This window comes from Gobio gobio (assembly GCF_949357685.1).
Source record: "Gobio gobio genome assembly, chromosome: 7".
NCBI classification, from domain to species: domain Eukaryota; kingdom Metazoa; phylum Chordata; class Actinopteri; order Cypriniformes; family Gobionidae; genus Gobio; species Gobio gobio.
Window position 1 is genome coordinate 44,586,185 of NC_137103.1, and position 60,948 is coordinate 44,647,132.

The following is a 60,948-nucleotide window of genomic DNA, read 5'->3' on the forward strand; positions in this document are numbered from 1 at the left end:
AGGCCCCCTTATGGATTTTTTTTTTTTGGTCACGAAAATGTATGATGAAAAACATAATATATATAATATACAAATGTATTAGATGAAGCCTTCAGTGTAATTGCAACCACTGGTCACTCACCTTTACAATAATTTTTTAAGATATTGATATTCAACAAGAGGATAATTCAAGTCAATATGCTAAATTACAAGACCTTTGGCACAGGAACATACCTGGCATCATTTAGTAAAGTACCCCGTGGTTTCTGTCAGTAAAACGCTCCTTTTTGCAGGTTAGGCAATGTGCTGACAGCAGGAGGCTTGTTGTCAGGGGAGGGTCTAGACGGCTTTCTGTGCATATCCACCGGGAGGCCTGTAATTGTAGCTGATTACATTGAATACATTATACCCATAACAAATGACCTTCGGTACTGGCTTATGAATCTAAATGATTGAGTGCAATCTCATTCTGTCCTGCTCGCTCACTGACAAATATATATATATATATATATATATATATATATATATATATATATATATATATATATATATATATATATATATATATATATATATATATATATATATATATATATATAGTATACAGTATATATACACCGATCAGGCATAACATTACAACCACTGACAGGTGAATAACACTTATCTCTTCATCACGACACCTGTTAGTGGGTGGGACATATTAGGCAGCAAGTGAACATTTTGTCCACAAAGTTGATGAAGCAGGAAAAATTGGCAAGCGTAAGGATTTGAGCGAGTTTGAAAAGGGTCAAATTGTGATGGCTAGACGACTGGGTCTGAGCATCTCCAAAACTGCAGCTCTTGTGGGGTGTTCCTGGTCTGCAGTGGTCAGTATCTATCAAAAGTGGTCCAAGGAAGGAACAGTGGTGAACCGGCGACAGGATTATGGGCGGTCAAGGCTCATTGATACACGTGGGGAGGGAAGGCTGGCCCGTGTGGTCTGATCAAACAGACGAGCTCAGATTACTCACGAAGTTAACGCTGGTTCTGATAGAAAGGTGTCAGAATACACAGTGCATCACAGTTTGTTGCGTATGGGGCTGCATAGCCGCAGACCAGTCAGGGTGCCCATGCTGCCCATGCCCGTTCTTCGTACGTCGCTAACTCAGTTAGCCGGATTTGATTGTTGACGATTTGGCATGATCTTGGATTGTTTGGTGCTTCGACGCTCATCCTAGACTTGATGTCATAGCAACAGGTCTGTAAGTTTAAACCTGCTCGGGAGCAGCTTATTTCATGTAAACAGGATTAGATTGCATCTTGAAGTGATACTTAAAATCTGTCCCCAGCCACTGCTACTTTATTACAAGAGTTCATTATTGAACCAGGGGCAATAATAATAATTTTAAATAATAATAATATCAAATATTTATTCTGTATATGTATATGAGAATGTATATAATATTATAATGTTGTGTATAATACTATAGACACAGCCACTTGATTGAGAGATTTATTTGTGATGGAATAATTACTTTATAATTTTATTGGAGGTTTACACACATGTTGTACAGTTAATCTGAGCCGTGCATTAATTTGAGTGATCACAGATATTATGGGAGTGGCTTGATGCAGCGCAAGAGATGCAGATAATTTGATCTTGACCCTGAAGAAACTTTAATACTGTCACGTTAAAAAATATGCTTCAAATTGAATTAAAAATTAAATGACAACATTGAAATAAAAATGTAAAGGGTGTACAAATACTGTATAAAATCGTGAATATACATAATTAGTAATCATGTTTTTAAAATAAAAAACATTTATCATTTATCTATTATAACTTTTATGTTGGTTTCCTTATAAAGGTCCAGAAATTCGTAAGGGTATTTTTGTGTAATTTGTCACGTTTTTTGCCAGGTGGCTTTTTTATTTATTTGATGTCATTATGTTGCTGTCTTGACACCAGCCAATGGCTGCATTACTGATCGTGGTTTCGAGTATCGATGCATCTGCCCTCTTCAGGGAACACAAGTAATCTTAGATCATTTAATCCAGATATTTTAATCCAATCCGCAAATTCTTTTGAAGAACCAAATTAGCCAGACATCAGTTATCACGATTAAAAGATCTGGGATCTGTCAAATCATCTCAGATGTATTACGTATTACGAAGAACGGACCCCTGGACCACGGAGCAATGGAAGAACGTGGCCTGTCTGAGGAATCACGTTTTCTTTTACATCACTTGGATGGCAAGCCGGCGGAGGAAGTGTGATGCTTTGTACAATATTTTGCTGGAAAACCTCTGGGTCATGCCATTCATGTGGATTTTACTTTGACACGTACCACCTACCTAAGCATTGTTGCAGACCAGAAACGGTATTCCCTGGTGGCTGTGGCCTCTTTCAGCAATATATTGTGTCCTGCCACAAAGCAAAAATGGTTCAGGGATGGTTTGAGGAGCACATAACCGAGTTTGAGGTGTTGACTTGGCCTCCAAATTCCCCAGAACTCAATCCTCGAGCATCTGTGGGATGTGCTAAACAAACAAGTCCGATCCATGGAGGCTCCACCTTGCAACTTACAGGACTTAAAGGATCTGCTGCTAACATCTTTGTGCTAGATACCTCGGCACACCTTCAGGGGTCTATCCCAGGATGTCCTTCGATAAAAAGAGTAAGGGTGTAACCCCAGCATCCTGGCCAAATTGGCCCATTGGCCCCTGTCCATCATACCCTCCTAATCATCCCCATATACAGATTGGCTTCATCACTCTGTCTCCTCTCCACCAATAAGCTGGTGTGTGGTGGGCTTACTGGCGCAATATGGCTGCCGTCGCATCATCCAGGTGGATGCTGCACATTGGTGGTGGTTGAGGAGATTCCCCCTTCTATATATGTAAAGCGCTTTGAGTGCCTAGAAAAGCGCTATATAAATGTAACAAATTATTATTATTAGTGGAGTCCATGCCTTGACGGGTCAGGGCTGTTTTGGCGGCAAAAGTGGGACTAACACAATATTAGGAAGGTGGTCGTAATGTTATGCCTGACCAGTGTATATATACATATGCAGTGAGGAAAATAAGCATTTGAACACCCTGCTATTTTGCAAGTGAGGAGGGGTCTGAAATTGTACAGAAAAAAATACAGAAATCACAATGTATGATTTTTTAACTATTTATTTGTACGATACAGCTGCAAATAAGTATTTGAACACCTGTCTATCAGCTAGAATTCTGACCCTCAAAGACCAGTTAGTCTGCCTTTAAAATGTCCACCTCCACTCCATTTTTTATCCTAAATTAGATGCACCTGTTTGAGGTCGTTAGCTGCATAAAGACACCTGTCCACCCCATACAATCAGTAAGAATCCAACTACTAACATGGCCAAGACCAAAGAGCTGTCCAAAGACACTAGAGACAAAATTGTACACCTCCACAAGGCTGGAAAGGGCTACGGGGAAATTGCCAAGCAGCTTGGTGAAAAAAGGTCCACTGTTGGGGTAATCATTAGAAAATGGAAGAAGTTAAACATGACTGTCAATCTCCCTCAGACTGGGGCTACATGCAAGATCTCATCTCGTGGGGTCTCAATGATCCTAAGAAAGGTGAGAAATCAGCCCAGAACTACAACCCCAAATCAGAAAAAGTTGGGACAGTATGGAAAACGCAAAAAAAAAAAAAAAAAGAAGTGATTTTTAAATTTTCTTTGACTTGTATTTCATAGAGATAGAGATTTTGGAGCATAATATGCTGCCTTCAAGAAGACATCTTTTCCAGGGACGTCCATGCATATTTCAACAAGACAATGCAAAACCACATTCTGCACCCATTACAAAGTCCTGGCTGCGGAGGAAGAGGGTACGGGTACTTGACTGGCCTGCCTGCCTGCAGTCCCGACCTGTCTCCAATAGAGAATGTGTGGCGCATTTTGAAGCGCAAAATGCGACAACGAAGACCCCGTACTGTTGCCCACCATAAGACTTGTTTGCAGGAAGAATGGGACAAAATTACACCTGAAACACTTCATCACTTGGTGTCTTCAGTCCCTAAACGTCTTTCAAGTGTTGTGAAAAGGAATGGCAACATTACAAAGTGGTAAATGCTTTACTGTCCCAACTTTTTTTTAAATGTGTTGCAGGTCTGAATGACAGGAAAGGATGCATATTCACAAATGACATGAAGCTGACCAGACAAAACATGAAATATTTTTTGTTCATATTGTCTGAAATGAAATACAAGTCAAAGTAAATTTAGAAATCACTTCTTTTTTTTTTTGCGTTTTCCATACTGTCCCAACTTTTTCTTATTTGGGGTTGTACACGGGAGGAGCTGGTCAATGACCTGAAAAGAGCTGGGACCACCGTTTCCAAGGTTACTGTTGGTAATACACTAAGACGTCATGGTTTGAAATCATGCATGGCACGGAAGGTTCCCCTGCTTAAATCAGCACATGTCCAGGCCCGTCTTAAGTTTGCCAATGACCATTCGGATGATCCAGAGGAGTCATGGGAGAAAGTCATGTGGTCAGATGAGACCAAAATATGGTCATAATTCCACTAAACGTGTTTGGAGGAAGAAGAATGATGAGTACCATCCCAAGAACACCATCCCTACTGTGAAGCATGGGGGTGGTAGCATCATGCTTTGGGGGTGTTTTTCTGCACATGGGAAAGGGCGACTGCACTGTATTAAGGAGAGGATGACCGGGGCCATGTATTGCGAGAATTTGGGGAACAACCTCCTTCCCTCAGTTAGAGCATTGAAGATGGGTTCGGGGCTGGGTCTTCCAACATGACAATGATCTGAAGCACACAGCCAGAATAACCAAGGAGTGGCTCTGTAAGAAGCATATCAAGGTTCTGGCATGGCCTAGCCAGTCTCCAGACCTAAACCCAATAGAGAATCTTTGGAGGGAGCTCAAACTCCGTGTTTCTCAGCGACAGGCCAGAAACCTGACTGATCTAGAGAAGATCAGTGGGCCAAAATCCCTCCTGCAGTGTGTGCAAACCTGGTGAAAAACTACAGGAAACGTTTGACCTCTGTAATTGCAAATAAAGGCTACTGTACCAAATATTAACATTGATTTTCTCAGGTGTTCAAATACTTATTTGCTGCTGTATCATACAAATAAATAGTTAAAAAATCATACATTGTGATTTCTGGATTTTTTTTTTTAGATTATGTCTCTCACCTACGATGACAATTTCAGACCCCTCCATGATTTCTAAGTGGGAGAACTTGCAAAATAGCAGGGTGTTCAAATACTTATTTTCCTCACTGTATATATATATATATATATATATATATATATATATATATATATATATATATATATATATATATATATATATATATATATATATATATATATATATATATATATTACTGTGCATTGTTGTACTGTGGACCACAATTCCTAAGAAAGGTTCTCCCAAAAAGCACAAATGGTGCGTTTCTCTCTCCATTACCACAAATGGTACACACTATGGTGGAACACAAACAGATACATTTTTAAGAAACTCTGTATAGCAAAAATAAAAACAAACCCCAATAAAAGAATCATAAAAGTTTATATGACTCAGTCTACTGAAGCATACATTAGCTTTGTTTGAGGAACAAAAAGAAAGTTAGCTGAAAAACATTACCTCCACTGAAGCTCTAAAATATCACATTCAAAGTAAAAAAATCCATTCTATAGTAACCAAATGCCAGAGGTGGACAAAGTACACAACTCCATTACTTCAAATATTCAAATATTACTCTGTTACAAGTGAAAGTACTTGCTTTTAAAAGTACTTAAGTATCAAAAGTAAATTTCCTTTTTTATGTCAAAGCATTATTTTATTGTTGCATTGTTGTATGAACGCACACTGTGCCATCATGGTGTTTAAGGCCAGTCAGTGATGCTCCATCCGACGTGCTAGCACACGACACGACTGCCTTGAACTCATTTCAATACTTGTTTAAAAGTTACTAAGCTCTTTACAAAGCTGCTGTCACTTTAAAGCCGGATGCACAGATCCAATACACTGATACACATCCGATATTCTCCCAACTGTTTTCGTTCACCTAAGACATAATTAAGACATTATTTTGTGTGTAATGGTCTGTTCAAGTGCGAAAAGATGCGAAAGAGAGCTCTTTTCAGTACTCATGCTCTGGCATCTGAGAGGCAGCTTTCTTTGTACGCACAGAAAACAGAACTGAACTGAACTGAGCTCTTCTTATGTTTGTTTTCAGATTCATCCATATGTCTGCTTTTCTCTTTCTCCCAGACATTTACATTTTTAAACTTTTTAAACTTTTTTTGAGGCATGCAGCAAGTGTATGCCAACTCATATCCTGCCGGGTAGATCAATTAATTCAATTCAAATGTGTGCATCTCACGCAATACATCAGTTATGACAGGATCTCCTGTCAAATCGTCCCTCCCTTACATTTCCATCTCGTTTTTAGCCATTGACGAAAATGTTAAAAAAAAGAATCAGTGTTCAAAAAAAAAAAAAATTCTTCCTAAAAGCTTCAAAAATATAATAAAGCACATGAGTAAAAAGTACTACTTTTATGGTGTTTTGTTTTTGTAGCTTGATCACTTTGGTCACTATAAAATGTTATATGCAAAAAAAAAGCAAAAAAAAGTTTTTAACTATGTTTGAGTAAATAATGACAGATTTCATTTTTAAGTGATTCCTTTGAATGATTTTTTTTTCCCCCAGAGACCTTAAAGTGAACCTGTTTTCTTTTTTGAGCACTGGAACCACAACATGTGTCCAGGACTTTCAGGCAAACACTTTGAAGTGAGAGAGAGCATGATATTCTTGTTTAACCCAATGGAAAATGCCTGTTCTTGCAAGGGGATGATTCCACAAAGACGGGAGGAAGCCTCTGATAGCCTGCAGAGCCCAGACATTGGATTTGGCATACACATCAGTTCAACAGTGGCATCTCTGAAAGCTGCAAGAGCATGTGTGTGTACTGAGGAATGCACTATCAGACAAAGGTGCTGTCTATATCTAAATCGACAGAACATGTAGGCTTTGGTACACAACGCCTAAAATAAAGTATTTTAAACACACACTAATAGTGTTTTTTTTTTTTTTTTTAAATCTACCCAGAGGAGGTCTAGTTAGTTTGTCTAAATAATGTATATCATATTTGTGGTCTCTCACATATTGAAAATCTGATAAGATTTTAAAAACTCTTTTAGTCTGGGCCAGCCTTAAGGCATTCAGCCGATTCTTTTAAAACACTGAAACATTTATATTTAGTGATGTATTGAATCTTTCACCACAGCAGATTCATTCTAATCTGATTCATTCAGAATTCAACCACCACTAATGTCTATCGCAGGGGCCTTGTCATATACAGACTTAACGCCAGCCCTCTTTGGAGTTAAAGGCACAATATGTAATTTTTGCTGCTAGAGGTCCCTTATTCAAAACAAAGGCGTAGCTTGATGATGCCTTGATTTCACAGAATAATTTGAGTTGTTGTCTTCACCTCAGCCGGTGAAAAGAATCCGGCGGGATTCGTTAATGTAGTATGAAGCAGGGTGGAGCGGAACGAGGCCGCTGGAGCGATTGATTATGAGAGACAAGCGTGACACACAGCTCGGGAGCAGTGGAGCTTTTATTATGCCGCAGACGAGCACTTCCGCTTCTTCCACTCATGCGTATGTGGGGTAACGCAGCGCTGTTTTATCATATTAGATACATTTGAGTGTGTTGGAAGTTATGTTATAATGCTACTCTGTGGATTCGCTCGGCGGCTACTATGAGACACTTGTTGCACACTGCCATAAGTGATTGATTTTAGGCATGGTAAAACATGGTACTCACGGTAAATCACAGACAACTGTGTTGAGCTGTATAACAATTAGTAGTTTTCTGTCAATGAATGGATCCAAACAGTTGCTCACCTGTCAAATAAAACAATATATATTAAAGTGTTTTGGTGTTTTGCTTTGGTGTTTCCATGGTTTCTACAAAATAAAACCGGAAATCGAGGCTAACGCAGGTATGATGTCATTGATAGGCAACGCAAGGACAAGGTCAGTGTCCTGGTTAAAATAGCTTATTTCTCTGAATTTAAACATTCTTATAAACATTTTGGGATAATGTAAGTACACAAATGAACAAAATATATATAACATTGTTCTATTGGTTTTTGGATATTTTAATCCAAAAATCTTACATATTGCACCTTTAAAAACTACTGTCAGGATTTGCTAAAGACACGCAAGTGAAAAAATAGCAGATATTTTTGCGGCTGACCTTATTGCATATGCATTGTAGGAGTTTTACATTCAAACGTTAAATTTATGGAGGAGTAGGGGAGAGCAGAGTTAGGTGTAACACACATGGTTTAACACTTTTCACACATGCCAAGATGACAGGGATTAACCATAGCAAAAGTACATTTCTTCCTTAAGTAAATTTTTCATCTGTTTTTTTTCTGTTTATTTAAAATAAGATATTATTTAAGATTTACAAATCTGATATTATTTTAATCTTATATCTGTTATTTAACAGTTGAGATAGTTCTTTAATGCTGATCTAACAGCAGAGGACACGGGCCGGGGATATCCCAGTTGAGCAGGTGGGGCATGTTGTCACACTGCCTTACAATGAGTCCCTATTAGAAATATGCTATTCTATTCTATTCTATTCTATTCTATTCTATTCTATTCTATTCTATTCTATTCTATTCTATTCTATTCTATTCTATTCTATTCTATTCTATTCTATTCTATTCTATTCTATTCTATTCTATTCTATTCTATTCTATTCTATACTTTCTATTGAGAAACCATGAGAAAAAGGTGCATAAAGATTGAGAGTCAATGTTCAGAAACGCTTAATCATTTTTGAACTATGTGTGTTTTGAAGTGTGTTTGTTGTCAAACTCAAAAATTTGTTTATTTTTAATGATTAAAAAACTTTATTATTTTATTTGAAAAAGTTAATAATTGTGTTTTATAGACAAAATATTTTATTTTGTCTTGGATGTTTTTTTATTATATCAGGAAACATTTTAAGCTGTCATTTCGTCATGTTACAATGTGCCCCTCACATGTTACAATGTACCCCACATATGGGGCATGTTGTCACATTTCACTTCCATTCTTTCGGGGTAAATCAAGAAAAAAGTATACACTGTATTAATGAAACAAAACCACATACACTCTAAAAAAAAGGTTCTATATGGCACCAAAAATAGTTCTTGGCTCGTAATCATAGGGGAACCTTTTTTAGTGCTATATAGCACCAATTTTTTGTGCTTCAGTGGTTCTTCAGCGGTTCTTTAGAGGTGCTATATAGCACCTTAGTCAAATAATCGGTGAAGAACCTCTGTAGCTGTACTAGACATGTGTGCAATTAATGTGGGAAAACAATTAATACTCTGAACGACAAGTGGATTTACACAAACTGATAAAGTCAAAAAGCGTTAGGTATCCCACTCTCCCCCATGGAGACAGAGCGACATGTGTCATAATCTGAAGACCACGCCCACCGGGGGGGAAACCAATCAAACCGTCTCCATTGACTTTGTATTGCGTGAGGCTGCCTCCTTGTCATTTCGGACTTCGGACAAAAAACTGAACAATGTATAAAATCTGATATGTGACAAAGTGTACAGCAAACAAGCTAAACAAAACCCAGAACCAAAAACCCAGAGGTTTTTTATAAGCTGTTGACCCAAAAAACGAGCGTTTAAGGACAAAAAAGTGGATTCAGGCCATTGAGACAGAGCGCAACGTGTTATATTACACTGAGAACTACACACACTGGAGGGGAACGTAATCAGCGACAGTAAATATAATATATAAAATGGACATTTGGATATTTGACTTAACAGTGACAAAATGTTTACTGCACACATAGACATATTGAGGCATACTGAGTGTCAGGATTCCAAAATTTACCCATTCTTCCTGCTGAAGCTTCACTTCTTATTGCCTGTATCCACTTTTATCTCCTCTTTTAAACGCTCTTTTTTTTTTTTGAGTCGACAGCTTATAAAAACTTATTTCTGTGTTTTTTAGCTTGTTTGCTGTACACCTTGTCACATATCAGCTTTCAGACATTGTTCTGTGTTTTGTTATAAGTTCGAAATGACATGGAGGCAGCCTCATGCAATGCAAAGTCAATGGAGAGCGTTCTAAATACGCTCTGTCTCTATATTGCGTATATTGTATATTGTTCATATTCAAATGAATCATGCAAGGTGATTTATTTGCACCATTTACCGCACAAAAAAAGCATGTCTTAAACCAGAAGCTAATTTGCACTGCTCTTGGTATATTGTTTTGGAAATGATCCAACTACATCTGTATTCTTTAATTTGCGTGTCGTCAGTAGATCACGCGCTGAACCAGGCCCGGCTCCACGGGGGGGCCAGGGTGGGCCTGGCCCACCCAATCAGAAGCTTGGCCCACCCTGGCCCCACGTCAAATAACCGATTTCAATATTTCAGCTCCAGATTTAGAGAGAGATCATGATTTTCGGTGGCTTGTCATCAAAAATCTGCTTGTCATTTAGAAACTAGAAAGCCTGTTTTAAGTCTCTTTTTTTTTTAAACCGTTTCGCGGAAAGACGTGTAAGAACTCACGCTCTGTTTTCTCTACGCATACACCCAAGCGCGCACAGAGAACCGCGTCAAGACGGTTCCCTTTTGCGTCTCATGTTCACGCACCATTTCTTGAGAATGATCGTTTCTGTCTAGTTCTCGTCCCCTTGCAATCTAGTTCTTGAACCGTTGCGTCTCCGTCTCTGTTTTATTCCTCAAAGAATCAGCGTATTTGAACGAATGCTACCCATTCATAAATACAGTTTGGAATATGAATTCAATTTTTACTATTTACTCTCTTTCTAAAAACCATTCCATTACTTATAATTACTAGCCTACTTTCTAAATCCCATATCAACCTCAACCAGTTGAACAATATAAAGATAGACATGAAACTGCTCTTTTAATGCCATCCATCCATCAATCATCTTCCGCTTATCCGGGGCCGGGTCGCGGGGGCAACAGTCTAAGCAGAGATGCCCAGACTTCCCTCTCCCTAGCCACTTCCTCCAGCTCTTCCGGGGGAACCCCGAGGCGTTCCCAGGCCAGCTGGGAGACATAGTCCCTCCAGTGTGTCCTAGGTCTTCCCCGGGGCCTCCTCCCGGTGGGACGTGCCTGGAACACCTCCCTGGGAAGGCGTCCAGGAGGCATCCGAAATAGATGCCCGAGCCACCTCAGCTGGCTCCTCTCGATGTGGAGGAGCAACGGGTCTACTCTGAGCTTCTCACCCTATCTCTAAGGGAGCGCCCAGCCACCCTACGGAGAAAGCTCATTGCGGCCGCCTGTACCTCTCCTTGAACTGTCACCTTATCGTGGTGGAGAGGTTTGAGTACCCGAATGATCCTGGGAGCTATGTTGTCTGGGGCTATATGCCCCTGGTAGGGTCTCCCAAGGCAAACAGGTCCTTGGTGATGGGCCAGACTAAGAACAGTTCACAAACCCTTATGTTGACAATTACACCAAGGACCGTGACGTCGCCCGGCATGGCGCAGCCGGGACCCCACCCTGGAGCCAGGCCTGGGCTTGGGGCTCGTATGCGAGCGCCTGGTGGCCGGGCCTCCCCCCATGGGGTCCGGCCGGGCTCAGCCCAAAGGAGTGACATGGGGCTGCCCTCCAGTGGGCTCACCACCTGCAGGAGGGAGCGTAAGGGGCCGGTGCATAGTGAATCGGGCGACAGTCGAAGGCGAGGCCCCCGACGACCCAATCTCTGGACACGGAATCTGGCTTTAGGGACGTGGAATGTCTTTTAATGCTATCAAATAAATAATATAAAATTGAATAAATAATTCTTGAAATGACCAAAGTATTTAAAGGGTGAAGGTTATATTACATTTTAACATAAGATGTAACATTTTTATGACATAAGAGGACACAGATATGACATTTAAAAATGTAATTTTTAAGACTCGTTGACTACACTGTAAAAAAAAAAAAAAAAAAAAAAAATGTACACAAAAAAAAATAGAAGACAGAAGGGGCGCCAGAAAATGTCTGTTTAAAATCAGCAAAAAAAAAGGCTAGGCATGTTACATATTAATTGATCTAGGAACCTCAAAGTATATTTTAATTGTTGTATAATTTTTGCTACTCTATAATGACGTTCTTGTTAAGGTCATTTGTAGCATATAGGGCCCAAACATAAACTCAGGCCCATGGCTCAGATTATATTTATTTGTGCTACTGCTTGTAATTTGTTCATTTGTTCTTATTTTAGTACTGACTGTTTACTTGTCTTAATATTTATTAAAATACTAATACTTTTTTTGTGGTGGGGCCATTTTTGCAGGGCAAGTAAAAATCTGGACCAGAATTAACCTGTAGAAAAGCTCCTTTGCATTGAGCCCTGCAAATATAGAGAGTTCCTTTCAAGACCTGCCTCTTTTGTTATAAAATTACGTTTTGTTACGGGGAAAAAATAATGTTAAAAGTCTGGGCCCACCAGGAATTTCAATTGGCCCACCCTGCATCTCAAAGCTGGAGCCGGGCCTGCGCTGAACATTCCAATCCCATCTGCACTTTTTTTGAATTGCACTCTTTAGTAAAACTGGCCCTTAGACCATATTTTTTTAACATGAATCGAGAGCAAGCCTACATTCCATCTAGCATCCACTTACCTGTACGTAAATGAACTCAATCCTCCACACCTCTTATAATGAAAGGCCTAAATTCAGACCTGTTGTTCAGCTTCACTTTGTTTTAAGATCGTTTATTGATTTGCCTTTCATTGATGTTAACTTAAAATTACTGTTAACCACAAGTATGCTTGATAACACACTGATTCTGAAAATGTATTGGCTTAAATGTTTACCTCTAAAAGAGATTCATGCAGCTAGAGTTTGGACGGAAGCAAATGATGTTGCGTCACTATCAATTCTGATTGGTCAGTTTAGTAGCGAGTGGGGTATTTATGCTATCAGCCTCATCTATTAGTTCAGAGATTAAAACGATTTATATAGTATATACTGTATATATAATACATGTCGTCATGCACCAGCTTCTTTGTTTGTTTGTTTTTTCTTGTCTAAACTTATTTAGAAAAAATGCAGCATCATTGGAAAAAGTATGGCCATTCAAATACATATTTTCATTTATTTAGGATCAGGCTAAATATCTAAAGTATACTCATTTTGATGCTGTACATTACAGTTTGAATTACAGTGCATAATGTATTATTTCTATTAATATATTCCAAGCAAGAGCAAGCAGTCAACAGAATGGGAACTTGGACTGAAGCAGAGAATTTTTACTCCCAGAAAACCAGTGAATAATGGCGAGTGTGATGAATTCATTTTATTCCTCTCCAGGGAAGTCCACACCTCTGATGCAGGATTGGATTTGCTACAGAAGGGAGACACGGGACTGTGGCATTTTTGGATAGGCCATATTATTTTATCCAATGAGCATCCTTCTATTCTCCTTTGATTGAAAGAAAAAGGTGGCACTATTCCACGTTAGACAATAAGCCACGTATATACAAATGAGATAATGCGAAGCTATTTTTGAGGCTTGTCCCAGGGCATGTCTTGCTGTGCCGTTTATATTGTGGAACTATGAACTGCCCAAACCAAATATAATGCTGAGAAGTTGTGAGAAGTCTATTAATGGAGCCCTAATGGCTAAACCATTATAACGATGTTGAAGTCCTCACTGTGAAATGCATTGCCAAGGCAAAAAGGGCTTTAGGAAATACACTGCTCCTCCATTAGCTAATTGAATCTGAATGGTTTCTGTGGATGCTTCCTGATGCTTTTACCAACGATTTGATCAGACCCAAATAGTCTCTGTTTAGCACTCTGAGGACAGCAAACAAGAGGGGAGTCTAAACTCTCCTGATTCTCCGATAAACACATGAAAGTTGAATGTGAAAACACCCTAATGGATTACATACCTTTGTGTTTTAAGTGTTTGTTGTTCTGTGAATAGTAATTCCTCATTTTCTAGGGCTTGGATGCAAAGCTAATGGATCAGTCAGGAATAGTTGCAGAGCTAATGGATCAGTCGGTGTCATAACAGCTAGTGGTTTGAAATGGCTGTGATGTCAGTATTGTTGTGGGAGAACCACAGAAAAACTCCTTTTGTTCCTGTTCTCGTTTTCTAAACCTTTTGTTACTCTAAGGCCATGAAAAGACGCAATCACACACATTCACAGGGTAAAGTTGCTCCATTATTTTCATTCTATTCAGACTTTTACAATTGTTTATGTTCACTGATTATGCCTTATTTCTTTTTTCAGCAGACCTCACATTGATTTGCCGCCGAAATAGGGCACTGCAGTACATGACAGGGAATTGGAGTGAAATGTCAGTCGCAGTCCTTTAGTCTGTCACCCCTCTCCCATCCTTAATTGGTGAGTCTGACTGACCTTTGAGTCTGGGCAAGATCTCAGGAAAAACAGTCAGAAAGTGTGATATCCCCCACCAAAATCGAGTTAGTGGGATGCAATGGACATGAAAAAGTATGGCCATTCAAATATTTCTCATGTTTTTAGGATCAGCCAAATATCACGCTAATTAAGGTAACAGTAAATAATGTGACACACATACACCCAAAAATGAGAATTTTCTGTCATCATTTACTCACCCTAATGTTGCTTCAAACCTGCATGACTTTCTTTTGTCAGTGTTTTTTGTTTATACTGTAACTGTATATGAAAGTCAGTGTCATATGAACAAAGACAGCTGAAGTATTCTTCAAATTACACTACCATTCAAAAGTTTGGGGTCAGTAAGGGTGCATAAATTTGATCAAAAGTGACAGCTGTTACATGTCTAGTCTGTTTTGCTCGTCTTTGAGTTTGTTCCTTTGTTCAGTTTTCCTGCCATTGTCATTATGAGTTAATTAGTAATGTCTAGCACCTGTGTCTTGTCAATTACCTCGTTTGCCACTGTGTATTTAGTTCTCAGTGTTTCTTCAGTGTTTGTCCGTCCACGTCTACGTTTCTGAGTGTTCCTTGTGAGTTTGTTCATTAAAAGTTCCTGTTCCAAGTTCTCCTTCGCCTTAGTGAGTTTTGATATACACTAGTCTGTAACAACAGCAAGGACATTTACAATGTTACAAAATATTTTTATTTCAAATAAATGTTGTTCTGTTCAGTTCTGTTTCTTTTCATCAAATAATCCTGAAAAAATGTATCATGATTTCCACAAAAATATTAAGCATGCAGCACAACTGTTTTCAATATTGATAATAATAAGAAATGTTTCGGTAACACTTTATAATAACATTCAGTTATAAGTCACTTATAAGTCATTAATGATGAACTAATCATTTACAAAGCATGACTGTACATTCATAAATGATTAATAAGTGGTATGATTTACAAATGTGTTGTAAGTTATCTTTAAAAAGAAGATCTGTAAATTAAATAAAATGTGATGAATAGTTTTATGAATAGCTTTAGATTAGGGGATGCAGAAACAGAAAGCTTTGTAAATGATTTATTCATATTTACACATCATCTATAATAGGTGTTGAACACTTTGCAGTGTGTACTGCAGTGTAAGTGCTTTCTGGTAAGGGTATAGACCGCTGTCTTCTCTGACACACACGGAGTCTTTACCCTGATGTGAGCTTCAGTGAAAGGTAAAACCGGTTCACATTATCACTGGATCCCACACACTCCACACAGAACACAAGTCTGTGCCGATGAATGAAAGGATTTAACATTACCCTCTGGAATTCCCTGACTGTAAGGCATTTATAAATGTTTATCCGCTTGAAACAAATAAATTACGCTTCCTAAAAGCATACCTGCATGTCTGTGCTTTTGAACACAGACCAGCTTACAACTTCACAATGCATCAATAAATTATGTACGGATCATTTACTAATTGTGTCTTGTGTGTTCATCATTTGTTCATGATTAACCATTGTTTATTGAGATAATAATACTACAAATATTTTTGACAAAAACGTATTTACCATCTACTAATGATCTGTTTGATTTATTTCAAGATTTACACATTTTTTGAGATAACATATTTGTAAATCGGTAGCATAATAATTTATGAACATATGTTTTGTAAATTATTAGTTCATCATTAACTAATAATTTATGAATTACTTATTTCTGGATTAACAAAACATTCATAAAATGTTAGCATATCACTTATTCATCATTTATGAACATATAGTCATGTTTTGTAAATGATTAGTTCATCATTAACTAATAATTTATGAATGATTTATTACTGAATCAACAAAACATCCATAAAACTTTAGTATAATATTACTTATTAATTATTTATGAACATATAGGGTGCGTCTCAATCAGTTTTCTAGGCCCCGAGCTCGTGAATCAGTATATCGTGTTCATGAATTCGGGCACTGGCAAGGACAGTAAAGGACGCTGTCTCACTACACATTGGGACACTGATGACTCTATTTCCGGCGACGTGACAACATCCTCATTGAACAACATCATTGCTGGTATTAATGAACAACAGCAGAGTTGATATCTTTCTGACATTACTTGTAATGTTATTTAAAGTACATTATGATAAATACATTGCATGTTACATATATACGTGCAACATTTCAGCCGTAAATAAATGATAAATATTAGCTATTGTGTTCATTTTCTAACAATGTATGTTTATGCTGAAATGTAATAAAATAATGGTTTCTGGTTTTAAAAACACATGTCGCGTGTCGTTATCAGTCATTACGTGTAGTGAGTTGGCTCACGTGATTTGAGTTTCACGCTTCAGAACTTCCGATAAGCTTAAGGGAGCATAGTGAGCATCGATGCACCCTGGGATTTGTGGTGCATTGTGGGACTTTTTAGGAAGCCAATATTTCAGTGCACTGGAAGGATTCTGCAATTGAGACAGCCCTTAAAATGGCCGACTCCCTGATCAGTGCCCTGACTACTGAACTAGGGAGCTGATTGAGACGCACCCATAATCATGTTTTGTAAATGATTAGCTCATCATTTACTAATAATTTATGAATTATATAACTGAATTAACAAAACATTCATAAAATGTTAGCATATCACTTATTAATTATTTATGAACATACACTCTGTCTGATACTGCTCCTTTGGGCTGTGATTATGGGGCAGGTTTCAACCGAACCAGGAAAGACCTCAATTGAAGACCAATCAGAGCAACGGAGCAACGCATAACGTTAGTTGTCAAATGTCAACAGAACTCAACTGCACTGTGTTGCCATGTCCGCGGGTTGAAGCGACCCCAATTATGTGATATACAGACCCAGGAATGCGATTTTTAGCTGTCAGCCCTGCCAAAATAACACATATTTTATCCCCCAAATGCCTTTTTTTTCCCGGAGAACCCCCCACTGGAAAGCTATTGGGCTTGTTTTTGGCTAGTTTTGAGGAACGTTAGCAATTGGGCGGTTTTGTTGTAAAAACTTGGCAACCCTGTCTGCACGCACGCTGGAATAAGTAGCCTAACATTAGAAGAAAAAGATGAGTGTAAAGTTAAACGATCTTTGCCGGTGTTGTAAAAAAAGAATTTAAGGATACACAGAGTACTTACCAACACGATCATCATTTCTGAGAGAAATAGTAAAGGTGAATGCATATACAACAAGTTCTCCGTTTAGGATTAGAACAAATTGAACCCAAGCGCTCTTTGGTGACGTGGATGATTACGTTACTGTTTATCATCTGTCCATCATTGTCTAAAGCCCACCCTGACAATTGCATTGGTCCGAACAGTTTCTGTTCGGGCATAATTACTCCTCTACGGATCAAGTCCAGACCGAACTGCCCGAGTAAAAATGTTGTGGGCGGGGCTAAGTTCGGCTGGCATCCAGGCTATAAAAACTCTGGACAAACCCAGTAATTGGGTTGTTTTAACCCAGGGGTTGGGTTAAATGTTTGCTTAAAATAACCCAATCACTGGGTTAAAACAACCCAATTACTGGGTTAAATGCAAATAAATGCAGCCTTGGCGAACGGAAGAGATTTCTTTCAGAAACATAAAAAAAAATCTTACAGACCCCAAACTTTTGAACGACAGTGTATGTTTTTTGTGTTTTGCAAAGGAAAGAAAGAAATGCATACAGGTTTGGAATAACATGAGGGTGAGTAAATTACGACAACATTTTTTTTGTTTTGGATGAACTGATCCTTTAAAGTGTGTGAATTTTAGCGACATCTAGTGGTGAGGTTGTGAATAGCAATCACCTATCGCTCAGCCCTCCCTTTCGAAGCACATAGAGGGTGGAGAGAGCAGAGTGACTAGCGCTCTGTAGAGAAGTTTGTCCATTTAGGGCTAAGAATGTAGAAACATGATGCCGCAAAATGTCGATTTCACCAGGAGCGATTCTAGGATTTCAGCTCAGCCCCCAGTGAGGGTATGAAAAAAAAATTGAATTGGTAAGACTTTAGTTTAGGGTCCAATTCTCACTATTAACTAGTAGCTTATTAGTATGCATATTAGGATACTGGCTGTTTTTTATTTCGTTTTGGGGGCATGGCCCCTCGAGAAAATTTTGATTTCTATGATCTACATATGTGCATTTTAAGATGTTCTGAACGCCGAAAAATTAGATAACAATAGCTTGAAAACCATGTCAGTGGGCAGATATGACTGATAAAGTTTTTCCATTTTTGTCAGTGAAGAAAGTAAACATGCTTAACTGATATTTATATGTTTTATGAATCATTTTCGAAGGCTAACAGGAAAGCTAGGTACACTAAAAAAAAAGGTTCTATATGGCACCAAAAATGGTTCTTGGCTCGTAATCATAGGGGAACCTTTTTAAGTGCTATATAGCACCAATTTTGGTGCTTCAGTGGTTCTTCAGCGGTTCTTCAGAGGTTCTTCACCGGTTCTTTGACTAAGGTGCTATATAGAACCGCTAACATATACAGAACATGCTAAGATATGGTGCTATATAGCACCAAAAGTGGTTCCTCTATGATTACGACGAAGAACCATTTTTGGTGCCATATAGAACCTTTTTTTTTTGTGTGTGTAACTAAATGTATTAAATTAATTAACAATATGCACAGATTCATCACTAATCTTATGCCCAATACAAGCTGAAAAAAGCGGAACTGTTTTATTTACTGAGAGCTACAAATGGAATTATTAATTTACAGTATGCACACATTCATTACTATTAATCGTATGCCTAATCGGAAGAAAGCGGCTTTGTTAATATTTCTTGTTTGTTAATTACATTATAAATGACATTACATGGGCCTATTTCAAATCAAAATGGTGAAATCAGACAAAAGTTGATTAATTTGGCTGAATATTTTTGTCATTTGTTTAACATTTCTGACTTAAAGAAGCAGCTGTCAAATATGAAACGTTTGGTTTAGCTACATATCCTACATATCTTGCACTTGACGTCGAGTCCTGCTGCTAAAATTCGTGCTCAACCTCAGCAGCCTCTGTGTGAACATAAAGCCTGCCTACTCTGATTTGATTGGTTTTCTCAAATATTTTGACATTGACAAGCGGTGACAGACCAATGAGGCTCAGATCAACGCACACACCTCTGCTTCTGACGTGCGCTCTATTCGCCGCCACAGCAGATTGAAGAACACGCTGATTAACGCAGATTAAAAAAACGGGACGAAGCCGAAGCCTCCCGCCAGTTTCATATGTTTGAAAGGTTAATCACACATTATGCTGAAGCCCCCCTAAAAGGGGCCTAATGTGACGCCAATGGATTTCAGTGTAAGGGGACCTGTGGTGTGTGTAGATAAAAATGGCTCATTCGTTCAAATAACGGTACATTACGTATTGTGCATGTATAAAAGTCTTCATACACCACTGAAAACATAGTTATGTATATTATATTGCATTTTTGTCTAATGAACCTCATAAATACTACACACTGCACCTTTAAGTTAAAATTGTTCACCATATAATTTTTGGCTCGCTAAGAACAAGCGTCCTCAAAAGCTCTCCAGGAGATGTTTCCTTGGTATGGATCTGCTCTTTGATAAACTGTGAACTCATACAGCCTCTGCACCGACAGTTTAATTGTGAAAACCTGGTTTCTTTTTTCTCACCATTGAAGCTTGAAGACATTCGATTCTTACACTTGGTTTCACAAACATAAGTTGTATTAGAATCACATAATATCTCCGCGGCTCCTGGCAGACTGTTTAATAAGAGCTCATGCGCCTTGTTATGATTTCTATAATAAGAGTTACGACCCTAAACTGACCCCGTCTGTGATCCCTTCATAAGTCATGAGGGCTGAGGCCAATTAGGGTGGGATCGTTTACAGGGGATGACACCCTCCGAACGAGAAAGTGAGAAAACATGCCCCAATTACCGCCCGCTGATGTCATCACTCGCGGTCAGACACGCTTGATTCTTACATGATGTGACGGATGCGCTGAGAGCCCCAGTGCTCATGTGAAAGATAGCGTCAGCTTCTGTGGGAAACATGCAGAGCAAGTTCATGATAGGGATGAGGCATCAGCTTCACGACAAAAAATTCATTCACCGGCTTTGACCGATGATTTCCATATTGCACATTCCACATATAGATATGGATAAAGTATTTCCCTTTATTCACTAGCACATCAGTGTAGCCGACTTGTATTTTCTCCACCGAGAGATTTAGCAAAGGAAGAGAGAGTGAAGGTTAAGCCAAAGGCACACTAGACTCCATCTCCCCCCTGAGGTATGCTTATTCGATTAGAGTCACACTGGGATGAAGACTCTAAGAGATAGTTTCTCATGTTTGGCTTTGCCCATACATACTCCCCTGAAACAGGCCTAATGTTTCTTCAGGGGCAGATAACCAGAGCCGAAATTTCACAGTTAAAAGCAAAGCGTGTGTCCTTGCTTTTAGATACCTTTCTATTGATTTGCTCTGCTATGTGAACAGCATGTATCTAAGGTGGCTTGGCATCAGCGGGTTTAGAAGATGTTTGTATTCAAGAGAGCCAAACCTCACCGCATTCACCTGTTGATCTACAATGTGCTCTACAAGATGTTACATAACACTCCGGTATTGTTTTGTCGATTGCTATGGCTATGTCAATAGCTAATTCTGCTATGTTATTGTTTGTTTTGTTTGGACCCCTTTTATGGGCTTTGGACATTATATTGAATGTTCCATTCATGAGGAAAATTAGGTGATTGAGCAGGCCCACAGGAGTGCTTCGCAATAGACTGAATTTAACAGCAGAACTTGGGTTCTTAGCACTTTCAGTGTCTGAGGAAAACATAAACTGAGTGCGATTTTCAATAACAGCTGCCAGTGTCATCATTTGAGGATGAACTACTAATTTTGCCGTTTCTGCACAACCTTCGTTGCTGTGTTACCATGAGAACAATAATAATAATGCAGAAGCTCTAATTGTTTTGGTCCTGGAGACCATTAATATAGTGAGACACAGTGAGAATATTAAAAATCAAGCAAACTGAAGTAGAGAGTTCGTATTATGCAGTTTTGTGTTCGAAATTCATTTGTATAGTTTACACAAAATGAGGGACTCTTCTATTTATGAAAAGGTTATTTAAAATGGTGTTCTATGCTTTAAACATTTTATCAGACAAAGAATGTCTTTAAATGTCAATAAATTGCATTATTACATTTCAATATATATATATATATACAGTGGCAAGAAAAAGTATGTGAACAGCTTGCAGAATCTCTGAAAATGGGAATAATTTTAACTAAATAAGAGGGATCATACAAAAGATATAAGATATTTGACACAAAAATTTTTGATATATAGTCCACAAGACAAAAAAATTGTTGAATTTATTAAAACGACCCTGATCAAAAGTTTATGAACCATTGATTCTCAGTGCTGTGTGTCGTTCCCTGGATGATCCACGGCAGTTTTTTCTGTTTTGTTTTCACGGTTCTTAATGCATTGTTTCCTTCTGGAGCATTAGTGAATGTTTCAACCTTTTTTGTGTGGGACCTGGAGGATTTTTCTGAAGAACATTGGGCAGTTTAACTGCTCAGTACAAACAAGGGACTCATGAACAACCATCACAAAAAACAATAAAACAGCCGTGGATCATCCAGGGAACGACACACAGCACTGAGAATCAATGGTTCATAAACTTTTGATCGGGGTCCTTTTAATAAATTCAACAATTTTTTTGTCTTGTGGACTTTATGTAAAAAAAAAAAGAAGTAAAATAACTTATTCAGGACAGTACTAAATAAAAAAATAACATGCTGTTCGTATGATCCCTCTTATTTAGTTAAAATGATTTCCATTTTCACAGATTTTGCAAGCGGTTCACATACTATAAATATATATATGATGGGATATAGCTATGCCGTTAATATAAGTTAAAGGCACTTACTTGTAAGGGTTTATACAAGATGTACAATTGCCCATAATTTTAATAAATTGGAGATATTATGGTGGCATAACCTGCGAAAATATATCCTAGAAAAGAGCAAAATACACACACACAAAATATATAAATACATTTAGGTCATTAATGTATTAAAGTTTCTGCATTTGAGTTAATGTATTAAGAAAAAATGTATAATAGCACAGTAAAGGTTGGTGTCAGCTTTTCAGTGTTTACACATATGTTCATGGAGGACACAAAATGCACTAATAATAATGCCTGTTTTGCCCACTTTGAGCTCACTATCAAATACAGTAACGCAGTGGCCCCTATGGGTTACCTTCTGCACAACAATTTAGCATATTTCTGTGGGTTCAGTTTACAATTAATCAGCGTTTGGAATAAAATCTTCAAGTGTTGCTAAGATCCGCTGTTAATGACCCAACTCGATTTAATGACTTTTTATTTACGAACGAAAATGCTGAGAAGAGTAGCAAAAGATGTCCAAATGTCCAGAGAGACAATCCTGTTGCACGTTTCGCAAAATCAAGCTTCATTATGGAGAAGATTGGAGCAACGGCAGTGCAGACTCGAGCGCTATCCGTGGTGCTGAACTCTGGATCCGGCGTTGTTCGCGGTGCTGAACTCGCTGAGGCGACCTATTGAAGATGAAACGCTCCTCTGTTCTCATTCCTCTCCGCACTCAACTTAGTAGCGCGCTCTCAGACGATGCTTTTCTGTCTGCTCTGGCGGCGCGAGCATCTCCAATGTAGCTAAACTTACTTTCGCACTGGGAAACGTAATGCTATCGAACCTATTCTCGTTTATTAACTTGACATCAAATTGTTTTCTCGGCGGAGGCGCCGAAGACCAAATGGCGTTATACTGTTCCACCTGCAGTATTTGGGAATTGATTTAAATGCCGCGGATGACTAGATGATCACGAGAAGGAAGTGCATTTGTACAGATGTTTTGGATCTTTTTTCCTTCCTTTTCCATATTGTGAGAGGTCACTTAGTGATCGGATTGCGTTTCTGGATATGTTATTTCTGAAGTGGGCATGATCAGCTTTCATTTGTAAATAGTAAAGACACTCGGATTATGTATTCTATTGGAGTAAGCACATTTTCGCACCAACTCGAATTGGAATGATTTTTGGGGGTTTATCATCACGAAGGTGCACTTGCCCGTTTGATTACGATTCCAACAAAGTGGAACCAGACCTTTCAACGCGGTAAGTCTAGACCAGCTACTTGGTTAAATGTGAATTCGTGTTTATTGCAATACTTCAATGCAATATTAAATTAATATTGCATGGCCATGATAACAGGCATTTATCTTTACATTCAAGGCAGACAGTCTCTGCGCAGATGCATTCAGCATGCCAGAGGCAGTCATTTTATTATAAACTAGACATATTGTCAATACTAGACTATCCTTCAGTGTAAAAAGGAAACTCTTCCTTTGAAGTGCTTTCCTCTGGCAGCTTCTGTGCGTTTCTAAGTGCAGAATCTCACACTCCTGTTCCGTTTTATGGTTAATTTCTCGTGCTTTCACGAGTGAAGAGGCATTTGGACCGAAGCCCATTACGCACTCGTTAATGACACAGAAACCGTGTCGTTTCTTCGGGGCTCTTGGAGCAGATGAAATTCAGAGCGTAGAAATGCACGGACACGGCCAATGCACACCTATCTGCAATGCTATGAGGAATTAGAAGCTGGGGAGCTACCTGTTGTCCCTGAGAAATAGACACCCTGGCTAACTTTGTTGAGCACTGTCTATGATGCCTGTGATTATCTGGGTTTTTATTTTTGATGCTTCAAAGTAACATCTTCACCACCTCCAGCATACCAGAGACAGCATATAGGAGGAAAACACACCTCGTTTATGGGAGCTGACTCTTCGTGAATCTATGGGTATCCTCGGCTGATAGTGCATTCTGTATAGGAGCAAATGACAGACCTTTACAAGAGATTAACCAGTATGGGAGACCGGGGAGTGCTGTAACACTGGGTGAGTTGGAACACCATCAGTTTAACCAATTAGAAATGAGCGACAGGGGTGAAATCGCTAACATACATAACCCCCATCCTCATTACAGGACAAGAAATTTCACTTTCTTCAAAACAGTTTTTATGCTTGGTTTATAATTCGATTTTCAAATCATATCCCTCAGAGTTGATTTAACACAGTGGTTCTCAACTCCAGTCCTGGGGACCCACTGCTCTGCAGATTTTGTGTCTCTCTTATCTGACACACTCAGTTCAGTCCATGGAGCTCTCTCCTAACGAGCTGATGATCAGAATCAGGTGCCTTAAATAAGGTAGACATACAAAATGTGCAGAGCAGTGGGTCCCCAGGACTGGAGTTGAGAACCACTGATTTAACATGTCTATCTTACATGTTAAAGCTGTGACGGTTGAAGGTTTGAGACACATTTAACAGATTCAAACATTGTTACAACACTCCCCATTCATCCCTATGCGAGTTTACTTTTCAACTTTACCATGATCATTAACGTAGGCTATAGTGTGACGATCTTTTCATGAGTTAAGATAAAGAAAATGCATGTCCAGTTATCAAGCAACGGGTTGTTTACATTTCTTTCAGTGTCACATTTGCAGCATGGAGACTTACAACTTAAGGGACCCGCGACACTCTCCTTGAATGCGTCAAGACTGCCGCGGCAAAGGATGGGCCCTTTTCTCCCGGGGATTTGCGTCGTGCTGCTCGCCCTGAACGCCGCTGTCTCGCCGGCTTCTGTCAGCCCTGAGGACTATCCCGTCACGGACGAGGCCGAGAGGACTGCCAACAATGACATCATTTTCGATGACTACCGAGGGAAAGGCTGCGTGGATGACAGTGGCTTTGTGTACAAGCTCGGGGAACGCTTCTTCCCTGGCCACTCGAACTGCCCGTGCGTGTGCACGGAGGACGGGCCTGTCTGTGACCAACCCGAGTGCCCTAAAATACACCCCAAGTGCACCAAGGTGGAACACAACGGGTGTTGCCCCGAGTGCAAGGAGGTCAAAAACTTCTGTGAATACAAAGGGAAGACTTATAAAATCCTGGAGGAGTTCAAGGTAGGATCGCTGCCTCCCAATTACCTGAATAACTATTGCAAGGTTATATTATGAATTTAGCATTGAATTGTGTAATCCACATGCCTCTGATCAATTATTACGTGCTTCTTGCACTCCAGCTGAAACTTCAACGATGTACAATGGAGAATCATATGGGACTTTGTTTATAAAAGGTCCAATTGGAAAATTGTGGGTGCATTTACAGTTTGAATTGCAAGTTTCACAAGTCTGGCAGCATATATGACAAGATCTTTCAAATCCTATGCCAAAATCCAAGTGAATCTTGCTTGATGTAGATTTCAAGAATACATATACACGATCGCACCACTATGTCCTCAAATACACTATATTAGTTTGTGTGGGTGGGTCCGTGCATGAGTGCAGTATGGGATATTGTGGGATAGTTTTGTGCTTGTTTTACTCCAGCTCATCATGATAAGTCCTATCCATCACTATCAACTGTAATTTGATTAGAACTGTGCCACAGAAACAATCCACTTGACAAAGCAATCCATTTAAAACTAGCATGCATTTTCTCTTTAGATCCAAGTTATTTATATTGATCAGAGGAAGAAAGCAAACCAATCAATCATACAACAAAGCATTGAAGTATTCTTAAAAAGACCCATCATCCATACACAGATACATGAGTGTTGTGCTACATGACGAACCATTCTGCCAACTCGAGATTCATGACAGAACTGACAAATACATTAGGCATTTCGTTTTCAAGACCGCTTTATCAGAACTAACATGTTGTAAGCTCTGGCGAGGGACAAGAAGTTGCCTCATATTGCCACATTTAATTACCATAAGTAGTCTATTAAGCAGTTGCAAATACTAGATATTTCTCTAATACTATAATGTATATAAAACACAACTTCAACAGGACCCTTGTTTACTTGGACTGATGCCTTTCTACATGCAGGGATGCAAATGGCAGGTGGTACATAATTTATTTTCACATACCAGAAAGGCATTCAGAAATATTCATTCCCGGCCTAAACACACAAAATGAGTTTTTTTTGTAACATACAATGTCAGAGAATTGAAACTTGCAACAGGAAAGAGACTGATGAGATCACAACAGATGCCCGGAATTTCTACTTTTACCAACAAAGCTCATTTCCAGGGTTAACATGGGCTGTTTCAGCAGCTGCAAACTCTAATATAGGTTTTAGATATCAACAAATGGCAAAGCAATAAATCATCAGACACAAAATTAGTCTTTGGACTCGCAAGTGCACCTCTTAGATTAGAGTTTCCAGCACATGTTAGCACCATTTATGGATTTCATCTCTCTTGAGACTCTAAATTCTGTACCCTTCTGCAGATTCTGTCACAGTCATTTTAATATTAATATAAACATGTATGTTTGGCATTACTTTTGCTACATTCATTTGATAATTCAACACTTATTAATAATTTAATAACATTCCATAGTCAAATTTGAATAGTTATTTGTAATGATTAATGATACTGAGCCAAATCATATTTCCAAAATGATATTTAAAGATAAACATCCTATATTAAGAAGAAAGAACAGACAGAACATAAGAAATTGTCTTTGATGTTTCTGATCATTTATACTTCACCGGCTTTATTAGTAATTATGTTTCATCTTAATTGTGGCGCTTTGGATCTATTTCATGGATTTGCACTGCATGTATCTTGAATCTTCTCTCTCCAGAGAAGTTAGATATCTTTAGCATTCATCTCATGCTTACATCTGATTCATTGGGTTTAATCTGCAGATAATGTAAATTCAGGCCTTTTTAGGCAACCTGTCTCCCGACATTAAGTGTATTGCAAAGATTATTATCGTAGACTATATTACCATGTAGATAAAAAACAGAACAATGTTTAATATCAGGATAATAGTGGGGTGGAAGGTCTATGTAATTCAGTCTCACGCTGGGTGATGAATTTCCCATCCGGCAAAATCTGATATATTATCACTCACCAGTTCTGTTGTATCAACATGGGGCTGGCCAGCTTTTGACAAAATCAGCATTTTATTGCAATGCATAGTGTTTTCTTTGAGGTGTCAAGCTAAATTCAGTTCCACAAACAGTGCCTTGCCTGTTTCTCTATAAACAAAGATTTAGGATTTTTTTCAAAGTCCAATCAAATTAAAGGATTCGTTCACTTCAGAATTAAAATGTCCTAATTTGCTCACCCCAGTGGCATCCAAGATGTTTATGTCTTTCTTTGTTCAGTTGAAAAGGTTTTTGAAGAAAACATTCCAGGATTTTTCTCCATGTAGTGGACTTTAACGGGAACCAATGGGTTGAATGTCCAAACTGCAGTTTCAATGCAGCTTCAAAGGTCTCTACACAATCCCAGCCGAGGAATAAGGGTCTTATCTAGCGAAACGATCTGTCATTTTCGGGAAAAATTTAAATGTATATACTTTGTAACCACAAATACTTGTCTACGTAAACGTCATGCATTGGAAAGGTCACGTGACGTAGGTGGATATGGTGAAAAACTCCATCTCATTTTCTCCTACAACTTCAAAATCGTCCGACATCTTTGTTTTACCTTTCTACCTCACATTCGCTGTGTAAACACTGGGGCCGTACTTCCGATTATGTCATGCGTGACCTTTCCAATGTGTCTGCGTAATGCGTGGCGCATCGCAGAGCTAGTGCAGGATGAGCATTTGTGGTTAAAAGTATATACATTTTTATTTATTTTTTTTAGAAAATGACTGATCGTTTCGCTAGATAAGACCCTTATTCCTCGACTGGGATCGTGTAGAGCCCTTTGAAGCTGTATTTAAACAGCAAGTTGGACCTTCAACCTGTTGGTTCCAGTTGAAGTCCACTATATGATTTTCCTCAAGCCCTTAATTTCTTTTTGACTGGAGAAAGAAAGACATAAACATCTTGGATGCCAAGATGGGGGTGAGTAAATGATCAGGAAATTTTAATTCTGAAGTGAACTAATCCTTTAAAATCTATAAAAGCTGGCAAGGTCAGAGCACTTAATTTAAACACCAACATCTAAGGAATCGCTTTGTGCCTGACAAGAAAGTTAAATGACATAAATGTCATTACTGGGGAAAGAGTGACAGAGTCAAGCGGTTTCTTTTTAACTTGGGTCTCTGAGACTTCTAAATCAAATCTTTGTTAGGTGGCTGATTAGCCCCGTTGTGATGCAAGTACATGTTTTAGCTAGACATATTTACTAAGTCTGTTTGATAAAAAGATCAGGTTCATCAATACAGCATCTCACCCGCGTGTTCTCTCCAACCTTGAGTGGAAGGACAACTTACAATCTTTTATTGCATTTAAAAGCGTTTATCTGACTCTATTGATTATCTCCCATCAGAAGAGATCCTGACTGAAAGCTCATAAACAAAGCGAAGCAATTCATAACCAGCAGAAATCCATTTTTCATCAGTTTCCACTCTGAGTTGAAAATTAAGCAAATGAGGCATCACTGCTCAATAGTGTCCAGTGAGATCTCTTTGAATTAAAAAGCAACTACTGAGGTCCAGCTGTGAACGGGAATCAAAGGGCATCACGGCTCTTGATAGCTGATCCAATTAAGAGAAGCCGACAGGGTAACCTTTGGTGTGGGCCACATTGGCATTTCCTCAGCCGTTCTTTGCCGAGGACTGTATTTACTTGGCTCGGCAGGAGTGGGAGGAGCCCCACTGAGATATGAATCTTACACACAGAGAAGGCTTTTCACTGTAGAATAAGGCAGAGCAATCAGTCAGCAGAGCTTTTTGCTGTTACTAATCACTGCAAATGACAGCTGAGTGACGGATTTTGAAATGAAAGAATCGAAGTGCATCATCAAAGCGATTCACGTTGGCCCGTGTGTAGCCCAGCTTGACCTGGACCGTTATGTGGCTTATTAAATGTCACGTTTCCCAGGCTGAGGGTGATTGAATGAGCTACAGGATTTATACCAACACAACAGAGTTGATCACATCATTTCTAAAACAGGGCAATAGCTCATCCAATCCGAGTCTTGATTTTTATAATGTTTGCAGTGAAAGTTCAGGAAGAGCATGTTCATATAATTCTGTCAATCGAAACCCTTCGCTGCTCTTTTCCTGCACCTTTTCTCTCTGTGCTTTAAAGGAGGAAGGGTGTATTAGGAAGCCATACCAGCTCATTTAGATCATATGAAAATATAACATTTTATATAATATAAAAATACAAGTTTTCAATACAAAGCGGAAGATACAGTGGCTCCAAAAAGTATTTGGACATTTATGCAACACCTAAATGTCTATATCGTTGGATTAGAAAAACAATTAAATGGAGAAAAAAAATACATATGCATATACATACACTACCTTTGAAAAATATGGAGTCATTAAAATTGTTATTGTTAAGAAATTAATACTTTTAGGATGCATAAAATTGATCAAAAGTGACTGTAAAGACATGTATAATGTTACAAAAGATTTCTATTTCAATTCAAATGCTGTTCTTTAGAACTTTCTGTTCATCAAAGATGAAAAATGTATTGTTTTCACAAACATTTTAAGCAGCACAACTATTTTCAATATTGATAATAATAAGAACAGCTTTTGAGCACCAAATCAGCATATTAGAATGATTTCTGAAGGATCATGTGACAATGAAGACTTGAGTAATGGCTGCTGAAATATTAAAATAGAAAACAGTCACTTTAAATTGTAATAACATTTCACAATGTTACTGTTTTACTGTATTTTTGATCAAATTAATGCAGCCTTGGTGAGCATAGAAAAATCTTACCGACCCCAAACTTTTAAACTGTAGTGGAGAACTGGAACAGTTGGTTAAAGGAGTAGTTCACTTTAAAATGCAAAAAAACCCATCATTTACTCACCCTCAAGCCATTCTAGGTGTAAATTACTTTCTTCTTTCTGATGAACACAATCAGAGTTATATTCATAAAAATCCTGATGCGTCCAAGCTTTATAATGTACGGAGCCCCGCACATGACATGCAGCAAAAAACTAGTAGGCTAAATCGTGCGCACGATTTATAAATCGAGGGAACAAATTAGTAAAACGTCTTCACAATTTAGCAAATCGAGGGAACTAAATAGTAAATCGTTTTTCTTGCACGTCATGTGCGGGGCTCCGTAATAATGGCTGTGACGGGGTCCATTGAAAAAAAGCACATCCATCCAACATAAACGTACTCCACCTGCTACGGGGGTTAATAAAGGCCTTCTGAAGTGAATCGATGGGGTTTTGTAAGAAAAATATCCATATCTAAAACTTAAAATATCTAGCTTCCGCAAGACCGCATTCAACTTAGGAAAAAAGCATAATTGGTGCAACGTATCTCTAGAACGTTGTGTAAGCGTTTTGAACCGCGAGAGGCGTTACACTTTCTTCGTAAGTTGATTACGGAAGGCGGTCTGGCGGAAGCTAGATATTTTTCTTTGTAAAGTAAGAAGACATATTTAAAGTTTTAATAATGGACATTTTTCTTATAAAACCCCATCGATTCGCTTCAAAAGGTCTGTGGTGTATGTTTATTATGGATAGATGTGCTTTTTTGAGCTTCAAACTCAATGGACCCTGTCACTGCCATTATAAAGCTTGGAAGCATTAGGATATTTATTAATATAACTCCGATTTTGTTCATCAGAAAGAAGAAAGTCATACAACTAGGATGGTTTGAGGGTGAGTAAATCATGGGGTAATTTTGATTTTAAAGCGAACTACTCCTTTAAATAATTTTTTTTTAAAAACATAATTTGTTTACAGATATACCACTTGGTTTAATATTTTGTAACTAATGCAAGAAATTGTCCAAATACATTTTGTGGCCACTTTACACAAGAACAAAATATACTGTACTGTGAGTGTAAGAACATATAAAAACAATATGATTATTACATTAATGCCCGGTTTCACAGACAAGGCTTAAACCTAGTCCAAGACTAAATTGCATGTTTGAGCTGTCTTAACTGAAAGCAACTTGCACTGACATATCTTAAAATATGTCTCAAGATGCACACCAGTAATGTTTTTTTTAAGGCACATTTATAAAACCCTACTCCCAGTCCTGACTTATTCTAAGCCCTGTCTGTGAAACCAGGCCTAAATGTTAACATTTGGTGATTTTAGGGGGCAGTGGGATTAGGGTTCTGGGGGGTAGTGGTTCCTTTTCTGCTGTTGTGTTATATTCCCTAAGAGCTCTGAAACTTACCCTCAGTAGGTGTTTCACCTACAGGGTCCCCCAGCAGCCGTGGAAGGGAGCCACTCCACCGCCGCACCCCCAGCCACTGCTCAGCTGCAAGCAAGAGGCCGGAGCTATAGGGTGAGTTCAGATCCCAGGCAGAAAGGCTATAGGGCCGGGATGTGAGCTCTGAACGATCCCGTCTGTGTGCCTGGGATCACCAGGAAGGGGAATACCTGTGAGAGGGGGTGAGAAAATGAAGATTTGAGCGGATGGCTTATAGATAACGCACGCAAAATAAAATTAGACATATACTTTCATGAGGTCTGGGCACCCTCATTGGATTTTTCTTGCTGAATCCTAAAGCATTCCGAGAAAGCCACGTTTTGTAAATGAATCAGATAATGTCTTGTCGCAGGTATCGCTTCAACAAAAGAGCAGTGTGCCGGTTTTGTTCGGCATCTCGGAAAAGACGGCGGAGCATTTTTTCATGCTATGAATATTCAACGAGGAAATGTCCATTTAAATTCCATCTAAACCCAGGCAGTGTCGATCACTGTCAGGAGACTGCAAGTTTATTAAAACAGATATGTAGAGTAATCTGTTTAGCACTGAAATGTTTCAACTATACGTCTCTTTCTCTCGCACACACACGCGTACATGCAAAATACGTTGCCCTCTCATCTGCATATTCTACAGTGAGCAGTAATTAGTGACTGTACTCAGTCAAACTCTGACACCTGTGAGAGGAAATAGCTATAAAAAGCACCTGAAATGAATTGCTTAAATTGATTTTCCGATCCAACTGCCTGAGGAACAGCATGGTTTTAATTTAAAACACTGATTAAAAGCTAACAAGTAGGCCAGCGGAAACTGGAACTATGAAATGGTTTCAGCGAGTTTAATCTTATATTCCAAATCCTTCAAGTTGAAATTGGTGGTCACTTCAGTATCTCAATTTTCCCACCATCCTCTCTGTCTTGTATTCCCCGATCCTGGTGTTGTTTTAACATAATCACATAGGAATGCAACCTTTGCAACCCACCGTGATCTTTAACATTTTCTGAAGGCACTTCGCATGAGCCTTTTAGTCACCCCCATGTCTGGAACTACATTTCCCAGAATGCTGTCAGAATGATGTAGCTCAGCATCTGTGCTTAAACTCACGAGGATCTGATGACTCAAGCTCAGTGCATCTGAGCCATCAGTGGCACCATTAGTGAATATAATATATATATTTTTTGCCACTTTATAGCAAGCATGCCCACACGATTCAGTGGTCAGGCCCCACAGAGGAAATCCTGTCATTATTTACTCACACTGATGGCGTTCCCCAGCATGTTTTCCAGCAGTTATTTTGTCTGCGAGACACAAAAAGTGACAATAAATGCATTTCTATATGCAATTTTTTTTAATTTATGCGCATCTTGGCGTTTCCATTCAGCATTTTTGATGCAATATCCCAAAATGTGCATAAAAATAGGTGGATGGAAACATAGCTAATGTCAGTCAAAGTCCAATAAGGACCCAAAATATAGAACATGCATCATATTAAGTCTTCTTAAGCCATATGATAGATTTGTGTGATTCTTGATCAGTTAATTAATAATGTCATAAAGGGATAATTCACCCAAAAATGAAACATTCTGTCATCATTTACTCACCCTCAAGTTGTTCCAAACCTGTATGAATTTCTTCCTTCTGCTGAACAGAAAAGAAGATATTTTGAAGTATGTCGGTAACCAAACAGTTGACGGTAGCCATTGACTTTCAAATAGTATTTTTTCCATACTATGGGAGTCAATAGGGTCCCATAAACTGTTTGGTTATCCATAATCTTCAAAATATCTTCTTTTGCGTTGGAAGAAATACGTACAGGTTTGGAACAACTTGAGGGTGAGTGAATGATGACCGAATTTTCATTTTTGAATGAACTATTTCTTTAAAGGAACACTCCACTTTTTTGGGACTTTAGCTTATTCACTGTATCCCCCAGAGTTAGATAAGTCCATACATAACATTCTCATCTCCGTACATCCCATAACTCTGTCTGACGCACCCACCGTTAGCCTAGCTTAGCACAAAGACTGGAGGTATATGGCTCCAGCTAGCCTACTGGTGACAAAATAACACCAACATTTTCCTATTTACATGTTGTGATGTGCATAGTCACAGCGTGTACAAATAACAAAGTTACATGAGACACATCCATTTTATAAACGTATACACACTGGGGACTATATTCTCAGAAGGCGCAGCACTGTATCCTTACCGTTAGTGACACTATTAGCCTACATGAATAGGGTGGTCACTGCTGTATTGCAGTTGTTCCCGTGCTCCATGTATCCCCTGTAATGTTAGTATTGTGTTGACACGAACGCGCTCTGACTGTCACAGTAACAAATGAGCGGTGCCAGAGGTAATTAGGTGTCTTGTCTATCAGCTTCCAAAGTTTGTAACTCCTTGTCTGTGTATTCTGGCTCAAAATGATATGGTTCTGGATTTTGGTTTGATACAAAGTAAAAATCCTCTGACAATTCCTCAAAGTCAGCCATGCAACAGTCACGTTCGCTACTATCTTCCTAGTCACGTTGGTTTTTTTTGACAGACGTAACAGCAGGGCTTCTCCGGTCCTGCGAGCAAATCACTCCGCCCTCCGCAGAAGTAGAGCAGTGCTGCATCTTCTGAGAATATAGTCCCCAGTGTGTATACGTTTATAATATGGCTGTGTCTCATGTAACCTTGTTATTTGTACACGCTGTGACTATACACATCACAACATGTAAATAGGAAAATGTTGGTGTTATTTTGTCACTTATTGAGCGGTAGGCTAGATGGAGCCATATACCTCCAGTCTTTGTGCTAAGCTAGGCTAACGGTGGGTGCGTCAGACAGAGTTGTGGGATGTACGGAGGTGAGAATGGTATGTATGGACTTATCTAACTCTGGGGGATACAGTGAATAAGCTAAAGTCCTAAAAAGTGGAGTGTTCCTTTAGTGTCCATATACAGTATTTTATGTCACACAGACCGATTAAACAAATTAACAAAGCATGTCTACATTTAGACATTTAACCATCCCTCTTCCCATTAACACAAAAGTCAAATATATTACAGTTCAAAAGTTTAAGCCAGAAAAGATTATTTTTACTTTTTTAATTAATACTTTTATTCATTAAGGATGCATTATTGTAAAGACATTTATAATGTTATGAAAGATTTATATTTAAAATAAATCCTTGAAATTTCTACACATCAAAGAATCCTGAAAATATCTGTTATGTTTCCACAAAAATATTAAGCTGAAACTTTTTTCAACATTGATAATAATAAGAAACGTTACTTGAGCTCCAAATCATCATATTAGAATGATTTATGAAGGATCGTGTGACACTGAAGACTGGAGTAAAGATTCAGCTGTGCTATCACAGGAATACATTACATTTCAAAATATATTAAAATAGAAAACAGTTATTTTAAATTGTAAATATATTTTACAATATTGCTGTTCTTATTGTATTTTTGATCAAATAAATGTAGCCTTGGTGAGAAATCTTAGTGACCCCAAACTTTTGAACGTTAGTGTATACAATTTAAACACCCTCAGAAATACTGTGCTCTTGTAGATTAGACAGAAATGGGAAAAGATTGTGCTCAATGGTTGCAAATTAACCAAATTAAGCATTTTGGCGTCTCACATCATCTCTATCACCAGCATTAAAATGCTTCATCAGGTCCATGTAAAAAGTACCCTTCTAAGGGCTCATCACCATTTATTTAAGCAGTGATAGCACACAGGAGAAGGAGAGCTCTTGAATCGTGGATGATCTTGAAACAATGCATGCTGAAGAAGTAATTGTCCGTTGGAGTAGAAAAGAGTATGCTTCCTCATTCTCTGCGGCGTGACGAGATAAAGCCTCTGTGTTAAACTGACTCATACAGCGTCAACGAATCTAAATGTAACTGGTCAGGTGTAAAATTAGTCCTAATACTATAGGCGTTTCCTCAGAAATGAAATCGTTTTAATCTCATGAGCCATGCAGTAATCAATGTGATTGGACAACAGTACAAAAATGTCACAGACGCCCTTTTACACATGTAACCCTTTGCAGTTACAAAATACTGCTCATACTGTCATCTGCCTTTCAATAAATATGTTCATACAAAGATCACTACCTGCAGAATGCCAAATATATCGTTCAGCACTCTCTCTTTGCTCCTGCAGTATTTATACAGCAGTACCGACTGCTATACGATTGAATGGAAAGCATGACTTCTCATATGTCTTCCTATAAGTGAGCCTTCTTCTAACACAGTTTTTTTCATTAATAATGGATGGCAGTGTTGTTCTTTTGAAAAGCATCATCCCATCATCTGCAACTGATATACAGTAACAAGTCTATACACTATATTGCCAAAAGTATTGGGACACCCCTTCGAATAATTGAATTCAGGTGTTCCAATCACTTCCATGGCCACAGGTGTATAAAATCAAGCACCTAGGCATGCAGACTGCTTCTACAAACATTTGTGAAAGAATGGGTCGCTCTCAGGAGCTCAGTGAATTCAGGCGTGGTACCATGATAGGTTGCCACCTGTGCAAAAAGTCCATTCGAGAAATTTCCTCACTACTAAATATTCCACGGTCAACTGTTAGTGGTATTATAACAAAGTGGAAGCAATTTGGAACAAAGTGGTAGGCCATGTAAAATCACAGAGCGGGGTCAGCATATGCTAAGCCACACAGTGCACAGAAGTCGCCAACTTTCTGCAGAGTCACAGACCTCCAAACTTTGTGTGGCCTTCAGATTAGCTCAAGAACAGTGCGTAGAGAGCTTCATAGAATGGGTTTCCATGGCCGAGCAGCTGCATCCAAGCCTTACATCACCAAGTGAAATGGATGCAGTGGTGTAAAGCATGCCACCACTGGACTCTAGAGCAGTGGAGATGTGTTCTCTGGAGTGACTAATCACGTCTGGAAATGGGATAGACGAGTATGAGTTTGGCGGTTGCCAGGAGAACGGTACTTGTCTGACTGCATTGTGCCATGTGTAAAGTTAGGTGACGGGGGGATTATGGTGTGGGGTTGTTTTTCAGGGGTTGGGGTTGGCCCCTTAGTTACAGTGAAAGGAACTCTTAATTCTTAGAAAGGAACTCTTAATACCAAGACATTTTGGACAATTTCATGTTCCCAACTTTGTGGGAACAGTTTGGGGGATGACCTCAACCCGATTGAACACTTTTGGGATGAATTAGAGCGCCTTCTCGTCCAACATCAGTGCCTGACCTCACAAATGCGCTTCTAAAAGAATGGTCAAAAATTCCCATAAACACACTCCTAAACCTTTTGAAAAGCCTTCCCAGAAGAGTTGAAGCTGTTATAGCTGCAAAGGGTGGGCCAACTCCATATTAAACACTACGGATTAAGAATGGGATGTCATTAAAGTTCATGTGCATGTAAAAACTTTATTATAATTATTATTATTTTTTTATCCATGTAATGACACCAACCATTTACATACCAAGGAAATTTTACACTTCTCGATTCAATTTTTAATTTTTATACAAAAAAAAAACTATTACTACACTGAAAAACTATATGAATCCTTATCAAAGCTTTCTAATTTTCATTAGTTTTTTTGATTAACATTAATGACACAGACTTGAGCAGGTTCATTAGGCTGCTGTCACTTTAAGACATGAGGAACATGACGCGGATCTGACCCATATCCGATAACTCTTTTTAGGACTGTGCTTACATAATACTTTTTTTTTGCACGACAAGACGCAAAAGATAACTAAAATAGTTACCGGAATGCTGTCTGAAAAGCGACTTTCTGTGAGCACGTTTCAGGTGTGTGTTCACAGAGAGACGATTCCTAGACAGCGCAGCAATACCGAATTGAGATCTAATTTGTGTCTTACCACACTTGAATGGTTTAAAAGCACTTGAATGAATGATTGGCTGATCATAGGATAGGCCTACAAGCAGACCACCCTCAGTCGGCCACTCTAAACTAAAAATATAATCACAGAAATGTTATTTTTGAGAGCCCCAAAATGCATATACATATAAGTAATAATAATTCATTTTGAATTAATATTGTGTTTAGTGCAAACCCTGTTGAAAAGAACTACTTAAACCAGCCTGAGCCTGATTAGGTTTACAAGACATTTTAAGCACTTGTCAACTTATCAGCCTAAAAAAAAGGTAAGCAGTACCTGGCAGGTAAACCAGCTGAACACCAGACTGGCTTAAAACCAGCAAACCATCTTTTTTCCAGCAGGGAAATTGTACTCTGGAATTACAATGGTTTACATTTTAGTTGAAACCATGTTGCTGAAAAATATATAATACCATAAGTAGATAATCTTGGGAAGAGTAAAGCCTTTACAATAAGAGTGATCCAGGCCTAGTTACATAAAGAGTCTTTTCAGCAGAACATGATATGAACCTCTTGTCCATTCTGAATGAAATTAATACTTTGTAAGGATGATTTTTTGTAGTACTGCATGTACACTTTGAATCTCATAATACCCATTTAATACACTGCTCAAGTGCCCTTTTGCAAAGTAAGAGTTTCAAGACCATAGTCCGTTTTTCAGCGAGAATGTTAATCTCAGCATTCTCTACAATACAAGCAATGAAAACCAGACGCTTGTGGCCACTGCTGCCCATTGTATGCTTTCTTTGCCGTGTGTTGGCCCTTCCAGGAATCTGGCAGAATTACAAATGATTTGTATGGCCAAGTTCACAAGCCCCTGTCCCACTGGACTGAATGCTGTTATCAATGGAAAACAGAGGATTATTAGTGTACGTGCCACTTACACAGTGTGCAGAGACTAAAGGGCATGACCACTGCCAGGACAAGGGTTCCAATCTCTGTCTGTCCCCGAGACCTTCAGCCCTGCATGATCCATGCTGGCATACGCACAAGTCAGTGTCACCTCTGTGAATACATGCAATTAATGAATAAAACGGATTGTATCATCCAGAGTGGGTTTCAAAAAAGTCCCAGTGCTACAATCTAATACATCATTAATGTTTTTTTAAGTCTCTTATGCTCACCAAGGCTGAATTTATCTTTTACAGTAAAAATATTATTATACAATTTAAAATAACAGTTTTTAATGTATTCTAAAAATGTAATTTATTCCTGTGATGGCAAAGCTTAGTCTTCAGTGTCCTCGGTGTCACACGATCCTTCAGAAATCATTCTAATATGCTGAATTAGCACTCAAGAACCTGTTTTTCTTCTTATTGTCATTGTGTTGAAGTTGTGCTGGAAACCATGATACACTTTCAGGATTATTTAATGAATAGAAAGTTCAAAAGAACAGCATTTATTTGAAATAGAAATCTTTATGAACATTATAAATGTCTTAAATGTGACGTTTGATTTCAAAAACAAAAAAATCTTGCTGACCCCAAACTTTGAGTTAATTCTGGTGTATACTGGAAAAGCAACTTGATTTGTTTTGTGTCATTTAGAAGCAGTATTTCATCAGAAATTTTATACTTTTCAATAATTATAAAAATATTTCAAATAATGGGGCAGCTATTTCTATGAACAGAAAAAACAACGTGCATATCTATTTTGTGATAAGAATTTGTGCCATTCCAAAAGTAAAAAAATACTCTATTATTTCATAGACATATTTCAAAATGATGTGGAATATGCAGAATATACCGTTCTTCTGATATTTAATTAAGATACCTAGTTTTCTTTTTACTAAGTGTTTACAACAGATTGGATGGCACTAACCTGACAAAATGCAAATCCATTCATTATTTCTTTATCAAGCGGTTGCTGAATCAACCCAGACTTTTGTAAACATGACATGGTTAAGGCAGACTGAAAAAAGACAGAGAAAGGACTTTTCAGTTTTTCAGAAACTGACAATTGCCCAGGCATATATATATAGAATCCTATATATCTGACATGTTTAGTTTGTTTAGTTTTAACGTCTGAAACTCAAAATTCAGTTATTATGTTTTATGTTATGCAAAAACATATACAGGGGTTGGACAATGAAACTGAAACACCTGGTTATAGACAACACACATTTATTAGCGTGGTGTAGGGTCTCCTTTAGCAGCCAATACGACTTAATCATGAGAATGGCAGATACAAGTCCTGCACAGTGGCCAGAGGGATTTTTAAACCATTCCTCTTTCAGAACATTGGCCAGGTCATTGTCATGCAGATGGAGGAAAATGTTTTCTGACTTGCTCCTCCAAAACACCCCAAAGTGGCTCAAAAACATTTAGATCTGGTGACTGTGCAGTCCATGGGAGATGTTCATGTTCATCAAACCATTCTGTCACATGTCTCTCTGTGTGTACTGGTGAAGTATCATGCTGATACACAGCATCCCCTTCAGGGTACAATGTTTGAAGCATTAGGTGCATATGGTCCTCCAGAATGGTTTGGTAGTCCTTGGCAGCGGCGCACTCATCAAACACAGTAGGGAATGCCATGATATTGCAGCCCAAACCATCACTGATCCACCCCGTGCTTCACTCTGGGTGCACAACAGTCTGGGTGTTAAGCCTCTGATTCATATTGTCAACAGCCCAAGATATGCACTGTTGGCACCAATGAAACCAACATTTGGAATTGGCACAAGTGACCAAAGGTTTGGCTGTAGCAGCCTGACCATGAATATTGACCCTGTGGAGCTCCCCATGAACAGTTTTGGTGGAAACAAGAGAGTCGAAGAGCTCTTTTAATTCTGCATTGAGTTGGGCAGCTGTGGTTTGTTTTTTGATACAATCCCGGTTAGTACTTGGACATCCCTTTCAGACAGCTTCCTTTTGTGTCGACAATTGTTGGATGTGGTTCCAACATTTTGTCCTCTTCGGATACGTCTCCCATTATGTTGTGTAGAATGCAGTATTTTATGTAGCTGTTTTATTTCTCTTCTAATTCAACCTTCACACTCTGCTCTTACTGGAATGTAAAATCAGTGAAGGTTGGCCACCAGGCCACGCAAATATAGGCGTGAAACCTCCAACACTATATTGGCCAGTGTTTCAGTATCATTGTCCAACCCCTGTATATGCTGTTCACATACATTTTCAGGCCTCATGTTGCATAATTTCTAAATTTGCATAGATGGGGAAACAATTGCCGTAACGATGACAAAGTTGCCTCACAATTGGCCTCTACCTAGGAATCATTAAAATAACTTCCACACTCTCTGGAGAGGAACCCCACAGTTGAGGAACCATTACTTTAAAAGGACTGCTGTGAAAATGAAGACCAGAGAATATTGCAAAAATGATACTGTGGAAGTTAAAATAAGCACATAAATTAGAATAAGAGTGCAAAATAATATCCAAGAGTTTGAATGTCCCAGTGGACACTGCTTGTTCAATTATCAGGATGTGGAAGATACATCAAACCACCCAGACTTCCTTGAAAAGGTTGTACCTCAAAACTCTCTGTGTGAACATAAAGGAGACCTGTGAGAGAAGCCAGAGAGAGCCTATCGATCACTTCGAAGGGGCTACAGAGTTCAAGAGCTGAGAATAGAGTAAAGGCGCATTAGTCAACTAAATCTGCACAACATTGGCCTACATCGTGGCACAAATGGGGAAAAATTGTCTTTAAGTGAAAAAAAGACATTGAGTATAGTGTTGAATAGTGTTAACTGAAAATAATGGTAGCACACATGATTTTGTGGTAAGACTTCAGCCAAAATTTGAAGCTATGTGGGAAATGCAAATTTAACACTGCCCACCATCAAACATTATCATAGCAAGTGTGAAGTAGCATCATTCGACTAGCCTCAACAGCCAAAAAACAAAAAATGGACAAAAACATACCTGAACTGTGTGGGAAGCTGGTACACACTTACTTCAAAAGATGGCTCTGCAGAATATTCAAATCTCTGGACTGTTTTATACTGTCATAAAACATAAAATCTGTGGTTGCATTCTACATGTAGAGTTTCTGAAATTATCACAAAAATACACATTTCAGTGTAGGTTTTTAAATTCTGTTAAGCAGAAGTGGTTAAGGGCCTAAATACTTTTACAAGGCACAGTATATGGGTTGTGAACTTAATATTTCATGACTTTTGGGGTACATGTAATATTCAGGAGGTGGAGTAGTGTTTTTTTTAAAGCAGACATGCAATGTAGAAACTAATCGCATATTAATTTGGGCTATATTCACCGACAAGGATGTTCTGAATGGTACAGTCTCAACTTCTATTGTCGTTCACTGGTTAGATACTGTCTGATGGAATTATTTGTGATTTGCATTAAAAGTTGATTTCACAAATATAAAGTCATGCAATACCCAAGTAATCTTTAAGCTTTCCACGATTATTGCTAACAAAATGATAGTAATTGCTTAAAAGAAAAAAGGGAGGCTTTTTAAAGTCAATATAAAATGTTTTTTGCAACATCATTTAAATGAAATCTAATGAATTTAGAACAGAGAAATGTAGGCCGGGACTTGGTTTTATCAATCAGGAATTATTGGATCGGGAAAAAAAATAATACAATAAAATAAAAAATTAATACTTTTATTCTGCCAGCATGCATGAAAACGGTCAAAAGTGACAGTAAAGACATTTTAAAACAATACTGTTATTTTGAACTTTCTATTCATAAAAGAATCCACAAGTAAATATCAAGCAGCACAATTGTTTTCAAAATTAATAATAATGACTGGAGTAATGGCTGCTGCAAATTCAGCTATACATGACATAGCATGACAGTTTTAAAATGTATTAATATTTCACAATGTTACTGTTTTACTGTATTTTTGATCAAGTAAATAAGCATAAAAGACTTAATAGGGCATAACAGATTTATTTTTAAAGCATTAAAAATTCAGTACAATGGTAGTGTACAAAAGTATCCTGGAGGTTAGAGGGGTGAGTTGAAAAGGGAGAGGGATTTGTGACTGGAGCAAGTTATTGTACTTTCATAGTCACATGCTTTTAGATACGAAAATAGGGTTAGTTTGGATTTCACGTTGACTTCCACTGTGAGTCTCTCACCGTATCATATTTCTCTGTTTCTCCAGCCTTCGCCCTGTGAATGGTGTCGCTGTGAGCCAAATAACGAGGTGCACTGTGTGGTCGCTGACTGTGCAGTACCAGAGTGCGTCAACCCAGTGTACGAGCCAGAACAGTGCTGCCCTATCTGTAAAAACGGTAAGAACGGCCTATTTCCTATTATAGGTTTACAGAGAAGATGAAAATACCTGCAAGATGTACTTTTAAGAATTCCTTAGAGTACTCGCTCCACTCTTTCCCAAAGGAAAGCGAATTGTTCAGCTGACTGGCATGTATCAGCTCTCATGAAATAGCAGTGATAGTGTGGTATAAACAGACAGCTCTATGCACAGGTTGTTTAAAACCCACTCTCTTTCTATTAGATCTCAGTATCACCAGCAGGCGAGCTCTGATTACCAATCCTCTGCTCAATTACAGGGGAAATTTGGTTCAGATAAACAGTGTCCCATTGATTAAGACCATGCTAAGAAGGATTAATTGGCCAAAGGGGACTCCTCTATCTCCTGTGTCTTGATGCACTATAGTCAGCAAGACCTGATTCCAAAATTACAATTATTGGAATCCAATGGCTCACTGGATGGCCAAGGGCAAGAGATATCCCTGAGTCAGTTCGATACAGAGGCATAAACACAAAATGTAAGCTCAGTGAATCAGCGGGATAAATAAAATGTTGATCGGTACAATCCAAGCAACCTGTAGAAGCTTGCACAACTGGGACGTTATACTGTAGATTAGGCAGCAAAAATCAAGCATTCTGCATTAGTTCAGGCAGGCCACATAGTCAAGCTCCGCTATCAGCTGATTGGAAAAATTGCTCAGTTAAGTCTGCTTGGCTGCTTCCACTGCATGCTGCTTTGCAACCCACCTCCTCCCCAGCTCCTCCTTAAACTGTGTGTTACTTAATCAATGTAATTCTGTTGTCATTGATGCATATTCTGTTCTAAATGGAGGATTTCGCTGCCCTCCCAGTTGAAAAAAATGGGAGGTTGTCCCCAGAAGCTGCTGCTGTTCCCTGTCTTGGCTTTTCATGGAGCTCATGATAAGGACGGGGAATTTAGAACAGAGCCATATCGCCAAATGTAAATTTAGCAAAAATTGCCAAAAGCAAGTTGACTAAAAGTTTGTCTATGGTGTTTTTGACTTAAGTGGACCTGACTGAATATAAGTAAGTATTTGGTAAGAATTTATCCTCTGCATTAGTGCACACACATTAGGAGTAGGAAGTAGTGAACACACACACACTAGGTGCCTTGCTCAAGGGAACCTCAGTCATTTCCTGCCGGTATCCTGCCGAGAACAAAACCTACAACCTTCGTGTTATCAGTCTTGACTCTAACCATTAGGCCACGACTGCCCCAAAGCGAACTTTCATTTAAGATTAGGACAATAAATATACAACATATTTCAATGATTAAATTTAAATTTAATGAATAAATATAAATAATTAACTAATAGATATCACCAGACTTTCCCAGTTGATTACATTAAGAATTGCAAACTTTTTTGTATTACACGCTTTCTGGAATGTTGTTAAAATATGCACATGAGGCGTTATCTAATTACATCTAAATTGCATGCACTGATTTGCATACAATTCTAGAACAAAATTTTTAACATTGGACAAAGTTAGGTTCAAAATGTTTGTTAAATTTTTTTTTGACATATTAGAGTTGTCAACATTGACTGTTGACATCATTGTCAACAGTCAGATAAAAAGAATTCAACATTTTTTCCGGCAAATTATACATGAACAAATCCCTCTGTAAAATCCTTCAGAATATAGATTACAGAATAATGAACTGTAAAGTTTGTGTATGTAAGTGCTACTGAAGTGGAGATTTCTGACAGGAGAAAAAACTTGTTTTGAAAAAATGGACTTTAAAGATATACACTGTAATTTAAATCTACAGATGTGCTATATACACACCGATCAGGCATAACATTATGACAGATGAAGTGAATAACACTGATTATCTCTTCATCACGGCACCTGTTAGTGAGTGGGATATATTAGGCAGCAAGTGAACATTTTGTCCTCAAAGTTGATGTGTTAGAAGCAGGAAAAATGGGCAAGCATAAGCATTTGAGCGAGTTTAATAAGGGCCAAATTGTGATGGCTAGACGACTGGGTCAGAGCATCTCCAAAACTGCAGCTTCTGTGGGGCGTTCCTGGTCTGCAGTGGTCAGTATCTATCAAAAGTGGTCCAAGGAAGGAAAAGTGGTCAACTGGTGACAGGGTCATGGCGGCCAAGGCTCATTGATGCACGTGGGGAGTGAAGGCTGGCCCATGTGGTCCGATCAAATAGACAAGCTACTGTAGCTCAAATTGCTCAAGAAGTTAATGCTGGTTCTGATAGAAAGGTTTCAGAATACACAGTGCATCACAGTTTGTTGCATATGGGGCTGCATAGCCGCAGACCAGTCAGGGTGCCCATGCTGAACCCAGTCCACCGCCGAAAGCGGCAACAGTGAGCATGTGAGCTTCAGAACTGGACCACAGAGCAATGGAAGAAAGTGGTCTGATGAATCACATTTTCTTTTGCATCACGTGGATGGCCGTGTGCGTGTGTGTCGCTTACCTGGGGAACACATGGCACACATGGCACTATGGGAAGAAGGCAAGCCTGCGGAGGCAGTGTGATGCTTTGGGCAATGTTCTGCTGGGAAACCATGGATCCTGCCATCCATGTGGATGTTCCTTTGATACGTACCACCTAAGCAATGTTGCAGACCATGTGCACACTTTCATGGATACAGTATTCCCTGGTGGCTGTGGCCTCTTTCAGCAGGATAATGCACCCTGCCACAAAGCAAAAATGGTTCAGGAATGGTTTGAGGAGCACGAGTTTGAGGTGTTGACTTGGCTTCCACATTCCCCAGATCTCAATCCAATCGAGCATCTGTGGGATGTGCTGAACAAACAAGTCCGATCCATGGAGGCCCCACCTCGCACCATCTTGGTGCCAGATACACTCTAAAAAAAAAAGGTTCTATATGGCACCAAAAATGGTTCTTGGCTCGTAATCATAGGGGAACCTTTTTTAGAGCTATATAGCACCAATTTTGGTGCTTCAGTGGTTCTTCAGAGGTGCTATATAGCACCTTAGTCAAAGAACCGGCGAAGAACCTCTGAAGAACCCCTGAAAAACCACTGAAGCACCAAAATTGGTGCTATATAGCACTAAAAAAGGTTCCCCTATGATTACGAGCCAAGAACCATTTTTGGTGCCATATAGAACCTTTTTTTTTTAGAGTGTACTACAGCACACCTTCAGGGGTCTAGCGGAGTCCATTCCTCGACGGGTTAGGGCTGTTTTGGCAGCAAAAGGGGGACCAACACAATATTAGGAAGGTGGTCATAATGCCTGATCGGTGTATAAAAGATACACTTAAAAGGTGTATTTTGGATGTTTTCTTTCCACTAGTCTGAAAAAAACACTTTATAAGAAGCCCAAAATCTCAAAATTGACAGATGCATTCTGTAGTGTCTCGCCTTGATATGTCAAATATTTAAACCAATTGTACTAAATTAACAAATTAAAATGTTAAATTAAATTTGCTCAAAATCAGTATAATAATAATAATAATGCTTGGAAGTACCAAAATACTTGAAATTGTGACTTTTTCAATGTGATAAAAAAAATTCTACACTGATATAAAAAAAAAAACCCTATCTTTAAGTACTGGGTTTGAAAGAACATCTGCTTTTAGAGAAGAAAGCTTTACAGGTGTAAAAATATATGGCAGTGTCAGACAGCTAACCTTTTTATTGACGTGATAGATTTTAACAAGCTAAAATTACATCAAGTTTGCAAATTGCAGCCGAGTTCCTGTCTTCAGTTTTAAAGAAATCTTGCCGCTCTTTAGACCGCCTCAGGAGACGTGTTTGAAAATAGATTTGTAAAGAAAAATCATATCTAATCTACTAAGTGCAACTTTAAAATCTATGAAATTCCCTCCTTTTTCCCTTCTGGCACACGTTGACCTAAATTCTCCAGGATCCACATTACAATCAGAAGTGTGGTGTAAGGTATTGTTACTAAATAGAGACCGGCTGTGACTTTATGCTTTACTAGCGCAGAAAGACAGCCAGAGATACGCACACACAGATACACAAACCTCGCCTACAGCCTGGAAGAGAGCTAATCCAGGCAGACAGGGCACGGTGACGAGCTTGTGGTGGTGGCATTTCAGGGAGGCTGCGGTGGAGCCCGTCCCCTGGAGGAAATAACCAAGTCTGCTTCCAAGATCTTTAGAAGGGTCATATCAAGAAGAATCAAAATGTTTTCCTTGATACTTTGAGATAAAAGTTTTCAACGCATTATATGAAAAACCTTCTGACCCAGTACTGCTTTTACATAATGCTTTTATCATGCAATTTACGTCAGGGCTGGGCAAAATTCACAATTGAAGAAATGGCTCTCTTTAAATTCCTGTTCCAGCTCTTTAAAGCAGGATGGATTCTGATTGGCTGTCAATGTTTATATCGTTCATCAGCTGGAAAAAAAACTTGCTCTCTTTATAATGGCTGAATTTGTTGATCACGCAGCACACGTTTATCTGGACACTTGCCAAAACTCCCGTTGACGCTCCTACACTACACAATGAATCTCTTACTGTATTTATTGTTAAAGCATTCGTGAGTGCAGATGTCGCATCGCTATGATGATATCACTGCATTCACACGATCAACAGACATGTCTGTCATCTGCTCAATGCTCATCACTGCAACCTTCCATGTGGTGGGAATAGAAATATAATGCAATAATCAACACTTTTCACAATTTGTTAATTTCGACAGCTGTAATAGTAAAAATCAAGCATATCGTTAGTTCTGGCAGGTCACGTTAGTCAAGCTTGCACCAGCTGACTGTCAGCTGATCATGTCTACCTATAGGAATACGACGTTTATCATAGCATGCATATACATAAGCTCCTTCAGTACTACCAGCAGCTATCGTGTTCTCCAGAGCTCATTTACCCTCCTCCATCCCCAGCTCCTCCTCTCGTCAGTCAGGATTTGGCATTCTGATTCCCCCTGAATCAGACTAAATTCACAAATTATGTTGTACATTTTAATATTGACACCAATGATATCTGCAATACATTGTTGTTTCTGTTCCGTTTACTCTAAGGGGGGTTTATCGCTGCTCTCATCCATGCTAGGCAGCACGGAGGCGCAGGGAGTTCTTGCCAATTTAAACTATATGCTAATTATCAATCATCCTGCCAGAAATGTAATAAAAGTATTCGAGAGGGTTCCATATGTAAAACTTATTTCATATGCAAAAAATGTTATCCAATCACAGCAGTGGGCTTTTACACTGAAGTCTCACAGCAGACACGGCCCTTCAAATAGGGCGTTCAAATCAGAGGGCTAAAATCATGGTAGAAAATAGCCATTTATTTCTAAATTATGAATTTAAATGTAAAAATTCATATTAACATTATGGGTCCTATCATACATCCGGTGTGACGCGTGAGTTTTTTGCTAGTTTCAGCCTGATGCAGTTATCATTTTCACATTCTGCTCCACGTTGTTTAGATACCAAATGCATTTGCGGCCATTTGTGCGCCCATGGGTGTGCTGGTCTGAAAACGAGGTGTGTTCAGGCGCATTGTTGGCACGTTGCCATTTTGAAGCAACTGAAATCGACTGCTAGCCCACATCAAGATGTTGGGTCTGGAAACTCACCATTGACTGGGCTCAATCCGAGGGGCGGGATAAACGGTTGTCTTTCAAATTCCCTCTGCACGCAATTGGATAGCGCCATGAGCGCAAACAAACAACCAGAGCAAAGAAGAAAGTGAAGCCGAGCTAACGTTAGTTGATAGACTTTCGCTGTATCCGGTAGGCAAAACTTTGAACACATCTTTTCTTAAGAATGACTTCAGTGCCGTTCTTTGTTCTTTTCTCAAAGAAAAGCTTAACTCCAAGTTTTCCAGAGTCACGGCCAAAGCCGATTCAAAGGACCGCTGTTCGTCAGCTTCTTTGTTTACGAGTAACTCGTAGAACCTCTGCAACTCTGCCGTGACGTGCCGTCATTATGTTAAGCCCGCCCACCGACTCTACACACGCTGTGATTGGCCTGACCAGAGTTTGGTTTTTCCAGCTCTCAGGTCTACCGAGAGTTGCTAGACTACACTCGCGGCAAAATAAATGTTCTGCCGCTAGGGTGCGTCTAGATTTCTAGGCTAATCGACTGCGCTATTGACCAACAAAAACCTGGTTTAAAGTCAATGGCGCAATATTTTTTTGTTATTTAAAGAGCACATTAGTAATATGCGCCTTTAGGCGGGCACATACACTCTGTTTATTAAAGCACACTTTTAAACATTTTTAAATATGAAAAATTAAAGGATTAAAATAATTAAAAAGGATACATAAATATAAAAATGCCTACATGTCATAATGGATAGTCATTGCATGTATCAGAATTAGCCCACCTACTTGCAGTAATGACGAGCAAGCAGGGGTCATTGGACGAGCAGATCTGTTTCCTCGCTAGAGGAGCGTTCATTTTTTCCGCCTGCAATTTCCGCCATGTAAATAGCAAATCCGCGAGCACAACTGGCTTTTAAAGGCAATGGGAGGCAAACTGATTGGTTTATTGCACGTTATGCCCAAAACACGACTCATTAAGAGAATAGGAACAACCCTTTTAGACCATGTGCCGTGTGCGCTGACCATTTTTCCCGTTGTTAGCAAAAGTGGATTCGGACATGCCCGAAGTGCACTTGCGTCGTGCGCTTTAGACCATGTGCTTAGATCGTTAAAATAGGGCCCTATAAGTGCACTTCAGGAAACATATAAAAAAAATCCAGTTCATGACCCCTTTAATTATTTATATATCAATTATATATAAAGACTATCATTATAGTCAACTTCTTTGGTGTAAACGGACCTTTAGGTTCAGAAAGATGGAAAATGTTGAAAGAAGTTAAAAAAAAAAATTTTTTTGACTGGTTTGGCTCAAACTACTTTACTAATAAGTGGGCCACAGGGAGAAAAAATTGAATAATAATTATTATAAATTGATATGAGCACTTCAAAGTAAAAGCTTTAGAGTATTTGAACCATAACGTTCATGATTATCCTTCAGTAAGAAAATTTATGAGATAATTTTTATTCCTGTTAATCTTTTTACGGCTTTGGTTTAAAATGACATCATAAAGGAAATATATTATCTGAGAATTTGTTTAGCTCTATTTGGTTGTAATTTTAGGAAGAAGAAAGGCAATATTATTAGTTGAAGAGACTATATCTCAGTTCAATCAATTCCAATGGCGTTGGTCAAAGGCAGTTCTAAACAGCCTGTCATGTAATCTCTCTCAGATTGTTCCACATGGACAAACTGAGACGTTAAATGTCAAGAGACACTTATCCCGGCATTGACGGAGCTGGCAGAGGATCAACAATGACACTGGGAATGCCAAGTCTCAGTCAATCAAAATTCAGACGTGACTGCATCATTTTTTTATAGCACGACTATCGCAGCCCATAAACATATAGCTTACATCTGACTCTCTTGCATGTCATGTCAAAACTAAAGATGTAGAAGCCTGGGAAGTTTCACTGATCTCTTAATGAACCTCGCAGGAATGCAGTACTTTTTTTGCTGAGGTGAATTTGAACCTCGAAAACTCAAAAATAGCCTCAAGAAATAGTGATGTGCTGGCTTGCTTTTGATTGCTAATTACAAAATTATGCCTCTAAACCTTGGCACTTGATGCAGACTTGGATCCAGCCCATGTTAACAAGAACTTTGTCCAGCAATACTAAGCTCAGTTTGTGCACTGCCTGAAAGACAACAGGCCACGTTTCTATGTGGGTGAGCCAATCGTGGGCAACCATCTCTCAGTGGCTTCAGTAGTTACCATAGAAATTGCATGCTTGTAGGTTGCAAGCTAATCTGAGGGCAATGGCGTGGGCCTCCACTGCAACAGAGTAACTTCACCTATGATAATGACTATGTTCTGAATGCAGAAAGAACATTTGAAGAACAGGGTGAATTTAAAGCTGCAAAATTAATCAAAATAAAACAAAAAAGTGCATGCAAGTAAATAAGTAAGTAAAGTTTATTTATAGATTATGACATGTATACATGTATGTGAAAGAGATGCACTGTCTGTAGTCGCATACTACAAGCATGCATTGGACTCATGCTAGTGTTTTTAGCAGTCTCAATGGTTTGCAATTTGGTTTACAAATCTGCAGACTTCATCTCAGGAAGTGCCCTGAGTTGCACTCACTTGAAGCCCACTGGTTCTCTTCTTCTGTGCATTGTGAAAGCAAAGGTTCACTTTATTTTCACAATTTTGCCACTATAGAAGTTACTAAAAAAAGACTCAAGGGTTTGCTGCATGAAAGTGAATCATTTTGACAATTACAGCTTAAGTGAACCAAAATGACCTTCGAGGTCGGGTACAACCAAAGCCAACTGCCATTTTCACTCAGTTAAGTTTTGGGTGAACTGAAAGAGGACTTAAAAAAATAAGGACGCTTGTGAGAAGACCTTTGTTGGGAGACAAAAGTAATCACTTGGTGGTTTTTGCATTCCCTGTTCAACATAAGAGCTGAAATGTCGATGTGATTTTATGCCTTCTGTTATTTGATATATGAGATTGAAGCGCAAGATGTCAAATGTTTATCATATCATAGTTCAAATTTAAATAACAGTATGTGTCAAAATAAACCAATATGATATAATTCAGAGATTTCACTTCCTGGTTAGGAAGTATAAAATAAAATATAAATTGTTGATGAAAAACTCGTAAAACGTTGAATTACTAAAATTAGTCTACTAATTAGCTAAATAGAAATATTAATAAAAAAAAATAATACAAATTACAAAAGCACATAAAATTACTAAAACTTAAATTAAAACTGAAAATATTACAATAAACACTGTTGGGGTAATGCATTACAAGTAACGCGAGTTACGTAATCAGATTACTTTTTTCGAGTAACAAGTAACGCATTACTTTTAAATTTACAACAAAATATCCAAGTTACTTTTTCAAATAAGTAAATAAGACATGTTTTTCTTTTCTGTGAATGCACATATTCATATTTTATTGATTTTATTATATTTATTGCATCTCATTTTATCATCTTATTTCTATGTGTGTGCTTTTTTCAGTGAATTTCCCTTCTGTAAAGCACTTTGTAAACACCGCTTTTAAAAGGTGCTATATAAATGAAGCCTTACTTACTTGTTTCCTCATTTACAGACTGATATCTCTCCAGTCCCCATGTTGAGAGAAATAAGGAGTAAAGGTGCAGAGGTGTTGTGTGCACTGAGTAAACATGATGGTTATTGCAGTTCTAGACTAAATGTGAGCAGGCATTAACTCACCTCGCTTGCACAAAAATAGATGCAGTATTCCTCAGAACGGATAAAAATAGTGAAGTGCTAACGTTTTTGTTTTTCCTATTATTATGAAATCCAGAATGGGTTTGTTTGCGCTACACCCTCTACTGTACAGGCGTGAATTTATTTTGTTAAAAAACAAACAAGCATGCCCAGTCAACCCGATCTCACGGCAATTTGTGTGTATTTTACAAGGTGGCTAATTTTTCAAAAAGCAGCCTCAGGAAGGACCACCCCTTAACACCGCCCCTAAACCTACCCATCACTGGGGTCTAGACAAATCGTACGAAAACGTACGAATGAGGTTGTATGAATTTGTACGAATTAGCCACCTCGTAAAATACGTATACGAATTGCTTGTGAGATTGCATTGGCTCATCCCAGGTGAGAAAAAGTAATGCAAGGCACTTATTTCCATAAAAATTAACTAAGTAACGCAATTAGTTACTTTTTAGGAAGTAATGCAATATTATAACGCATTACTTTAAAAAAATAACTATCCAACACTGATAATAAAAGCTAGAGTAGTGGCCAAAAGTGATGTCCTGAGAGGATATTTGCTCTTAATGACCCTACAAGTTCGATTAAACCATCAAAATCTGGTTTATAAATATTTTATATTTATTTTTAAATATAGGTATTTTTATGACAAAATTATTAGGCAAAAAAACGAGAAAAAGAGAAAAAAAAAAGCTCACAGGAAAACCTGACCACAACATAATCAGTTATTAATATTTTGTTGATTCTCTTTTGTTTTTGCATGTGTTCATAATTTCTTGGCTTTACAGCCTGGTCAAAAATGACGTCTTCACAATTTTTCATTGCATTATCACAAATAAAACCATTGACTCCAAGCACAACTATGCAATATGCTTACAAAATCTTTAACACAAGTTTAATAATTTTTGAACAACGGGGTGATCATCAATTTTTCTAGGCTGGACATCACTTTTGGCCACAACTTTAATTTAAAATATTAATAAATACGATAATAGTATATAAATAATACTCAAATACCATTGTATGGGGCATAAACTGTTTAACTGCCAATTATGACGATACTAATGCAAACGGCATCTTACAACCTTATCACGTTCAATGCATGATGATGTTGTAGCTTGTAATCAAGGACGTGATCTTAATAAACTATTAATCTTAAAACTGATGTCCCGGTCATTAAGGAATAACATCAAGCATGATCTTATCTGTTATCTGTTTGGTACCTGTCCACCTGGCCAAGGTGTCCTTGCACTAGTGTCGCTCTTCTCTATAGGATGATGAAAAACAGCTCTTGGCTAGGCTAGTAGTCACACACCTCTGTTTCACCACCCTTGAGCGGTTGCTTTTGCACTTTTGCCAACAGCTCATAATTTTTACTGATGGAAATCAAATATTTGAGTGCATGTAAGACTCCTTCGGGTCTCTTAGGAGCATGCAGAATATTGTAGGCAGTAAAGCAATTTGTGCACCGCTAACCCTGCGCCCTATTGCAAGTCTATTAACATGTCTGTGATGTGGTTAAAAGGCAATCTAGTTGTTTTCTCCCCCAGTAAAAGGGAGGTCATGAAGCTTGAACTCTTTTTGAAATGTGTGGCACCACTGACTTTTACTGACATAGAGTGAAGACTATATTTCAGGAAATACTGCCACATCAAACCAGAAGTACTTTTCAAGGACTTGCTTGTCATCAAGAATGGCCTTCCATATATGCTGAAACATTACTTCTGTAAATGCTGATTTTTATTGGGCTGAGAATGTTGAATACACTTCTTCCGAGTGGACGTTTCACAAATTCAGATCTCATTTACAAATAATCATAAATAGTGCCACCACATTTATAAAGAAAATGCTGTCTGGCCCTTATAGATGAAATTGCTGTTTACAAAGTCTTCAACTACAATGTTCACAGTCTTTATAAGTTCTGATTGGCCAGTGGCTGGTGTCTGTATATGCATAATATCATTTTTTTTCATAAAGCCATCACACAAATTATGATCAAAAAAAGCTGATTTTAATCTAAAGTGCAGAAACTTTAAATGGGACCTATTATGCCCCTTTTCAAAGTCTTGATTTAGTTTCTTGGGGTCTACTAGAATAGGTTTATATCATAGACTGTAAAAAAATATGGACGTAGTGTCCGTGACGTCACCCATAGGATTCTGAAGAGCAGCTTTGAAGCATAAAGTAGGGACGAGCTGGCTGTTGCCATCTTGGCAGCGCGTCATCGTGCGTCACTCCCGTATAGAAGAAAATGGGCAAAGAAGCGGGACGTGGGCGGAGCTGAGGTGACGCAATGACTAACAGACTGCAGATAAATGGCTATCCACCTGTCACTCAAAGTGGCCACGCCCTTAAAGGGATCGTTCACCCAAAAATGAAAATTAGCCAATGATTTACTCACCCTCAAGTCATCCGAGGTGTATATGACATTCTTCTTTCAGACAAATAAAATCTGAGTTATATTAAAAATCTTCTGGCTAATCCAAGCATTATGTTAGCAGTAATAGTTGCTCTGTTTTTGAAGTACATAAAAAAAATGTATCTGTCCGTCAAATAACGTGCTCCACGCGGCTCCAGGGTGTTAATAAAGGCCTTCTGAAGTGAATCGATGCGTTTGTGTAAGAAAAATATCCATATTCAAGAATGTATTTCATTTTTTTCTTTGGCTCTGCATCAGCCGTCCCCGTGCCATCACTTCCGGCAAATAGGGTCAAAATACATGCAAAATACTGGCACAATCATAGATATATACATAGATTCCTCATTAGTGCCTGCGCGGACCGGTCGAATGAGGCATCTACGTATTTATTTCTTTGATCACGGCAGTATTTTGACCTTATTCGCCGGAAGTTATGGCGCTGGGAATACTAGATGACATTCGTCTGATAAGAGGTAAAAAAAAACAAAACATAAATACTGTTTGGTTTCTCGCAGAAACCGATCGTTTCGTGTCTTAAAGGTCCCATGGCATGGCATTTTTCTATTATTTTATAGTGTTTCCTGAGGTGTACTTATATTGTTAGTATGATTTTTACATCATAAAATGTCATAATTTAGAAATAAAAGGCATTTTTTCTATACTGCTGTTTGCCCTGTGGCTGACTGCCCTGCTTCAAGAGGCGTGTCTGCTGTGAGACTTCAGGAAAAACGCCCACTGTTGTGATTGGCTGACATCTTTGCATTTTAAATGAGCGGAGGGGGCGTGGTTTAACGAGGCACGAGCAGGCACGAGTCTGCCAGAGACAGATGGACCTGTGTTCACTTCACATCAGTTCTCTCAGCACGTCTCAGTTCAGGGTGAACTGTTGTAGTTACTAGAATATACTTCAGGTTATTAGTTTATTTCTAGTCAGAGGGGCTGTCACTCATGTCAGAAAGTTAGTAAATTATGGATCAGCGCTGACTCGAGACGCGAACCGTTTAGAACGATTCAGTCCGATTTGGTGAACTGGTTCGGTTCACTAAAAAGAACCGATTCAAAAGAATGATTCGTTCGCGAACAGGACATCACGGAGACGGAGCGATTGCTAACAAAGTTATTTATAGTAACTACTGAGTTATGAGAGCGCTGTCTGTCAGCGCGAGTTTATTGTGTTTGTATCTGAGAGTTCTGAATAAACACGAGTCCCAGTCACACCGAGTCCTCTTCATCATTATTCTACCAACTTTGTAACACATGCAATGTACCATTACAGCGAGATGAACGAGTTAGTAAGTTTGATTAAAGCATTATTTCTAGATATGTTCCAATCATATGAATAGCGTCAGTGATGCGCATTGAGTAACTTACACAGCGCAAACAAAGACACAACAGCAGTAATCGAATGTAATCCAGTTTATTGTGGGGAAAGCTGGCTAGCCTAGCCCAGATACCCTCACGCTTACCCCCCTTCTGCTTAATCTCACGCCGCGTTTGGTGCCTCCGCTGTGGGCCAGATGCAGTACTGGGGGTCGGGGATGTTGAAGGCCGAGCTTCGGCGTGTGTGAGGTTTATCTCTAAAGATGTTACTGCTGATGTTAAACAGAAAAGACTGTATGCACATTTTAGAACAGATAGACGCGACGAGGACGTACAAAACACTGACTCACAAGATAGAAAACACGAAAACACCGTTCTGTCGGGAGAGAGAGAAGCCGCAGCGTGTGCACGAATAATAAATAATTAGCTACACATCAGAAATCAATGATCACAGATCAGAAGGAACTGAAGAAAGACTTCTGTTTTCATTTGTACATCCAAACACTGAGAAACTGCCAGTTCACTCGTTCACAAGTAACGTTAATGATCTCTCGAGCGTTTGCATGGGCGTGCCAGATTCTCTGGGCGGAGGAAAGGGAGGAAACCGTTCCTGCTTGGACGTCAAACCAGGAGACTTCAGGATTGGCTCGTCTGGCCTGTCATTTTCTCAAAGGCAGAGAGAGACAGCCAGAACTCGGGTTTACACCGATCAACATTTCTATCCACTTGGGGACAATATTCAGGCTAGGGGAACTCATATTAATGTTGAAATACCTCATAAAATGAAAATTTCATGCCATGGGACCTTTAAGACATCAATGTGTCACCACGAGCCGCATGGTTTAATAAGGATTCGTTTGTCTATGTGTTTTTACTCTCATTGCTCTCATACTCTAAAATATCCCCATTGGCATGCATTATACGACTATCACACTGCAACGGTTGGAGTTAAAAATCTTCATTTGTGTTCTACTGAAGAAACAAAGACACCTACATCTTGGATGCCCTGGGGGTAAGCAGATAAACATAACAATTTCGTTTTTGGGTGAACTATCCCTTTATGCAGAACTTTAAGGCTTTTTATAATGTAAACGAATGAGTTATAAAAAAATTCACCCCCTCACTGTTGTCATGAAGGGCAAAATTAGCCGTACAGACCAAAACAGCAATTTGTACCAGGCTGTAAACATGTTTTTTTTTTCTGCTGTAAAGTTGGGCATGTTAACATGGGGCTCAATGAGATTCTGCTTCCTTTTGGAGCCTGTCTCTAGAAGCCAGTCGATGAATTGCAGTTTAAGTCACTTCCGTATTGGCTTCAAGAGAAACTGCGGAAGGTTGCCGCTTGGTTTATATGCTTGAATGTTCAAAAAAACACCTTATTTTTCACATATTTTACATCGTTGCAGCACCTGTCAGTAATGTTCTGTTTAATTCCGGGGCCTTATTTATAAAACATGCGTACATACAGATTTGAACAAAAATCCACACCAACGTTCACTGCTTAGCATCACGTCAGGGTCTAAGCAGACGTACGCACTTTTCCTTGTGGCAGAGTCTGAGTACTGTAGCTATTTGGCAATTCTTGCCGCTCGCCATTCTCAAGTAAAGGATTTGGTTGTTGACTGGTGCTCATACGTTAATGACAATAGGCATTGTTTAAAACGCGGAGGTCTGAAACAATTCAGCTGCACACAATGTCAAAATCATTTGCAATTTAGAAATTTCACATCTGGAAGAGATGTGTACGCACGTTTGTTCTCTGAATCACACGCATGTACATTTGAGAAATTATTGAAATATCAAATGAAAGACGGTTTCTAGTTCTACGCAACATTTCATAAATGAGGCCCATGGTCTCTTTGAAGCCGAAAGGCGTAATGAGCTCTGATTGGTTGGCTGGACCAGTGTGTTGTGATTGGTCAACCGCTTCGAGTGTTTCTCGGATATATCACGATCCTTACCATAGCCACAAGTTTCAACTCTCTACTAATGAGACTCAACCAGGCCTCATCCCTTTTTTTGCATATGATTTGAGTGGGAATTATTTAAATGAGGAATATTATTACGTGTACATTACTGAAAGAAAACTCAAGACTACGATTGAGGTGTTTTAGGGAGTTCCGAAACAGTGCGCTCTGATATAGAGAATAACTCCCTTTGGAGTGGACTTTGTGCTTTGTATCTTTGTAGATCTTTTTCATGCTCAAAGCATTACACACTAAAGAAAGTTAAACATTTGAAAAATCATAGAAGGACCCCTTTAAGATAATATACAGCCAAACATATAATGATGATCTTACATGATTACCACTGATTGCAGCATCAGTCCACTTTGAGGTCACCAGAGGTCAAGTGCTGTAACAGAGACAGAATTATTTCACTCACAAAGAATTTCACTCACCGATCAAACAGTTGTATTGCGCAATATGGAAGCTATATGAAGGGAAATTCTAAGAGAACTTGATGCCTTTATGTCAATTGTTTATACACATAAAATAATCTTCAGAAACATTGACAAATGTGGCTGTGCTCAGCTTTTAATGTTATGATAAAAAAAAAAAAAATTCACAAACTGATTACAGGAATTAATTCTACACATTGAGGCAGTCTACTCCATTTTTGATTTTCTATAATTTATAAATGATCCTTGCTAAATTACATAGATAAATATGGACAAAAAACGCAAAGATATTTGCTAAGCAATTATACCAACCGCTTGGGGTTTAATCCACAGCAGGCCACTAATATTTGCTCATTGGGGAAGGAATTGAGGAATTGCATAAAAATTAAACTGTTCTTGTAAGTTATCATAGTAGACCCTTTTAATTGAAAAACACAGTCTCTGTAGTTTTAACAGTGCTGTTGACCAAATGAAAATATGCATTGTTTTATATAATTTCTTATTCAGCTTATCATTCTGATCATCTCCCCAAACTAGAGAGCACAAAATGAGTAAAAGGAGCAGTTCACATTACGCATCCTTACAGCTTGATTGAGTGCAAGTATGATGTCAGCACACCATCTTAAAGTGGCACTCATGGCATGAGAGACTAAAGAAGCAGTAAAATGTAACAGCCAAATATGTCCATATCACACGTTTACATGGCACACACCAATGTTAGTATTTCATTTATCTTGCTTTGGGGGATTTACAATAGAAGCTTGTTTCTGCCACGGAATAAGAAAATGTAAAAGATAATTAGGATTTTTTTTTTTCACAGAAATTCGAAATATAAACTCATATTTCTGCTTTTTTTCTTGCAATTCTGACTTTTCCTCAAAATTGTGAGTTTATATCTCGCAATTCTGACTATTTCTCGCAATTGAGAATTTATTTCTCACAATGCTGACTTTTTTTCCTCACAATTGTAAGTTAATATCTCGCAATTCTGACTAATTGCAATTGTGAGTTTATATCTCACAATTCTGACTATTTCTCGCAATTGCAAGTTTATATCTCACAATTCTGACTTTGTTCCTTGCAATTCAGATTTTCTTGCAATGGCGAGTTTGTCTCTCGCAATTTTGGCTTTATTTCTCACAATTCTGACTTTTTTTCCTCGCAATTATGGTTTCTTTTCTCAGAATTGTGAGATATAAACTCGCAATTGCGAGCTATAAAGTACAATTCTGAGGACTGAATAAAAATTCAAAAAAAGGTAATTGCAACTTTTTATCTCACAATTCTGACTTTTTTTCCCTCGCAATTGTGAGTTTAAAAAAGTCAGAATAGCAAAATGTAAACTTGCAATTGCGAGGGAAAAAAAGTTAGAATTGAGAGATAAAAAGTTGCAATTACCTTTTTTATTCAGTGGCAGAAACAAGCTTCCATAGTTTTCTCAGTAAATAGCGTAAAAAAAGAGAAGAGTCTAATTTCAGTCAGACCAAAGCAATAATTTTTCTTTTAAAATGCCATGCAAATGCAGTCCAAGTGTGCACAGAATCTGCATTTATTTGATCAAAAATACAGTAAAAAAAACACCAATACTAAATATTATTTAAATTTAAAATATCTTTTCTTTTTGAATATAATATTTTAAAATGTAATTTATTCTTATGATGGCCAAGCTGAATTTTCAGCATCATTACTCCAGTCTTCAGTGTCACATGATCAAGAAGCATTTCTTATTATATCAATGTTGAAAACAGTTGTGCTGCTTAATGTTTTTGTGGAAACTTATTTCAGGATTATTTGATGAAATTTGGTCAAAAGAGCAGCATTTATTTGAAATAGATTTTTTTTGTTACAATCTATGGTTATTTGATTGATTAATCAGCATATCATGTAATTAATTCAAGATTTTTTTGTTTTTCTGCATAGCTCTACAATGGTCTACAAGGCCACAATAGAAGAGAATAATGAGTGGAGCGTGCTCAGATCACACTTAGTGCCAACATGGCTGTTCAGCAGCCCCTGCAGCTTGTGGTGCATTAGAATGCAAAGCATCCCAGTGAGAGGATGGGTGTGTGAGGGGGAGGAAGAGAGGAAGAAAGAGGAGCAAAAGAGCTTTAGTGTTACAAAAACAAGCCCATCGGTGCATGCCCGTGAAAAACATCCATACGTCTGTTCCGCTTTCAAAACTCCCGTGAGTCGCTCCGGCAATCTCTCCAAAAGAGGCTCCTGTGAGCTCTCGCTCATTCCTCCTTCCTTAAAATCTCCTTCTTTTCCCCATGTGACAGGTCCAAATTGCTTCGCTGGAACCACAATCATCCCAGCTGGCATTGAAGTGAAGGTGGACGACTGCACCATCTGTCGGTGCCACAGCGGGGACTGGTGGAAGCCTGCGCAGTGCTTGCGGCGGGAGTGCCTCAATGGTCAGGCGTCGTCATAGAAACCCTCCAGAGCTAAAGGGAGGGACACCGATGCGATGTGCGCCACGGCTGTCGGCACAGGGGACGGCCCACCTTATGACAGAGAGAGACTGACTGGCAGGAGCACAATTCCTCTGGCAAACTGAGACGGCTGGACAAGCTGAGATACATGGGACGTGGACTCACATACATACTGTACACTCAAACACACACACACACACACACACACACACACACACACACACACACACACACACACACACACACACACACACACACACACACACACATAAAAGTCCTTGGCAGAATCATAACAGTTTGTCTTTCACTGAGAACACATTTTTCTCCTGTGATGAGTTTATACTCTGGTGAACCTCATGAAATATTTCACTCCAAAATCAAAAGAAATAAATGAAGAAAATAGTTTGCATAAAGAAAATATTCTTTATTACGTTTGTA

General features: G+C 38.6%; 1 protein-coding gene across 1 annotated transcript; it reads left to right on the plus strand.

Annotated features, from left to right (window-relative positions):
* Positions 1-24,992: 24,992 nt before the first annotated feature.
* On the plus strand, positions 24,993-60,509 carry vwc2l (von Willebrand factor C domain containing 2 like; the record flags this gene model as incomplete). Its single annotated transcript, XM_079822544.1, has 4 exons — positions 24,993-25,382; positions 31,583-31,669; positions 42,573-42,702; positions 60,358-60,509. 4 exons carry the CDS (start codon positions 24,993-24,995, stop codon positions 60,507-60,509), a joined length of 759 nt encoding a protein of 252 aa, XP_079678670.1.
* Between the last annotated feature and the right edge of the window lie 439 nt (positions 60,510-60,948).